This window comes from Cupressus sempervirens, chromosome 10 (genome assembly GCF_028749045.1).
Source record: "Cupressus sempervirens isolate cs-2001-9-10 chromosome 10, ASM2874904v1, whole genome shotgun sequence".
Taxonomy (NCBI): Eukaryota; Viridiplantae; Streptophyta; class Pinopsida; order Cupressales; family Cupressaceae; genus Cupressus; species Cupressus sempervirens.
This window is the reverse complement of record NC_143127.1, coordinates 731,974,028-732,046,116: the sequence shown is the minus strand read 5'-3', so window position 1 is coordinate 732,046,116 and position 72,089 is coordinate 731,974,028. Positions and strand designations below refer to the sequence as shown.

The window sequence follows — 72,089 nt, the reverse complement described above, 5'->3', positions numbered from 1 at the left end:
ATAGGTTTTTTTATTAGAAGAAAAATTTGGGATTCGATAATTATTGTCCATGATGACATCTAATCACTAGAAGTCTAAAACAAACAAAGTTTTTTAATGAAATTGGATCTGTCAAAATCTTAAGATAGATTTGATTGAGATTTTTGTGCAAAGTTTTAAAGGTTTTTTATTTTAGTTAGAAATTCATTAAATTATTCTTTTCTACTTTGTCTACTATTGTGTTGGTGAATGGAATGTCTTCTAATTTCTTCAAAGCTTCATGTAGTATCAAAAAGGGTGATACCATTTCTCCTATCTTTTTTTATATCATAGTGGAATCTTTGGGTAGGCATATTGGAAGATTTGTTCAGGATGGAAAGATTTAGGGTCTCCAACATTTTTCTAATTTTTCTCCTTATTGATGCAAGCAATTTTTTGATGACACCATCATTATGCGAATGGATTTTGTCAAAGAGGCAAAAAAGAATTAAGATTTATCTTTCTTCCTATACTTAATTCTATGGTCCAACTTATCAATTAGACCAAAAGTTCCATTTTCTTTATCAATAATTTAGAAGAGACAAAAAAAAATCTAAAATCCTTGATTGTAAGATTGATTTTTTTCCTTTTACCTATCTTGGTCTCCCATTAGGAATCAGGCCTAGGAATTCCATCATTGACAAAATTAATAACAAGTTGACTGGTTAGAAAGGAGCCCTTTTAAGTCAAGCTAGGAAAATCCAACTTTTGAAGTCTATTCATCAAAATATGCATGTGTATGCATTAAGACTTTTCTCTATTCTTGCTAAATATGATAATATAACTGAAAAATCTAGAGGAAGTTTCTTTGGATGGACACAAAAGAGAAGGTTCATTTTTGTTAGTATATTAGGAATTTTTTTGCAAAACAATTAAGAAGAGATGTATTAGTATCAACTCTATCAAGATGATTAACAAATTTCTTCTCTTAAAGAGATTAAATTTCCACAATCCATAGCAAATAAACTGATATAAAAAAAATCTTTACACAATCGAATCCAGAAATATATCAGTTTATTTAAATTTCTTCTCTAAAAAAAATTAGAGAATATTTGAAGAGGAAAAAGAATGGAGCTCTCTAATTAAGAAAAAGTATGTTTGTGTAGCTCCTAATCTTGAGGATTACCTCTATTTATATGTTTGGATTAATGGTTACCAAGTCTAGAATAGTATCCATTAAGATAAGAACATGTTAAGCAAGGAAAAAGATGGAATCTTGGGAATGGAAGGAGGATCAAGTTTAGGAATGATAGTTAGATTATTGATAATCTTATTTTTCAAGATCTTATCCTCTTCCATCATGCAGAAAAATGCAAGAATTTACTAGGGATTGAAGCTATAAACTACTAGTGAAAAAATGAATGAATTATACTTAAGGATGTGAATCATACTCTTCCTCCTATTAACTAAAATCCAGAATCCTATTTTAGAAGACCAAGTCGTAATGATAATATGTTTTGCAATCACAATTTTGATGGAAGGTTCTTTGTTTCCTCTATTTTGTCTATGAATTTTAAAGACTTTGAGACTTCATTTTGGTCTAAGCTTGGATTAACTCTCTAATTCCTAAAATAAATATCTTTTACTAGTTGTTCTTTCAAAATAAGGTATTGACTATTGGAAATTTATGCAAGAAAGGCTTTACTCTTCCTAATTGATCATGGGCTATGATTTCATCATTTTTTTAATCAAATATGTTTGCACTGCTATTCTTTAGCCCAAATGGTCCTATGTGAGAAAATAATACTTTTTTTTGCCTTAATAAAATTCATGAATCCTTTTGATTAGTTTTCTATGTCTGCTCATTTCTCGAGATGCTATGTTCAGTAGCCTTGGAAGAAAATTTTAGTCCACATTAAGGGTATAGTAATGTCTCCTTCCATTTGTTTGAATCAATTTTCAAGTTTTAAGGTAAGTGTACATTTCAAGCTTCAAGGTCAATTTTCTTAAGGAAATTTATGTATTTTCTAGTCTCAGGTCTAGCAAATTTCATGGTCTAACAGATTTTTCCAACTATAGGCTTATTAGATTTTGTCATTCATGTAAATATTATGCAAGTTTATAACCAATCCCCTAAGTCTGGTGAAACATCATTAGTTTTATTTTTCATCTCAAAACCCTAATTAGTCACTATAGGGATTTTAATGTATTCTAATAATATTTACATGCCAAAGAGATTCGATCTCATTGAAGGGTATCTCTAATGGTCAGTCTGTAGAGATTGTTTCCATGTGAATGAATCAAGTTCCTCTAATAGCCAGTATATAAAGACAAGTGTATCTCTAGAAACCAATCTATAAAGACACCAAAGATGTGGAGAAATAATGGAGATCTGGTTCCTTATTAGTTGCGATTTCACTCAATATACGTCTTGATTAGATTTTTAGTCTGTGGGAAAATCCAATTTTTGAGAAGCTAGGTATAGCTTATAGCCATGTAAATAAGATGTGAAGGATAGAATCTTCAATTTTGGCTTGCAAATAGCATGAATCATGAAATACTAATTTCCTCCTAGATAATGTGAAGAATGCACTTAAGAAAATTGAAGAGTACTAGATGGAGAAAAATTAAATTTGGTTTAAAATAAGATAAGCCTTGAAAAATTTTCTCTAACCCTTGCCTTCAATGGCATTGTAAAAATCTTCATGAAGCCACCCTCCCACCCTCACTTTGCCATGTGAATAAATGAAGTTTCATTCTTCTTCTTTTTTTGTTTATATCCTTGATAACATCAAAATTTCAATGCTAAACTTAATTATCATCAAAATTTTGACATTATTGGGATCATATTTTTTTAATAATGAATTTGACAAGCCAAAATGGCCTACCATCAAAAAATTTGGTTCAAAATTACCCCCAAATGTACTAGTGTCATCAAACATGGCATGCATTTGCTCACACCAGTTAGCATTTTGTTCATTGGTAAGTGTTTCAATATTATCCACTATGGTGTTTAATGTAGATAACATGGAAGCCAATGCAAGTATATTGTTATATGTGGTTTGAAAATCCCTCAGTTCAGTGAGATTTTCATATATCAAATCTTCAATTAGAGGAGGTTTTTGAAGCAGTATGGGATCATTTGTTGGACAGTTTTGAGGGGGTACTATATCATTTGGTGGAGGGTTACTAGGAACATTGTTTCCTGGCTTAGTGTCACCATTTGGGTCAGCCATGCATATTAAATTGCAAAACATAATTTCTATTAGAAAAACCTAAATTTCAACAGTTTTTATTTTAAAAAACCTCATTTATAACAATTTCTATTTAAAATAACTAATTTATATTAAAATTCATTCAAATCATAAAAAATACAAAAAAAAATACCTGTATATTTGATACATGTTCCTATATCTTATACCCAAAATGGAGCAACACAAACAAACCCAAAACACAAATGGTCAAAATTGCTCTCATTTTTTTTTTTAAATTTCGTTTTCCAGGTTTTGGGTATCCAATCTCATATCAAATACCCAATATAATATCAGATACTTGATATGGTATCGAGTACCCAATAATGGATCTGATACACGAAAAGGCTTGGCCCAACCTTTTTGTCTTTGTATCAGGATGGGTGGAAAAAAGTCAGAGGATATTTTGAAATGATTTTAAACATTTTCAAACTCCACTATTTTCACATTGCCACATTTTGGCACATCATGATCTTGCACATTCCCTCAAAATCAATATTTTTATATCAAATTCACATGACTAGTCACCATCATACATATGAATGCTTCTTATGTGTGTTTAATGGAATTTTAGTTCATTTTATTTTGTAGTCTTTGAAAAGTTTATAGAATTATATACTTCTTTATAGATCACCACACCACAACTCTTGTGTATCTCTTAACATATTTCATAACATATTTATATTTCATAGTGAGAAATTCTTCTCACTATAGTTCAATGTTTTTACTTTTTAGATAAGCATTGTGTAACAGAAGAAATAGGATGTTTTGTTAAAAAATCTTGAAAAGAGAATCCAAGAGTTGTAGAAGAAGAAAGAAAATCTATTGGCAACAAGAGGTATAAAGAGATTGAAGGTCATGATTGACTGAGAGCACAGATGTTTACAAAAGGGACTTCATAGTCTTTCTCTATTTAGACAACATAATAATTGTGAGTATTGGTCCCTATTTCTTACTAGAAACAACCTAAATTTCTTTGGCTTGCAAGTTTGAATAAATTTCTTTAATTTCTATGAAGAAATTTTTGCATGTGTATCAACTAAGAAAAACAACCTTAATGAATGATTTGTTTTCCTCATTTTTTCTCCTTTCTTTAGTGAAGGAGCATGATTTTAGACAAGATTCCATTACCTTCAACTATTTTCCTAATGGGACCATCCAGATGGAGAGAAAGAATGAAATAGGATGCTATTAAGTAGGTGCCTTACTTAAAGCCTTAACCAAAGGTAGATAGTTTATTAGTGGGTTAGATATTTTTTGTTGTCGTAGTGGACAAATCTAGATATATAGTTAATGTTTCCTCACCTAATTCCTCATATTCATGTTTGTATGAGTAGTTAAAAGCCAACTTATAGTCCCCTAGCCTTAATGGTCTCCTATAATATACATGCATGTTACTATAGCTTGTGTAATGATAGGAATGCACTAATCTTGCATAGGCTTTAAATCTAAAACCATTAATTTTTTTAAGAATTTGAAAGAAATTGATAATGAAAATTTTACAAAAATGAAAAATGATTAAAAGAGACAAGCATGGAGGAGAAACAAAAGGAGGCTAATATAACCCTTGCATTTGTAACATGAAATCCAGAAAAAATAAAATTACTACTCTGAAATCCATAGGCAAAAACAAATGGCAATTGCAATAATATACAACAAAAGAAATGCATGCATAGAACATCTAGAGAGGTATCTACCATCTTTATAAAACTAAACATTTAAATATGCCTAAGGCACAAGTATTGCAAACTTGAGCTTTGTTACCCACATTATGAAATACAACACATGTGTAGTTGCAATATGTAGTGATGTTGTTTATTATCACCCTATGAACATGATTTATTACTTTCACATGGGTTTTATAAATAGAAACATAAGTAAATAAAACAATTTAATTAAAAACAACATATAATATTTAACATTGCAAGAGTATTGCTACAGAATTTTCCAGACTAATCTTGCTATAGAAATGTTTGGTCCTTTTCTTGGTTATGCATCACAGAAAAATGGATGCAAAAGTCTCTACTTAATCCTCCTCCATTTATTTTAATTTTCTTTAGTAACGACATCTCTTTCTTCAAGATGTTGGACAAAAATTAGTAGACAAGAAAAGGCAAAAGATTCAGTCTATTGTCATCTTTAGTTGTTGCCCAGATGCATGCACACACATGCAAAGTGGAAGCAAATGGGACATAAAGATTTTTTAAAAAATTCATTTTCCAAACTCCTTAGACACCTGTCTTCATATATTCAGAATTTTTGAAGGGAAAATGAAAAATACTACTGGGAAAATTGGTCATAATCTATAGAAAAACTGAAATAAAAAATAAAAAATCTACTTTAATAGAAATAATTATACAAACCATAGGATAAGAGAAGAATGCACAACTCTCAAAAGCGAGATTAATTCAATTTAGAGTAATGAAAACATTAGTCTCGCCTTTAGCTAGGCAAGAATAATAATATCAAAATCCAATGTTGTGTTTTTGATGTCTCTTACAATGATAGACTCCCATGATTGACCTTCTACAATTCAAGCCATAGATAAAAACGTTCTAATCATATTTTTTAAGAATCTTTCCTCTTCATACAAGTAGATATGACTAGCTAAATGGGAACTTTATATCCAACTTCGAGATTTTGGCTGCTCATTTCACTTTTCTAGTATTTCATGAAATCTTTGAGTTTCCTTGCATACGACTCTCTATCTAAATTTTCCTATTGTTTTCCACCTATCAAACCGCATTTACTACAGGGGTTTTTAGGATAGTTTATAATGGCCCCAACTAGTGGTGACCCAGTTGTTGATACTAGTGTGCACGTTGTTGCTTCAAAATGCCATGGCACCTCCTCTGAAGAAATGACCTCACAAATTTGTCCCAAAGGTTCTTCACAAGGTAATTGTGATATTATCCTTCCTTTGCAAGAATTTGATGCTACTTGTGATTAGTTAGAGCAAGATACCTTGATAGGGTATTTTGTAGGTAGGACTCATCCTAAAGCTATGCTCTAAGAATGGGTTAACAAGAGTTGGACCCCTCATGGAGTCCACCTTCATGCTGTGCAAAACATTACCAAAGGTTTTTTTATTTCATTTTTCCAACCTGTGTCAAGCAAACATGATGTTTAAAAATGGCCCTTGGTCTATGCACTCCTTTCTACTTGTTTTTCAAAGATGGTTGAGAGACTTTACCGTCTCTGATGACAAAAAGCTTAGGGTCCCTATCTGGGTTCAGTTCCCAAGTTTACCCTTGCTGTCCTAGCCTTTTATCAAGTCTATTTCCAATACTCTTGGAAAAGTTATTAATAAGGAACATGATTTTTTTTTTAATGCTCATCCTTAGAAATGCATATGCATTGAGGTTGATCTCTCCAAGGACCTCAAGGATTCTATGGAAATATAGATTGGTTCCCAAACCTTCTCTCAAAAGGTGATTTATTTGAACATGCCCAACATCTATTATAGGTGTCAATTAGTAGAACATAAGATAATGGATATCCCTTTGGTTGTGCCTAGGGTTAAATCCCCGCCTAAGGAGGCCCTAACTAAACCTATCAAAGGGAAGTGGAAAGATGAATGGACTATAGTTGGTGCAAGGGTAAAATTCCCTTAGCTCCAAAATAGTCATGTGCAACTAGTGTTTTGGTTCCTCCTAGTACCACAGGAGTGAAAACTCTAGTTATTGTGGGCCGAAGCTAATTTTTTTGAATTCAAACTCTAGTGTGTCCTAGGTTTCAAACCTTAGAAGTTCACATATGATCAAGGAAGCTACAAGGGCTAAAAATTATGTAGTGATTCACATGCCTCTTGTGGCCTCTTCCATTATGACCCAGAATGTGTGACATTTCTCGCAGTCCTCCTGGATGTGCTAAGACACCAAAGAAAAGATGGGCCATCAATCTAGAGAATTTCCCTACTCAACTCGACCATGCTTCCACTTTTCTACAAAATAGCTACTCCTCTCTTGAGGATGAGGAAGATATGGAAGAGTTTTCATGAAGTTTTTATCTTGGAACATAAGAGGTCTTACTAACCTCTTCAGAAAGTACTATGTCAGAGATACCTATCATAGACTTGGTAATTTAGATTTTCTCTACATGCAAGAGGTTAAATTTTTTGGTTTCCTACTTTCTTCTACATGTCATTTCATTTGGCCGGATGACATTATGTTTTCTTCCAAGCACAAAATTGGTAGAGGTGGTGTAGTTACTCTATTATCACCTTGTCTTCATTCTACTATTATTTTGCATGTTTTTGACCCCACACACAGAATAATTTGGCTTATGCTTTCTATCAAAAATCATGCCTTTGGAGTAGTTAATGTTTATGCTTCCAACGATGCTATGGAAAGATCTCAATTGTTAGGTTGGATGGTGGACAGCTTGTCTTCAACTACTTGGGTTATGTGTGGTGACTTCAATATGGTTGAGGTGGCCTCTGACAAAGATCACATTTTTCCTTTTTACTAGACAGTTGGGTAAAGGAAAGTCTAGTACTACATGCATAATAAATTGGGCCTTTATGATCCCAATTCTAACTGCCACTAGCATAGAGGGGTCTAGCACACCTAGTCCAACTTTTGAGCTAGCTCTAACCATATTCTAAAATGTTTCGATCATGCTATGATTATTGCATAATATTTTTTTTCCTTTTTTGAGGTTCAAGATTTACTTGTCATTCCCTTGCTAGATGTAACATTATCATACCACTATCCCATTTATTTTTCCATCTCTTGACATACAACTATCCAACATGTTGTCAAGACTTAGTTTTTATCAATACATCAGTGCTAACGCATGCCTCCACTATTGCTCATATCTTACATGTCTAGAATTTGGAGCCACATTTGCATTCTTAGATTAGTTGGATCCAGTGGAGGAATGATGCCATCACCATAACTGCTCAATTTTTATGCATCTATGGGTAGCAGTTGGCAGTTTTCAAACACTGGTCTTATGAATCCACCACCTTAGCTCTAAGAAAAGCTTATGAAGCTCTCAACCTCAACCCTTTTGATGTTGACTTGCAAATTTAACTCACCAAGCTTCATCATGACAAGCAAGTTGCAGATAATCATGTTGCTCATGGGGCCCAAATCAAAGCTCACCTCCATTGGTTGGAGGTTGGTGATAAGGATTTTAAAGAATATTTTTAGGCTCTTAGAGCTTGTCACACCAATTTTGGGATTAAAAAGAATAAATAAGGAAATTTTGTTCTTTCTAGTCTCCCTAACATCCTACAAGCTTTTGTGCACCACTAAAAAAATGTTTTCACTTCATAGGAAATTTTCATTGCTTGGGAGGAAGCCCTCAGAAAGTGTATCATCGTTACTCCAAACCACCTAGGAGTTGAGCAATGAGCCTTTTGTGAGTAGCTTCTCACCATCTGAGACCTCAAGGAGGCAATTTTTTCTATGGCTGATGAGAAATCTCCTAGGTGTGACGGGTTCCCCTATGAATTGTACAAACATCTTTGGGAGGCTATTGGTCCAAACCTACACAAAGTTTATCTTGAAGCCTATCATTCCAAGAGTCTAGGAGCTATTATTAACAAAGGAAACATAAAATTCCTACCTAAAGTTGGCAATCCCGAAGACATTTGTAATTTGTGGCCCATTACCTTGCCTAATGTGTCCTATAAGATTATTGCCAAGGCAATTTCTCTCAAAATCTGCCATCTCCTACCCTTAATTGTACAGCCAGAGAAAATTGGCTTTATTAAGTCCAAGCGTATTCTTGACAACATCATTGTAGTTTGGGAGGTAATGGAGTGGGCTCACAAGTCCAATCAACCATCTGTGTTTTTGAAATTTGACTTTGCTAAAGCTTATGACAAGGTTGAATGGCCTTTCATTTTGGCTATGCTTCAAGCTCTTGGTTTCGGCCCCAATTTTCTTCAAGTTGTGGAAATTCCTTTTGGAGATGCTAATGCATGTATTACTATCAATAGCTCTCAATCTTAAGCCTTTGGGCTCTTTCGTTCCATCTGACAGGCTTTCCCTCTAGCTCTGGCCTTTTATGTTCTTGCAGCTGAAGTTTTTGGATACTTGCTAGCCCACTCTATTTCTTCTAGTTTGGTGCATGGCATTTCCTTACCAGATTCCTCCTCCCAATTGGTCAATGGCCACTTTTTTGATGATTCCTTTCTCACTCTTTTGGAGGATGAGGAAAAGATCAATAATGCCTTGCAATGTTTGGATCCCTTTTGTCAATCTTCCAGTTTAGCTATTAAATGGCACAAAATGATCTACTATCAAAAATTGTTTCTTCCAACACTACCATGGCTTGACTAGTTCCAATGGAAATGGTCCATTCATAGGAAGATCTTTCAATTTTTGGGCATTCCTTTTGCCTTTCAAGCCTCGCGAGTTGATTTATGGAATCTTGTACTTATCAAGATTGGAAAGAAACTTAAATAGTGGCTTATTAAACCCCTCTCTCTTGTGGGTAAATTATATATTTTCTCAAAGGTTCTGGTAGCTATGCATGTTTATTATTCCTCTTGTTGTGCCCCCTCCAAAGCCTCTTATCTAAAATTAGATAGATTACTTCCTGAATTTCTTTGGGCTTCTAGCGCTAACCATGATGGCTTCCAAAGAGTGGATTAGGACTATTGTTGCCTTCCCAAAGAGTCTAGAGGACTTGGCCTTCTTTCCACTTGAAAGCAAGGGCTTGCTCTTTGTGCCAAGTGGATCATTTGTGCCATTATAAGAGATGAAGCCCTAAAAGTTTTGGTTCGACATTGCATTTCTTTTGGAATTTCCACCAATAGACTTGCATGGAAGGGGATTAGCTTTTGAACCCTTCTTATCATGTGTGAACATGTTCACATATAGGGCCCTTTTATTATAAGGAGCATCTGGAAATCTTGGAAAGCTATCAAGGCTTGGCTTTGCTAGTCTAGTGATGGGTTTCGGGATGGACTCACTTTGAATCAATAGAACATATGGTGGTATCCTTTGTTTTCCACCCAAGGTATCCCTTTGTTCAAGACTCAAGGTGCTTGTGCTTTGCATTTTTTCAAACTTGACATCAAGACCCCTAAGGACCTCTTTTCCAGGGTCACTATGAGCCTTAGATCATGGGTAGATATGAAAGTTTAGTTTTGTCTTGCTTGTTCATATCAAGAAACTTTTGATTGATTGGTTGCTACAATTCTAGACCATTTACTTCATAAGGTGGGAATTTAGTCTGTTCATCCTTGGTGGACTAACTGGAAATGGTATCCAACTACTCCTTTCTCTAGCTATAAGCCCAGCTTGGGATATTGTTGGCTTTCTCCCCATCTACCAATGGTGGATACTCTCAACCAACATTGGCATTTTTAGTCTTCTCTCTCTTAGTGGAGAAAGCATTTTGACACAATCTAGAATGTCATTATAGAACCTAAGATTGCCCACTTTGCTTGGTGTCTAGTTTTTCTAGGTCTTCCCCTTGGGTGTCGACTCAAACATATTAGGGTTGTAGATCCTTGGTGCCCTTTCTGTAGGCAACCAGAGACATTTTTGCATCTCTTTTGGTTTTGTAGACATCCTCAACAGTATTGGCACTGGATTCATAATTTATTTAGCCCTTTTGACCAGAACCCTTTTCTTGGCATATGGTTATTTTGGGTGATTCCCCTAGGTTTCCCAAGAAGTTTACCCAGATCTGGCATGCCTTTAGGATGGAGATTTTGTTTACTTTATGGAAAGATAGGAATGTTTGTTGGTGTAAATACATATTTACTATTTACACTTACTTAAGCTTACTTAGGTTAATGAATTATTTTATTATTTTGCATTATTTTATTATTTTATTTTTTGAGACACTTAGGAGTTTGCACACCTTTTTTAGTTGTCATGTTGAGAACACAAAAGTATGCAACTCTATTTCAGCACATGGTGTCTACAACACTAGATTTTTCATCATTCAATTATTCGCACTCCCTTTTTTGCACATGTTGTCTACAACATTGATTTGTGTGTTACACCCTTGTAGGCTTATCCTCTCATCATCGCACTTACTTTCGTTCTTAATGGAGGATAACCCATATCTAGTAGACATGTGCCTAGTTGTATCACTTATCATGTAGTTGATTCTGAGGCATTCTAGATGTATCTTAGAGGCCTTTTATGTATAGGCATTCCAAGTGTACTCTAAGCATGGGATATTGAATGAATATATTGTCATTTTGATCATACTCTCTCTTTCTAGTCTATAGTTGTGCTTGTGTTTGAGTTCTTAGTTCTTGGGTCAATTTTTCCCTTAGGAAAAATTCTTACATGGTATTAGAGCGCTTGGAGATTTTCTCATCACATAACCATTCAAGACCACTGATTGCTTTAGCACCTCAACCTGAATATGAAGTACTACAGAAATTCAGAGTATCTAGAGCCAGATCTGACCTTGCCAATATGTCTAGAACATTGATTCAGTGAAAATCAACTATAAACTAGGCTATCTTTAGCCAAGGTTGACTGTGAGGAAAACAAATTTTGTAAATCAGAACCCGGAGGCCCTGATTTGCAGTTTGGGTATGGTCATTTTTTGCATATCTATTTGATTATTTTCGGATTTCTATTTTTTCTCTACTTTTTTTACTGTGTTATTTCAAAAAAAAAATTCCTTTAGGCACCCTGCAGAGAATTTTTTTTAGCAAAACTGGGCAGTGACACCCCAACTCTGCCATTTGGAGTATTTTATTTTTGTGTCATAGGGATTATTCAGAATTAATCATAGTGGGCACTCAAAATTTTTTTGAACAATGCAGAGCATTAATGATGGCCAAATCTAGTGATAACACCATTCTTCAGTGACCTGGCTTACAAATTTTTGGCCACTCATCATACACCGATGACCACGCCTTTGTTTACAACTTGAGTGGTTTACCATTTAAACTACCCTATGGCCTTTGTTTTGATCAATGTGGGATTTTAGTTGGTAAAACCTGACAAATATTGTTTAAAATCTGGCGTTGTTGCTTCAACACACTCCCACACATTTCCAGTGTTGCATTTAATAACTCTACCCTGCACGTAATTGTCTAGCCCTACACACAAAATTCTTAGCCTGTGCATGGAGTTATTTGGCTAGTGTTAAACTTCTAGCATTGTAGACTTTAAAAATCCACCAGCATTTTGGCCATTCTCTAGTCGTGATAGACTTTTTGCTATCAATTTTTTGGGAAACTGCCACCCGCAACAACAAAACTGGCAATGGGTTTTTAAAACCCCTAACCATGCATCTTTTTCTTATTAGGCCATGCAAACCCTCTATCAAATCTGCCCCCAAGTAGCGCACTTCAGATTCTAGTCACCTGCAACATCCCTAATATAGGACATGCGTCATCTCTGGGCTAAGTCACGTAGCAAAACACTTGTGTAGGTTTGTCTGCTAGTCAGCACCCATGAGGCGTTCGCGTCACAGCCATGTCTGCTACATGATAGAATTTTTTTTGCCACGTCAACCATACCTTGCTCCACGTAGCATCCTATCAACCTCCCAGTCAGTAACCACATAGGTGGCCACGTCAGCTACCATACCCTGCCACGCAAGCACATTCCATACAAACACGTGTAAAAATCCATACAATAATATGGTCCATTTAGTCTGACACATCAACAAGGGGCCTTTTTTTTGCTGATATTAGCCAGTCACTAGGTTAAATTTGATGGTCATTTAACCATCAAACCTAGCCATTTACAATTACTGTGATGGTCATTTAACTGTCAAATTTAAATGTGCAGTTTTCCTGCCAGACCCCTCTCCAAATTGTTTTTCAATTTTGTAGCCTAAATTTGCAAGCCCATAACTTGGATATTCGGACTCTGACTTAGGTGTGATATTTTTTGAAATTGGGTAGAAATTCCTAAATTTTCTATTGGTGGTGTTCTTTTCTAGTTTTGGTGTGAGGATTTTTCAAAAATTGAAATTTTTTGGCAATTGTACCTATATAATCCTGCATTTTGCAACTTCAAATGCTCCATACAGGCTCATCTGGTCACCTTTTTAGGTTCCATTTTTTTTTAAAGTGCATTAATTTTTGTCTACTTTCTAGATCTACAATAAAATTCTAGGGTTGTGTGGATAAAATTCTCACTTTCAGAACTAAGGCTTTTTTCTACAATGTAAAGCTTTGCTTACTTTTCAGAATTGTTGTACATCTGAGCTACAGTGCTTAGTGATAGATTTGTGCCTCAAAAGGTAGTTGTAAAAGAAAAATTAGAAAGTCCACTTTGTTCATTTTGATAAGTGGCCCATTGTACATGCACTACTTATAAAGTGCCAAAAGGATCTTTTTTAGGGGGGTGGATCTTTTGATTAAGTGAAAAGGGACGGTGTGTACTATGTTCTTGTGTCTCTCTTTTGTGCTCTTTTCATTTTCTACATCATGGTTTCATCTAAATGTCCACCTCTAACTTCATGCAATTATTCTACATGGAAAGATATTGCTTGGAGTAGATTAATGGAAAAAGGTTATAGTCTTTATGTTGATGGTACAATTCCTAAACCCAATGATGCTAAAGAACTCCTTGAATGGAGGCAACAAGACTTAAAGGCTTTAGGAATTATCAAGAGTTATGTACATAGAGATCTCTTCTTTCACATTTCTAGTTGTAAAGAATCCAAACCAGCTTGGGATAAACTTGAACAATTGTATTGTAGTGTCCGCCCCTAAGTTGCATTTCAGTTATCATTGCCAAACTCTTTTAGGCCAGTTTTATTCTTGATGTTTAGTACCATTACTTTCATATTCTCAGATTTTTTTTAGATTTAGTTGATTATATGATGAGATTACTTGGTACTCTATATTTCATGCATGTATGATGAGTATTCAGTGTTTTCAGTTATCGATGATGATTAGTTAGATGGTTTATTATCACATGTGTTTTCTTATGGATAGACTTAGAATTAATTAAATTTGAATGTGACTCAACGTCTTGGGATCCTTAAGGAATGTAACCTGTTATGTATGCTTGTTAATGATTACATGTTATTGCTTCCACTACTATGTGTTCGATGTGTATGTTATACTTTCTTACTTCAAAAAAAAATGTTTAGCAAACTTAGTAAAACTTTAGGTTAATTCTTTTGGATCCCTTGGCGGGGCGTTACATCTTGTATCAGAGCCCGAGTTTCTACATTGGGAGCTCTGGGTATATTGGAATGCCACTAGTGTTAACTGGTTGAACAAAAACAAAAACTTTAAACTATTATGTGTATCTCTTTCAAACTAAAAATTTAAACTAGTTGAACTGAAACCTAACTTAAACTATTAATTGTATATTTTTCATACTTCAACACTTAGACTTCAAAACTGAAATTATACTGAAACCAAAATTATAGGCAAACTGAAAGTTGAAATTATTTTGTTTGCAAAACATGTGATTTTTATCTATGCTTTTTAGTGGTATGTTTTATGGTTATTATAGTATCTTGTGTCTTGGATATTATTGTAGGATGGTATTTGGGACGAGGTCTTCCTTTAGAGGTCATGGAAGGGGCCATGGACAAGGTAGAGCTATCAGTGTCCATGAGTCTATCCATGAAGACCTTAATCAGGAAGAGAATAGGGAAGATCATGTCAGTGAGCATCAGGAAGAGAACCATAGAGAGGAGCATGTTGAATTAGAGGAGATTGGTTTGAGGCAAATGATGTGAACCATCATTGATTGCCTACCTCTTGTGCATGATCAGGATAGAGCACATCGAGCAGGACATGAGCATAGACCTAGGTCTAGGAGCCCTCCAAGGGATCGACATAGATCCATTGTATCTTCATAGATGAAGGACCTTCAGAGGTCCAAGGTCAAGCCCTTTAATGGGCAGGGGTTTGGATATGTAGCTGAGTAGTGGCTTATTGCCCTCGATAGGATTTTTGCTATGCAGGACTTTGATAGTAATGTCAAAGCGAGGTTTGCTATCACCAACCTGGAGTTCTTTGGGGCCACTTGGTGGATAATTAAGGAAAAGAAGTTGGGCTTAACCATGAACAATGTCACATGGGAGTTATTCTTAGAGAGCTTCCATGAGAGATTCCTACCAGAGGAATGGAAGCAACATAGAGCAGATGAGTTCCATAACCTGAGATAGTACACTATGACCGTTATAGAGTATGAGTGCAAGTTCTTTGAGCTCATGCCCTTTTCAGGATTCAATGACAACCCAGCACAGTTGGCGCAACATTTCATCAGAGGTTTGAACAACCATTTAATTGGGGGTGTTAAGGTGTTTGAACCTAAAACCCTCAAGGATGCAGTACATCGAGCCGTCCTTGTAGAGCAAAGTGTGAACCTAGGACATGGGGGTTTTGTAGGAGCACCTTCAGCATTAGGATTAAAGGGTGGTCAAGGAGCAGGTGGCAGTAGGAAACCTCCTTCTGGGGTTAATCAACAGCAGGGAGGAACTTACCCTCTAGCACAGAGTGGTGGCAGTGGTTCCAATACTAGGAACTATCACAACGCTCATCGCAACAAGCACAACCAGTATGATCAGCTATCTCAGAGTGTTTAGTCTTATCCTAGTGGTGGTAGCTTCTAGCAATCTAGTGCACCTAGAGTTTAGAGGAGCTTCAATGGACAATGTTTCTCATGTAAAAAATGTGGACACAAGTCGTCTCGTTTCCCTCAAGGGAAACCATAGTTCTCAGGCTAGCGACCCGCAGCTTCAGAACCTAAAGTTGGTGACATGCGTAGAGTCCAAAGAGTGTACTCAGTGGAGTCATATCCTCCTACAAGGGGAAAGGGTCCAAGGGGACCCGCACAGTGAGTCCTTAGCTTTACTTTTCTTGTAGGCTTCCAGGAGTAAGCCTAAGTCTAGGGGGGGTGGATGCAGTGCCTTCCCCTAAGTTGCATTTCAGTTATCATTGTCAAACTCTTTTAGGCCAGTTTTATTCTTGATGTTTAGTAGCATTACTTTCAGATTCTCAGATATTGTTTTAGATTTAGTTGATTATATGATGAGATTACTTGGTACTCTATATTTCATGCATGTATGATGATTATTCAATGTTTTCAGTTATCGATGATGATTAGTTAGATGGTTTATTATCACATGCGTTTTCTTATGGATAGACTTAGAATTAATTAAATTTAAATGTGACTGAACATCTTGGGATCCTTAAGGAATGTAACCTGTTATGTATGCTTATTAATGATTACATGTTATTGCTTCCGCTACTATCTGTTCGATGTGTATGTTATACTTTCTTACTTCAAAAAAAAATGTTTAGCAAACTTACTAAAACTTTAGGTTAATTCTTTTGGATCCCTTGGCGGGGTGTTACATGTATGGTAAGGTGGATGAAGAAAAAGGATTTTATATTGAAGACGATCTACTTCTCTTGGATCCAAAAAACTTTTATACACTTTAGGATTACATAAACAAAGCCAATGAGTATAGGGCACTTCTTAAAGATTGTGGAAACCCCATGAAAGATGAAAAACTGATTCATCACATCCCGAAGAGGCTACCTTCAGAGTACACTTCAATTGTTTCAAGTTTTAATACTCACAAGTTGACCATGGGAATTGCTTACTAGAAGCCTACATTTGATGCATTGTCAAAAATGTTGATTGTTGAACAATCTCACTTGATGGATTTAGGACTTCTCAAGTCATCAAAGTCCAAAGCCTTGGTGGCTAGTGATGAGCACCGATTAAGTCAAGGAGGGACAATTTCTAGCAACAGTAAGAGGAAGCAGTGGAAGCAGAAATCACAATCTAAGACACAATAGTTCACCTCATAGCAAGATAGTTCTTCTTCCAACAAGAAGGGAAGTAATGAAAAGAAGTAAAAAAAAATTTGTGCATATTGCAAAAAGCCAAATCATGATGAGCATCATTGCAAGGAAAAAAGAATCAATGAGTTAGAAAATCTACTTAGGAAGAACAAGATTCAAGTGCCAAGTACTTCCAAGGATTCAACTCCAAGCTCTTCAAAGGGTAAAGGGAAAGCAATTATGGAAAACACAAGTTCTTCTTTGGAACAGATACTTGACTCAGGTGCCTCCTACCAAATGGGTTCTTCAAAGGGAGATTTTTCTTCATTGAAGGAGTCAAAGGTACCACACATCTTCATGGGAGATGATACTAAAATGAAAGTTGAAGGAAAAGGACATGTGGAAATGGACAATAGGGAATTTAGAGATGTTCTCTACATTCCAAATCTTAGCTCGAATCTCCTCTCAGTTTACCAAATCACTCACCTTGGAGATGGTCACATAGTTGAGTTCCTTCAAGATTCAGTGATGGTGTGCAGTCTCAGAGACGATTCATTGGTTGTAGTGGGGAAAGTGAATGATGAAAATAGGCTTTATTCCTTCTCCCACTTTGTGCCTAAGTCTCCTCCATAAGCCTTGTTGACTCACTCTACTTCAAAAACCACATTATGGCATGAGTGGTTTGGTCATCTTGACTTCTACTCTCTTCAGTAACTTGGCACAAAACACATGATCAAATGTTTACCTAACATCAACTTTTCTAAGGGAGAGTGTTCATCATGTTCAGTGGATATGCATCTCGAGGAAAAGTATGATAAAGGGAAGTCTTCACGAGCTCCAATTGTTCTTCAATTAGTTCACATGGTTTTAGTAGGACCCTTTGTAGTGACTTCAGTCAGCCATGGCTATTACATCCTTGCTTTTGTTGATGACTTTTCAAGATTCACTTGGGTCTACTTCCTTCATCACAAGAATGAAGTAGTTCATAAGCTTCAAGACTTCAAGACTCATGTTGAACACAAATCAAGGAAAGCCATCAAGGTATTACAGGTGGAAAATGAGAATAGATATGTCAACAAAAGACTTAAGGACTTTTGCAAACATGAGGGAATTGATCTTTAGAACCCATCGGCATTCAGTCCGCATAAGATAGATGTTGTAGCTATGAGGATTAGGACTCTCAAAACCATGGCAAGTTGCATGATAAAAGCCTAGTTTCTTGATCCTACATTAGAAGTTGAAGCCATTAGCAGTGCTACTCACATACTTAATAGGTCTCCTCATAATGCCTTAGCTAGGAAGACTCCTTTTGAGGCATGATGTGGCCAAAAACTAGTTGTGAGTCACTTCAAAGTCTTCAATTGTCCAACATGGGCATACCTTTCTTCCAAGGGTTGAAAGGCACTGACACCTAAGCCTTGTACTTTCATAGGCTATGAAGACAATGCATAGGCTTACAAACTTATGGATCTAGAGACTTGTGAGATTTTTGTGGAGAAGGATGTTCACTTTGAGGAAAGTTCACCCAGCTTATCCTCTAATCCTCTTTGCACTTCATACACAGTGGAAACTGATAGTGACACCAATGATAGTGCTTCAATAGATTTAGACACGTGGGGTTCTATCGATAGTTGTAGTGAGAGGTCACATCATTAGTCTAGTCCACATGCTTACATTGCCATACTGAAAGGTCCAGCACAACATGGTACATATCATCTTCCAGCTCTAGCTTCAGTTGATGATTACATGGTAGACATTGTAGGTTTGTTCATGGAGTCACACACTACAGACTTGGGAGACACCCTTGAGGACTTACATCTTCTCATTGATGAAGGTGATCCTTCTACAGTTGTTGCAAGGGCTCACTTTGACCCTCATGTCCATTCTCTACATGATCAATCTTCACAGATTGGTGTGATTGTGGATCCTTATGAACAACAATTGGAGAAGGTCTCTTTGTCATTTGAGGAGATAGATGGTTCATTGGAACAAGTTCAACAGACATCCTTGCCAGATCCGCATTCATTCTTTTCAGCATAGATGGAAAGGGTGAGCATCAACATCAGCACAGGGATACTTGAGCAAGTTTCAAGGCCACCATACATCTTCAGGATTGTACCTTTGCCTTTGTTTCTTCCTAAGGGGAGGAATGTCATTCAACAGTCTTGGAGCGGCTTTCACTGACAGGCATTCTTCATTTGGGGGGGAACTACCTTGTCTCTCTTCCTCTTCTTTCTTGTGGGGGGGACATTTTCCTCTTATGAGGTTCTTGTTCTTCTCATTCTTCACTTTTGTATATATTGGATGTGTGTTGTAATGGGGGGTCTTGATTATTCCATCCATCCATGCATCCCTATTTATCTCTCTTTTTGGGGGAGAGTTTTTCTCATGAGATTTTCCCTCTTTCTTTGCTTTATGAGAGATTGCATTATGTACATGGGTAACTAACATGGCCTAGTAGCTGGGACCCATCCTGCATTTCATCCTAGTTTTCGTAAGCTTAAGGGCATTCCCCTAAGTTGCACTTAATGGGCGGTGTTGGTGTAAATACATATTTACTATTTACACTTACTTAAGTTTACTTAGGTTAATGTATCATTTTATTATTTTATTTTGTGAGACACTTAGGAGTTTGCGCACCTTTTTGAGTTGTCATGTTGACAACACATAAGTACACAATTCTATTTCAGCACATGGTGTCTATAACACTAGAGTTTGCATCATTCACTGAGTTGTCATGTTGACAACAGAGTTATTTGCACATGTTGTCTACAACACTAATTTGCATGTTACACCCTTGTATGCTTATCCTCTCATCATCCCACTTACTTCCATGCTTAATGGAGGATAACCCATATCTGGTGGACATGTGCTTGGTTGTATGACTTATCATCTAGCTGATTCTGAGGCATTCTAGATGTATGTTAGAGGCTTTTATATACAAGAACTCCTAGTGTACTCTTAGCATGGCATATCGAATGAATATATCATCATTCTAATCATACTCTCTCTTTCTGGTCTACAGTTTTGCTTGTGTTTGAGTTCTTAGTTCCTAGGTGAATTTTGCCCTTAGGCAAATTCTTACAATGTTGTTATTTTCACTCACAGTTTTCTCAACATTAATGTCACTATGTACACTAAAGCATGCATTTGTAATAATATAATGATGCATATTTAGGTACAAGCCAACAAGGTGGCTTTGCAAGTGGCCCACCTCTAGGAGCTACTTAATCACTAGGGTAATGCTCCCTATATGATTACCAGAGTTTTGCCTGATGTCTTAGCTGATGCTACTCAGCCTAGGGGCTGCCGCTGGGGGCACAGCTCCTCAAGTTGCCGCTCGCACATGCCTTGCTTGCAGGTGGTGGTGGTGGAGGTTGGGACTCTGGGCCTAGTGGCTCCCCTAGCTGGTGCTTGGCATATTGTACCTGGTAAATGGCTCGTTCACTTGGATCTTGCCATCTCACCCCCGCAAGTTGATAACAAGGATAAAGCTCAAGCCCTTGATAATGCTGCTGATGGTTGGACTATTCCCAGCTTGCCTGCCAATCCTAGAGATGACTAGGGATTCCACAATCAAGATGGACCACCTCCCTCGACTGACACTGCTTTGAAAGTCTAAAGATGTTTCTTGTAAAAAAATTTGATGAATAGTTGTTGATTCCGGCTGAAGCCATATGAACTCTCATGGGATGATCTTGTATCCCACAACCCTTTTTTGTGAATTGTAACTTAGTATATTATTTTTTAATAAAAAAGAAATATTCGCAAAAATAAAATAAAATTGAAAACTTTATCATTTTCACTATCTAACTTTTGTTTGGGCGTACCAATCCAACTATAGTTTCATGCAAATATTCGTACAAGTACTTCGAACCATGTTACTCTTCAGTTATCAATGAAAGAGTTGACAGATGTCATTGAAATTGGTCACCTTCACTTCCTGATTTTACTATTCCTCCAACCCTCTTTTCAATCGCTCGGTCAAAGGAATCTGTCAATGCTTCCAACGGAGAAACTGGTGGGTCTTTTCAAAGACTTGCAAAGCACTTTTCTTCCCTGAAGAATGGCAGGTGGGGACAAAAGAAAACCTAATAAAAAATTTGATGTATGAAAAGGTGTGCGAAGATTTATCAAAAATGACAAATGTTTCCTTACTCAAAGCAATTTTAGCATAAAAGTTGCAGAGCTCTCAACCATTCAAACCATCAATTTAATCAAGCGATCAATCATTCAAAGCAAAAATATCATGGCTTCAAACTATTTAAATATCAATTCCAAGAGGCAAAGCTCTTAGCTGAAAGGATCCTTGTTTTGAAAGAATGACAGGCATATTGATCAATAGTGTTTTGACTGATCATTTGTAACTACTTAACTGCATTCAGTTACATAATAAATATAGACTACTGTGATGCCTTAGACAAACATAATTGATGAATAAAATGTTTGTACTCTAACTAGTAAAAACATGAACTGTGTAATCAGGTATTAAATATTCAATTGCCATCCCTATTTCACTAACATCTATGACATGGAAATGGTTAAATCACGCAAGTCTTCCACTAATATTTTTTATATTGAATTGGTAGAAAGGGGGAACCTGAATCAACGAAGGGCGTTTCTTAGATTACTGAAAGAACAATGAGAAGAAACAGCTCCAAAAATGGAACAGCTATAAACCACGCAGGTCTTCCACTAAGCTTAGTTTTTATGAAACCAATCACTATTCATCAACTTATAAAATAAAATGTAAAGCAAAACCTTTTGCAAATTGGCGACATCTGCAATCTTGTTATATTTCAATCAAATATACACATAAATATATATTAATCCAATTTAATGATTTGAAAATTATAAATATTGATATTCTTATTTGTTATAATGAATTAAAAATGAAAATGTAAATAACAACTAATGAATCTTGTTTAGTAGTTACAAATTATATTAAATCTATTGTTTATAGATAATCTAATAATTCAAACTATTATGTTCATAGACATTCTCTATAGTCACAATACATGTTGTTAGGTTTGTGTACATAAAAAAATTGTAGTGGAAATTACAAACGCATGATGTGAATGCTTTAGTGTTGGAAAGAAATGCTTGAAAATAGAAAATGAATTTGTTTCTTATATTTCCTTTTGTGGCGAGAATTTCATTTCAAATATTGTGTAGATGAACTTTCTCTTAGCTTGATATTAATGGGTGGTTTGTGCGCTTCCTCTAACACCCTCAGAATTTTTCATTTCCACCTTGGACATTATACCAGTAGGGTTGCATACAAAATATTGCCAAGGTTAATTACAAAGGAAGTCTCTTAATATGAGCACATACAAGGGTTTGATAATCTTTGAGTCACTTATTCTTGTGCAGTTTCATAATCATTATGTATTCATTATCTAATATTTTGTATACTTATGATCCTAGTCTTAGTTACTTCTATGATCACATATTGTGGTAAATGTGCAAAAAACTCTAACCTAGAACTAATAGTTAATTTTTTTGATTTTCTAGAGCCATGATATCAACTCAATCAGTTTCTTATTTTTCTATTTCTTGATCTTCCCTTGTCAAACATTCATGGGAAGATATCGTTCATACCTTTCCAACGTGGTTTCATATTGAATGGAAACTTTTTAAACATAATGTTATGACAACTAATTTAATAAACAATGTCATTTCTCACTCAAAAGGATAAACTTTCTAATTATTTAAATTGATAATGTGAAGATAGATCCATCCATAAAATAGGTTAGATATCCTAGTCAAATAATTTCATGTGTTCTAGTACAACTAAATTTCTCAACATTTATAATTTGCAAGTTTCTCAATTCTTATGTCACTATTATGATGTCACCACTAAGAAACTATTGTACTTTGGAGACTAATTCTTTTAAAGAAAAATAACTTGTTTAATAGTTACACGGCTTCACTAAAAATAAGTTGTAGGGACCCACTTCTGTGATGATGCACAAATGAAAATTTCATATGATTAGTTTAGGATTTGGAATATGGTTTCAAAGAACTGTATTTGCATAAATCTCAAACCATTCATAAAGTTGAGGGAATTAACACTAAATAACAAGCTTTAGACACTCTTTGTACCATTATCTATTATTAGAAATAAGTTTTCATAACTCAAGAGTGTACTCTATCTCAAAAAATTACTTTGATTCAATGCCTAGATGTGGTTACCTCCCAAAAAATAGCTATTTAGAAACAGACCTACAACTTAATAGAATGGATAAAAAGGTGATAAAATGTTCTTGATATGGTGAAAAATGGTCCATATAGTCTAAGAATTAAACAAGAAACCATTTTAGATACATTATCATGTAAAAGGGTAAGCAATTGGGCCTAACTTAAGACCCTTGTGAGGGCTAAACGCTACACTAATATTGGTTTTCACTCTTTTGATTAGATTCATTTGGATGTAATTTAAATTTTAAAAATGTAAGGATTGGACTTAATTATGCAAATTTAACAATTTAATCAACTTAAATAGACAAATGTAGATTAGGGAGTAAAGTAAGATGCATGAAACTAGAAGGGGATGCATAGATGAACCAAAGTTTGAGACATAAGATCAAAAGATTTAGATATTATAGCTATTTCACATAGTATGAAAGGAATCATACCAGTAAGGCAAGGGTGAAACTAGTTTTAGGACCCCCTAAACTCACATCTAGCCAAGTTTCAAATAAAACATTTAGACTATGGCACTATGCATGTTAGTCTAAGGGTACTATGGTGCTAGGATATGTAGTTCATGTGACTTCTCTACATAAATTCACTTAGTTAGCTCTGTATTTATCTAGAGACTACATCTTGTGCCTCTAAATTGGGCCCAAAACCTATTTTTAGACCTTTGACTACACATAACGAGGTAAGTATGTTGTTGGGTTATCTATAATCTTGCCTAATTGAAACTCATGGTTGTGATCAAAACTACAAAGACGACCATGAGAAAGACAACTTACACTTGGAAGTGCCAAATTTAAATGATTATACCTTTGTGGTGATGCACTTCCCTTTGAATGAATCATACAAGAAATTTGATGAAATCATATGACATGGATCATAACAAAATAAATCATAAAAGTATAATTGACGACAATATTTTGAATCTTGATGTTCCTTGAACTCAAATATACACTTGAGACAAATATTTTCTCTTGAGATGAAACTTGTGTGTGAGATATATTAAAATGCAATAAGAGTGGTGGCATATTTATATGCTTATAAAAGTTTTTCTTTTCATTTTGGTTGACTTTCAATAGTCACATCCCAATATTGAGACCAAATTTGTTAATGTTAAGTCCAACATGTTATTCTTTTGAATTTTTTACCTAAAAACAATTGAATACATGGTAAGGCCACATTGTCTTGAAAAATTACCATGACACTTTAGGTAGTCTTGATATAATAGGGGCCTAATATGAGATCTAAAGTTTATATTAGGATTTTTTTTTTAAAAATCCATAATCAATTACTTTAAAATCTAATTGTATTGTATGGAACTCAAAATAATTTTCCCTACCTAGCCAACATGCAGAGGGGCTTTGATCTGCCTGCAGAGGCCGCAAGAGAAAATTGCTCACTTTTGCTTGCAGATCTAGACGTAACATGAGTTTGCAAGGTAGGTTAGGTTGGGTAGGTTAGGTATGCATGCAAAGTTGGTTAGGTTTCCCTCCCTCATCTATAATGGAATGGGTGGGAGGGGTAAATTAGGCCCCATCCACCACTCTTCAACAACAACAAAATAGTAGGGGTCAGGCCCCGGGCCTTATAGATAGTAGGGGAGTTCTATAATTCCTGCCCACCCTGCTTGGGGGAGGGTGGTGGATATAGGATAACCCCTCACTATAGACCCTCCCACCCCTTAAAAGGGAATGTTAAAATAGGGACCCAAATAGGACTACATTAATACCTAAAAAAATATGAGATGCATATAATTGAATTAGGTACTAATTTAAGGGTGTTCATGGTCAAAAATTCTTATAGCATTGGAAAAATAAATCCATCATAATGAGAGTTTAGAATTGGGTTTGTTATTTAAAGGGGTAGATTTCATGACGCTAAATTTAACTTTGACTTTAGAAAGAGTATGAAGTTATGATCATAGTCACGCTACAGTATAATGAAGAGATATAGCATCTAAGATAATGAGAATGATACTAATTTTGGGGGATGGTCTAACACTAAGCATAGGATTCTATAAATCCATGCCAAAAAGAATCAAATAAACAAAGAAGAAACTTTATATCTAAAGAAAAAAATGTTCCAAGTCAATTATTTGTAGATGCCTAATCTTACCCAAAAACTTCCCTTTCCCTAGTGTATGTATTAACTTTAAGCTCTTAACTAGGCCTAATTATAGTTGAAATTTTAAAAAAATGATTCCATATAAGGATTATTTAAAACTAAGTACACTTGACTACAATTTATGTTTCTTTTTTCAATAGATCAATGAAACTTTAAGAAATCTTAACTTGGCCAATGGTGCCTAAGGCACTCTTTACCCACCAATTTGAGTGTATTCTCTAATATGTTAGTATTAGGTTGTTTCAAGTTGTTGGTGTCTGAATATGAGCATTGGAGGTAAATTTAATTTATAAAATACATTGGTAACCTATAGAAATAAATCCTTTCAATTTACAACACATAAAGAAACTATCAAGAAATCAAAATGATTTTTCATCCCACCATATCAAATGAGCATCCTATTTATCTAAAAATTATGTAATGTTACAAAATTCATAAAATTTTCATGTCTTTATGATTAATCCCATTTATGGCCATGTTATTTTATTGCTTCAAAATTTTGTGTTCACATTTAAATATTCTTGCATCAATAAGTTTAAGGCATAAGATTCAACATTCATCTTTAGAACATCCATTTTGATTAAATTTCATTGTTAAGACAAGAAAAGAAAGAACTTCTACAACCTCCACTAATTGAAAGATGTCCTCCTAGCACCCAAGACAATATAATGAATGAAATAGAAAGAGGGAAAAAATGAATTAGAAGTAATCATTGGTAGGTTGAAAGCTTGTGGAAAAACTAATCTTATGAGAGCACAATTGGCATCCTCACTTGAGTCCATTATGAGCCATGTAGCTTCTATTAGTAGTTAGTTGAATATTTGGCATGTTAAGAGAGAAGAAAAAAGAAGATGTTATGCAAAAAAATTATCCAGTAAAGATGTAAGAAAAAAGGACATAGAAAAAGGTAGAATATGTGCATTATTTAAAAAGCCAGGAGAACAAGATATTGTTAAACATACAACTAAAAGGTTCCCCATCCACTAGTGCATACATGATGATATTCTAAATAATTTTTGGGATAGATGATGGATGGTCTTTGATGCCCCTCCTTGCAATAATCATGAGGTTCCAATGTATTTATTAAAGAAATTATATTGTGAATTTATCTTTGGGGAGATCCCCAATTATTTTGACAAGTTAGATTCTTACTATAGAGGTGGGTGGAAGTCATTTGAGAAGCCAGGGGCACATCATTATCCTAATGTAGTTAGGGCACTTGTTGTCAAGCTATAGGGTGAGCATGTCATTATTCCTTTAGTTGTGAAGGAACATTTAGAGATTAGAACTCTAGGGAATATCAATGTTTTGACATAGAACATCATTCATTATGCCAGTCCATTAGTTGAGGAGGAGCCTTCTGTGCATTGTGGTCACATGTGCACATCATGTGGATCCTTATGCAGGTTTGGCAGTCATGTTGGACACACTATGAATGATGGGCTAGTCACTAATGAGTTCCTAAATGACACATTTGGCATTGACACACATGTCAATTACAATTATAATAAACTAATTTGATCATATTTCATATGTACAATGAATGAAAAATTAATTAGCATGTCTTGACATTGTTCAAAATTTAGGTAAGAGTGTTGATGGCCCTAGTACAAATTCCCCATGCTCATTTTACATCTCATCAATGAGTCAAGTGGTATGTATCGATTTAATCATTTAATCAATACATATCTTTATTAAGTAACTATATGAGGGATTGACAATTTTTTTTATCCGTGTGCATTAGTTCTCTGTTGGACCATCGACATTCATAAGGGACTGTGAGTCTAGGTATGATACGAGCTTCGTAAAGGTGTACATTTCTTTCATATTAATTCAATTCATTTGATTATATTATATTGTATAAAAAAACATGTACATTATACTATATGATTTGTAGTTGTTGGCATTAGAGACTCGTCATCTTTTCTAGTCCATCAATCATGGAGTTGTTTCTACAATGGCTAGTTCAGAGCCATTAACCAAGTTATGAAATAATTTTCATAGTTTTAGTCATTATTTATAATAGTTTTCTCCCATCCCCTTCTCTGCCCTCCCACCCTCCCTCCCTCTCTCTCTCTCTCTCACTATCCTACCCTCTCCCATCCCCTACTCTCTCTCTCTCTCTCACCCTCTCCCATCCCCTACTCTCTCTCTCACCCTCTCCCATCTCCTACTCTCTCTGTATCCCACCCTCTCCCATCCCCTAATCTCTATCTCTCTCTCTCTCTCTCTCTCTCTCTCTCTCTCTCTCTCTCTCTCTCTCTCTCTCTCTCTCTCTCTCCCTCTATCCCTCCATCCCTCCATCCTTCCCTTGCTCTCCCTCTCCCTCTCCAACCCACTACTCTCTCTCTCTCTCTCTCTCTCTCTCTCTCTCTCTCTCTCTATCCGAACCTCTCCTAATTTCTCCCTCCATCTCTCTCTTTCCCACCATCTCTCATCCCCTACTCTCTCTCTCACCCTCTCCCATCCTCTACTCTCTCTCCCTCCCACCCTTTCCTATCCCCTTCTCTCTCTCTCTCTCTCTCTCTCTCTCTCTCTCTCTCTCTCTCTCTCTCTCTCTCTCTCCCCCCCCCTCCCCCTCTCCCATCCCCTACTCTCTATATCTATGCCACCCTCTCTCTCTCTCTCTCTCTGTATATACAGAGAGAGAGAGAGAGAGAGAGAGAGAGGGTGGCATAGATATAGAGAGTAGGGGATGGGAGAGGGGGAGGGGGGGGGGAGAGAGAGAGAGAGATAGAGAGAGAGAGAGAGAGAGAGAGAGAGAGAGAGAGAGAGAGAGAGAGAGAGAGTAGTGGGTTGGAGAGGGAGAGGGAGAGCAAGGGAAGGATGGAGGGATGGAGGGATAGAGGTAGAGAGAGAGAGAGAGAGAGGGAGAGGGAGAGAGAGAGAGAGAGAGAGAGAGAGAGAGAGAGAGAGAGAGATTAGGGGATGGGAGAGGGTGGGATAGAGAGAGAGTAGGAGATGGGAGAGGGTGAGAGAGAGAGAGAGAGTAGGGGATGGGAGAGGGTAGGATAGTGAGAGAGAGGGAGGGAGGGAGGGAGGGGAGAGAAGGGGATGGGAGAAAACTATTATAAATAATGACTAAAACTATGAAAATTATTTCATAACTTGGTTAATGGCTCTAAACTAGCCATTGTAGAAACAACTCCACGATTGATGGACTAGCAAAGATGAGGAGTCTCTAATGCCAACAACTAAAAATCATATAGTATAATGTACATGTTTTTTTATACAATATAATATAATCAAATGAATTGAATTAATATGAAAGAAATGTACACCTTTACGAAGCTCATATCATACCTAGACTCATAGTCCCTTATGAATGTCGATGGTCCAATAGAGAACTAATGCACACGAATTTAAAAAAATTGTCAATCCCTCATATAGTTACTTAATAAAGATATGTATCAATTAAATGATTAAATCGATACATACCACTTGACTCATTGATGAGATGTAAAATGAGCATGGGGAATTTGTACTAGGGCCATCAACTCTCTTACCCTAAATTTTGAACAATGTCAAGACATGCTAATTAATTTTTTATTCATTGTACATATGAAATATGATCAAATTAGTTTATTATAATTTTAATTGACATGTGTGAAAATGCCAAATATGTCACATAGGAACTCATTAGTGACTAGCCCATCATTCATAGTGTGTCCAACATGACTGCCAAACCTGCATAAGGATCCACATGATGTGCACATGTGACCACAATGCACAGAAGGCTCCTCCTCAACTAATGGACTGGCATAATGAATGATGTTCTATGTCAAAACATTGATATTCCCTAGAGTTCTAATCTCTAAATGTTCCTTCACAACTAAAGGAATAATGACATGCTCACCCTATAGCTTGACAACAAGTGCCCTAACTACATTAGGATAACGATGTGCCCCTGGCTTCTCAAATGACTTCCACCCACCTCTATAGTAAGAATCTAACTTGTCAAAATAATTGGGGATCTCCCCAAAGATAAATTCACAATATAATTTCTTTAATAAATACATTGGAACCTCGTGATTATTGCAAGGAGGGGCATCAAAGACCATCCATCATCTATCCCAAAAATTATTTATAATATCATCATGTATGCACTAGTGGATGGGGAACCTTTTAGTTGTATGTTTAACAATATCTTGTTCTCCTGGCTTTTTAAATAATGCACATATTCTACCTTTTTCTATGTCCTTTTTTCTTACATCTTTACTGGATAATTTGTTTACATAACATCTTCTTTGTTCTTCTCTCTTAACATGCCAAATATTCAACTAACTACTAATAGAAGCTACATGGCTCATAATGGACTCAAGTGAGGATGCCAATTGTGCTCTCATAAGATTAGTTTTTCCACAAGCTTTCAACCTACCAATGATTACTTCTAATTCATTTTTTCCCTCTTTCTATTTCATTCATTATATTGTCTTGGGTGCTAGGAGGACATCTTTCAATTAGTGGAGGTTGTAGAAGTTCTTTCTTTTCTTGTTGAGGGTTTTTATTTTGATTTTATGGAGAGTTTTCATTTTGATTTTGTTAATCGGGCTAGGAATTTGGTGGTTGATTATTCACATTTCCTCATAAGAAACCAATTACATTTTAAATAAATAAATAAATTTGAAGAAATTTTTTAAAAGCATACAAAACAATGCAAAAACAATAGTAGAAAACATAGTTGATGATCCCAATCTTGATCTCCACCGACGAGGAGGCATTTTGAGCAGGAGAGTGAGAAAATTCTTCAACTTCTACAAACCATGTGTGTGCTATCGAGGGGAAATAAGGCACCATTAGAAATAAACAAGAGAAAATGGAATGAGTTGCAGGTTTGTAGCCCATATATATATATATATATATATATATATATATATATATATATATATATATATATATACCACACTTCATCTAGTCCATTTAAATGCCAAAATGCTCAAGAAATAAGAACTATGATCCAGTCCATGCACATTAAGCCAACCCCTTCAATAGGTTGAGTATGACCTTATATAGTTGACCAAGGTCCAAAATAAATGGTCTTATATAGCTATGAAACCCAAAGCATGAAGTTTCTCTTATGTAACAAAATGTTGGCAATGTTGTTATTGACAACATTGAAAACTTTCCAACAACTTTTACAACTTTTTGAGTTCTCCATTCAAACTTGATCCTAAGCCCACCAAACTTCACCAAATTCCTATATAAGGTTTTAAAACATTGAAAAAAGGACCTCAAGTCCTTTTCTTGGTCAACATATCTCCAAAATCATAAAAATACCCTTTTTGACTTGATGTGGGCAACTAAGGGCAACTAAGGCCTAATAAAGCTTTGTATTCTAACACACCACAATTTAGGACCAAGCTAGTCCATTTATTACTCTAGTGGTGTGAATAGTACCACTACAATCCAAAACAAATCAGGAACCCTCAGTCCTCCATGAGCCTTGCTGAGGTGCCCCTACACCATACTCCCCCACAATAAAAAACTATGTCACACATGTGGGCAATAGGTCTTTAGACATGCCAACTTTTTTGAAGTCTACCTTAGAAATCCAAGCTTCCTTCTCCACTTGATGAGGTGTTCCATGTACACTTTATTCTGGTGGTCTTCTTGACTCTAGAGTCCAACACCTTTTGAGCTTCCAACTTGATTGGTAAAGGCACCATTGTAGGGTCCAAATCAGTACTGACTCCTTCACTATTGTGAGAAATCTTAGGCAATGGATGTTTGAATTGAACTATGTCTTTCACATTGAAGATATGATAAATTCCTAACTCTGATGGCAAATCAACCTTATATGCATTGGCTCCATATTTGGCAATGATTTGACAAGGTCCCACTCTATTCATTTTTAGTTTAATTGGCACACCCTTCTACAATCTGGATTTGTTCCAGTGCACCATGACATAATCTCCTATAGAAAATTGAATGTCCCTTCTCTTCTCATCTACCTTGTCTTTCAACTTGTGTTTGTTATCTAGGATAGTCTTCTTCACTTGCTCTTGTATTTCTTTCATAGTTTGAATGAAGTCCTCAGCATGACCACTTCTATATTCCATTCCTCCAAGATCTTTTAGTTCACATACACCCCTTGGATGCATCCTATACACAATCTCAAATGAGCTTTTGCCTGTGGTTCTATTCTTACTATATTCCTTAGTTAGGCACCTCAAGAGATTACCCAACACTCTGTTAACCACCTTAGTCTAGCCATTTGTTTGACGATGGTAGGCTGAACCAAATGAAAGGTTTGTACCAAGTCTTATCCACAAGGTCTTCCAAAAATGGCTCATGAACTTCACATCTCTATCTAAAATAATACTCAATGGAAGTCCATGAATCCTCACAACCTCCTTAAAGAACAAGTGTGCAATGTGGCTAGCATCATCAGTAGTCTTGCATGAAATGATATGCTCCATTTTATTGAATTTGTCAACCACTACATAAATATTGTCATATCTCTACTTGGTCTTGGCTAGACCCAGTTTGATGTTCATTCTTACATACTCCCATGGTCTATTTGGGACTACTAAGGGATGGTATAAACTTGCATTACTCATTCCACCTTTGGCTTTGATACACACCATGATATTCAGTATATGTAGTCACATCCTTGACTAGTTTTGGCCAATAGTAGAATCTTTGGACCAATTCTAGAGTTCTTTTCACACAAAGTGACCACTTAGGCTCCCATTATGCTTTTCTTGAATGAGGTTTTACCTTATTGGTCCTCTTGGTTTCGCTTAAATAACAATCCATTCTACAAAGTAAATTCAGAGAACTTTCTATGGAAATGGTTCTCAAAATTAGAATATACCTTGTATACTTCTTTAATGTCTTCATACTCCTTATAGAGATCCTTGAAACCCTCTATCCCAATGCTATATAACTGAACTTCTTGGATAGTTATCAATCTCTTGCTCAATGTATCTGTTGTCTTGTTCATTTGCCCCTTCTTGTGCTTGATTGTGAAAGTAAATTTGTGTGAGTACTCCATCCATGTCAAATTCCTATTACTTAACTTTTCTTGAGTGTTAATATAACTTAGGGCTTGGTTATCAATAAATACAACAAATTCCTTAGGCAACAAATAATGTCTCCACTTCATAAGAGACCGAACTAAGGCATATAATTCTAGATTGAATAAGAAGAATATTTATTCTTTCCTTCATTTATTTTTTCACTAAAGAAGGCTACTGGCCTACCTTCTTGAATCAACACTCCTACTTCCAAGCCACTTGCATCACATTCTATGGTGAATAGATTTTCAAAACTAGCTAACTATAAGATAGGTTGGGTGGCTACTTGTTTTTTCAACAACTCAAAGGATTTATCTACTTCTAATGTCCACTTGAACTTAGACCTGACCCCACCCTTAATGGTATCTAACAAAGGTGCACATTTACCACAAAAATTCCTAATAAATTTTATATAAAACTAGGCTAAACTATGAAAACTTCTTAGTATAGTAGATGTGGTAGGTGGTGGCTAGTTGAGAATAGCTACAACCTTCTCTTGATCCATCTTCAAGGACCCCTTTGACACTACAAAGCCCAAATACACAAGCTCTTGTTTGAAAAAGTCACACTTCTCAAGGTTAATAGAAAGCTTCTCCTCATATAACCTCTATATTATAGCTTCAACATATTTAATGTGCTCCTCCTTGGTTTTTTTGAATATTAGTATATCATCTAGATATACAACCACAAACTTTCTAGTGAGGTCCTTAAACACTTCATTCATGAGCCTCATGAATGTGCTAGGAGCAATTGAGAGGCCAAATGGCATCACAAGCCACTCATACAACCCATCTATTGTCTTGAATGTTGTTTTCCCTCATCTCCCTTTTTAATCATGATTTGGTGATATCCACTTTTCTAATCCAACATTGTGAAGTACATTGCCCCTCCAAGACAATCCACAAGATCCTTAATCCTAGGTATACAAAACCTATACCTAATGGTGGTCCTACTTCTAGCCCTTGAATATATATATAGTCTCCACTTTTCTCCCTTATTAGATGCTAGTACAATAGGGACTACACATGGACTTATGCTCTTCTTGATTAGGCCTTGATCCAAGAGCTTTTGCACTTGCCTTGCTACTTCCAAGTTCTAGTTAGGAGTGAGCTTATATGTTGCGTTGTTTAGTAAAGATGCACCAGGGACATAATAAATTTGATAGTTGATCACCCTTCTAGGAGGTAAGGTGGTGGGAGTTCCATCACTTACAATCTCTTTGTACTTCTTAATCAATACTTGTATCTCTGTTGGCAGTGTCTCTTTGACTATCTTTTCCTCTCCTTTGGACTTCAGTACAACTACATAGCTTTGGCTCTCATCATCCTTGAGATCCTTAATAAAATCCTTTCCACTACATAGAAACACAGTAGGAGTCTTGGACTATGGTTCTTCTCCTTCCAATAGAGATTGGATCTTGAAAGTCCTCCCTCCCTTCTTAAATGATATGGAATTTTCTTTTCCATCATACATTTCTTTTTTGTTAAACTATCAGGGTCTACCCAACAATAGATGGAAAGCATCCATTAGTAAGAAGTCACATAACATCCTATCCTTATACCCTAATATGGAAAACTCAACCCAAGTCTGTTCATTCACTAAAATACTTTGATCCTTGTTGAGACAAGTTACCTTATATGGATTCACATGGGGTATCTTGGTCAGTTTGAGCTTGTTGACTTCCTCCTCTGATATTATATTATTAGTAGTGCCAAATTCTACTACTACCTTGAAGACCTTTCCAAGAATGTTACATTTGATCCTAAATAAAGCTCTCTTATGATTAGGTTCATCTTAAGCTAGTTGCTTGATCAATAGCCTCCTAAACATGATATTTTCACCCTTCTATGATTCTATGTGATCCGCTTTAGGTTCTTTGCCACTAGAGTTATCCCCTTGAGCATATGTCACTCTCTTGTCATGGTTTGAAGAAGAAGGTTTATTAGGGAACTTATATGTTGGATGGTCTAGTTGAGCACAATTATAACACTTCATGCTACCAAAATAAGAGTTACTTCTTCCTAACCCTCTACCACTATTAGAGTCTTTACCCCTTTCTCTACTATAACCCCCTCTTGGAGTACTTTCAATATTTTTCTCAGCGAGTTTGGTCTCACCTTCGTTCCTCTGCTCATTACCTCTACCTTGATATCCTTCTCTTTGTCCCCTCTAATTTCTTCCCATGCCTCTATCTTTGAAGTTAGAGTCATCCTTCTTTCTGTTCTTTTCTTCCACCTTTAAGGCTAGTTGATGGCATCTCTGAATAGTAGTAGGTGTCCACAAACCTAGCTCTTCTTGAATGTTCCATTTCAAAGGACCCGAGTTATATCTAGCTACTTTTATTGGCTCTTCTTGCTTTTTGGGCCTATGGAATAACCTTTGAAACTCCTCTATATAAGAGGCCACATCCATATCTTTCTTCTTTAGTCCTTGTCGCATCTTATTAAGTTGAATCTCATAGTCCTCTGGTAGGAAATTCTCCTTCAATTTTGTTACCATTGCATTCCAATTTGCTATGGGATTCTTACCCATCAGGTAATCCTCTCATCTTGGACATATTTCTACCTCTAAGTTTTAACTTAGCTACCTTGAGCTTGTGTGCTTCTGCCACTTCTTTACATTCGAAGTGATTCTCCATTCCATCTATCCAATCCATTATTGCATCAATGTCCATCTTCCCACTAAATAGTTGAACACCCTCCAAGGCCTTCCCTCCTATGGCTTTTAAGGCCTTCAAGAAAGGTTCTTCATTCAAGATAGGGTCTAGTTTAGGGACAACATCTCCCTCTACTATCTCCTTACCCCTATTATCTCTCTCTTCTTCCTTTTTCTTGGTTGCATCAGCAACTACATCTAACTATATCTTCACCTCTTCTAAGGCTTCTTCAAGGAGTCTATTCTTCTCCTTTTTCACATCAACCTCTTTGGTTGGCTCTTCATTTGTCACCATACTTGACTCACCTATTGATTCCCTAGTAGCTACATACATATACAAGATTCCCAAATCTTTAACTTGATTTGATACCACTCTAATGTAACACTAGTCTTGCTCCTATCCCAACTTTCTTTAGGGTCTCTTTGGGTCTTTCTCTTGACCTAGAATTTTTTCTCACTACCCTATTCTCTTTATGATCCTATTTATGAGGTCCTCCTCCCTTCAACTAGTGAAAAACAAGTAGATAGAACAACAATTCCACACACTACTTCCTAGGCATGTAATAGCCCTCATTGCTTCCTCTGCACTAATTCCACAATCTGCCCCAATACATGTATAACTGCCATCTCATACAATGGTTTTAACATCTAGGAAGTCATTTGGACCCTTTTCAAGACCTACAATCACATTCTGCATTGAAACTCTAATCAAGTTCCAAGAAACACAATAGTTGCTTCTAAAATAGGGCTACAAGCAAATTAGGCCTCTATTTGATGAAAATGTTGAATAACTTGGAAAATTCCTTAACAAGGGGGAAAATTAAAATTTTCTCCAAATACCCATTTCAAGGACCTAAAAGATTCTTAAGCTCTTGGGATTCCAAATAGTCTATATCATTTACGGCCTACAACTATGCCGAAAAAGCAAGGTATACAAAGCATTAAAGCCTTTTTGATAAAATGTATGTTTTCCCCTCCAAGATTCCTTCACCAGTACCTCCCATTGCAGTTGGTACTTTACAACTCATGTATCTACAACTTTCCAAGATTTGGTTGAAGCTATCAATGCCTCCAATCCCTCATAACACCTCTACAACTCACTATAATCCTAGCCATGCAACTTTGGCTGGCATAGAGCATAACCTTAAAAATTTCTTCCTTTCATTCCAAGGCCCATCCTTCACTATACAATATGTACATGGATTCACCTCCCTAATCCCAAAATCCCATGCAAATTCCACAATAGGAAGAGGGCCTATGACCCTACCTTTGCAGTTGTTTGGTTTAGGACAAGAGAGTGACATGAAACAAAATATTTTTAACAACTAACTGGAAATCCATAAAACCCCAATCTAACACCACAAAAAACATTAAGATGAATTGCTCTAACACTTCTATTGTTTACTAAACTTCATCTAATCCATTAAAATGCCAATTCAAGCCAATCCATTACTATGATCAAATCTGTACACGCACCTTTACTACTAAGCCAACCCCTTCAACAAGTCAAGTATGGCCTTAAATAGTTGACCAAGATCCAAAACCAAAGGTTTTAGACATTTATGAAACCCAAAGCATGAATTTTCTCTTATGACAACATTGACAACTTTTTAGCAACTTTTACAACTTTTTGAATTTGCCATTCAAACTTGATCCTAAGCCCACCAAACTTCACCAAATTCCTATCTAGGATTTTAAAACGTTGAAAAAGGACATCAAGTCCCTTTCTTGGTCAACTTAGCCCGAAAAATATAAAAATATACCCTATTTGACCTGATATGGGCATACTTGTAGCTAAGGGCAACTAAGGCCTAATAAAGCTTCCTATTCTAACACACCTCAATTTAAGACCAAGCTAGTCCCTTTATTACTCTAGTGGTGTGGCTAGTACCACTACAATACAAAACAACTTAGGAACCCTAGGTCCTTAATGAGCCCTAGTTAGGTGCCCCCACACCATTTTTATTTGATCACACAAAAATACTATGTTCTATTTTTCTAAAAAACCAAGAATATTTTTTCATGCATGGATGGTTTGAACCTCTTAATCTTATCTATTTTTAAAGTTCGTTAGTAATATGAAAACTCAATTCAAAGTTCTACAATTCTTATTCTTTACACATCTTCTAATTCAGAGTGCAAGACCCTCCTATTTCTCTTTGAAGATTAGGTTTACCCAATTTTAGAAGAAGGAAAAAAGATCATATTGTTCAAAAATAATTCTTCAAATATTCTTAGTTTATATTGTAGTTTATTATGAGTTCCTACTAGATGACCATCTTGGAATGGGTATGGACACTTTATTTTCCTCAAGATGAGGGAGTCTATCTAGATACAAGGTGCATATATTGTTAAGATAATTTGAAGTCTTGGGACTCAATCAAGGCCTTGATCATTTATGCTCGTAATGACTTCTCTAATGGACTCTAAGTTAACTAGTAGTATATTCAAATGGTGGTCTTATATTACATATGTTTGAATTCATCCTCTTACTAAAACCCCTTTAATTTTTTCTTTGAAATGCTTTTGTATAACAATCAACACTCCCCTTAAACTTCTTATCTAAAGCAACAATTTCTTTTTATCACAATCTCAATACAAGTTGGAATTCTAGTTATCCAATTATGATACCATACTTTCTACACTATTATTGATGCCATGCCTCCTCATATGTTTGACAAAATAGTATTAGTTCCTCCAAGCCTCAACAAAAAGATTAAAAATGATAGATCATGAAGCATTAGCTTATAGTGTAAATGGATTGCATGTTATCTCCTATTGGTAAACCAATCAAATAGTCAGTGCCTTTGGTCTTCTCATAATACTTGGCATCAATAATTTGAAATTATTGATGGACAACTATTTTTAACCTAAGTTGACTAATTTGGAAAACTTACATTCATTAGCAAGGCCTCCTACTTGGTTCTCATTTCTCTCACATGGGTGTCCTTAACCCCTACTATTTATTTGTGAATAATTTGAGTATCTTTCTTGGTCATTTTTCTTAGTGTTACACTAAAGTTCACGAAACTTTGAGCTAGATGCATGGATTCTTCGATTCCTCTTTGCCAAACCACTTCAAGTTGTGTATGTGGTGTTGTTGGATTATTGGCCATGTCACCCATTTAAATTACGAAGTTTAACATTATTTCATGGTTTATGCTCTATGTTTGGAAAGGAAGAAATCAGTCTCTACTTTCAAGTTCTTTTTTTAATGTTCTATTTTCTTTATATTCTCAAGTTATGATTTTATTTTCCATTCTTATGCAAATCTAGGAGCCAAATCACTAGTTACACAAGAAGGCGCACATCAATAGGAATCCTTAAACAACAAGGTAATACTCCTTGCATGATCATCAAAGTCCAAGATTTTAACTCCCACATAATTGTGGATGTGCACATGGTCAATGGTCAATTTGTTTAGTGAGATCTAAGATCCCAATCTCAAGGTTCTTGCACACAAAGTTACTCACTCCACGTCCCTTGTTAATAGTCTTAACACTCTTAATCACTCTCTATGTCATTTCATTAGTCTTGCTACTCTTGACTAGTTGAATTTTAGCAAGTTTCCTCACTTCAAAATAGTTATTCCATTGAGTATGCTCAACAATCTATTGAATAGGATAGTGGTTTTATGGTATATAGGCAAACCTAATGACTATAACTACTACTATTGTACAACTTTCCTTTTTTAGCCATTTAATTTCAATCTATTAATATTTGAACTTCCATATGTTAGAATTCTTAGGTGTTTTCTTTTTATAACCCACTTTTAAAAAAATTATTATTATTTTTAAATTATTATTATCTTTTTAATTTATTAAAAATGGCAACTTATTCATTCTAAAAAGATGTATAATAAAAATATATAAAATTAATTTATAATTATTTTTTAATGTATATGGCCCTAGATGAAACCATGTGATCTCATATTCAGTAGAAAGTGAAAGATGGAATCATAAGCCAAACATGTGTTTTTAGGTGAGAAGTGTGATAATCTATAAAAGCACATGGTTGCACCATGATGAATTGAAAGTCTAAAAGATATTATAAATATAAATATTAAACAACAACAATAGATCATCGATCCCGTTTCTTTGATTGTCTCAGTAACAAACATATCATCCTGCATATGCTCATGATGTAAAAATTGAAATGACTACACATAGAAAGAGGCATCTTTATTACCATGAAAGTCATAAATTATTATTATCAATCATTATTTGCCGATAATAGCCATGATGAGCCAATCCAGATGAAATTACAACGTCATTACAGAATATTTATTTGTCATTCCATATCATCTTTTATCTGGAATCTGTCCAGATATAGTACAGAGGAACACTTTTTCCTCTCCTAAAAATAACATCTTAATCACAACAACTAAGGAAAAACAAAGTTTTATTGAATCTATATAATCTGAATACAACGAGCGAAAAATTCACAAGCAGGCACTCTGTGTGAAGGCATCTCTGGATTTATTAAAACGGAACCCAAAGAAGTTTTGACCTTCAACATTACAAGAGAAGACAATCTAAAACTAGAAAACAACTCTCTTACTACAAAACTCTTCTTTTCTTTCTCTGGACAATCTGTGTAATCACGAAACAAAAGTATTCTACACACAGTCAAAGAATAAATAATATACTCTAAATCTCCTAAAATCTGTAGAACAGAATATATACCACACAATTTGTCCTACCCACTTCACAAAAACGAGACAGAAGTTAAATAAACAAAAGATTTCAATCAAAGCATCTTTAATGGGCGCCCCTGGCAAGCATTTCATCATATTGCAAAAAGGAAACTTGTCTTTGTAATCTCATCTGCTGGTAAAATCTTGAAATAAACTCCTCTGCTTCTCTGTCAACACGCTCTTCTTCACAGCAACTGAATTTATTATTATCATCGCCCCCACAAAAGGGTGAGAGAGGCATTGTGGATTCATCTACGCCAGGCAGATCTGAGAAATCAATGTTGTTATTGGAGAAATATTCAGATTGAGAAACAACAATGGAGTTTGAATAGCAATCCTCTTCATCAACAGCACGAGGCTGAATGCAAGGAATAGAAGGGAAAAAGTTAGGCCTTCTCTTCCCAATGTGAAAGGAAAGGGGAGTATTGCTGCAAGAAAACTCATATTCTTTGACCCCAAAACCAGTGCTGTAATGGCGGCTCTTCCCATGAGAATGCTGAAACATCAAGCTTCCCAGAGATTTTCCAAGCATTTTCCCTCTTTTCATCATCATTTGTAACTCCAACACCATTTTCCTCTTCAAGACAATTTCTTTCCTCAGCATCATGAATGCCGCCTTCACCATATTCCATAACTTCTTCGCCACAGCATGATTTACATGAGAAACAACCTCCATGGCTATGGAAAAATTACCGGAAACAGGGGAAAACAGGGGGGGAAATAAGACTTGAAATTGCTGAGTGTTGAGAGATGCTTAAGCTCGCATTAAGCGAGTCCAAGACCTCCCAAGCAACAAAGCTCACATTAATGTTACAACCAAGATTGCCTTCATATAGAGAGAGCCTGGGAGTGGTTTGGATGGCAGGCATACAAATAAAAAAGTTATACATGTGAGAGCGTCTTTTGAGGAGCGGTGCGGGCCAGGGTGGTCGTAAGGAAAGCCAAAATATCTCAATTATATAAAGTGAACACGATGTGACGCGCCTACTTTAAAGCTGTGGTCTTCGTGGAAGGAGTCCAATGTAGCCGTTGGGTTGAAGCTTGATTTCCAAGCCACATCAGAGTATCATATATCAACTATTTTGTTCATTCTATTAAACACTGGTTATTATTGTTATTGTTATTGTACACATGGTTATCATGTAGTGCAAGCTTTCCAAAAGGTACATCATAAAGGTGTTGAAAAAAATTAAATCTAAGTTACTATAGGTATTTAAAAGTTTGTATTCACATGCGATGTGGATTGAATTAGGAGAGTTCTTAAGGAATTGTTACTAGATGCTGAAATATGATATTATAAGACAAGTGTGTCCAAGTAAAGCATAAGGCAGCTGTTAAAATTGTATTTTATATTAATAGATATCAAACGATTGGTTTGCCATATTTGTTTTGCAATGAGGGAGTGGTAGAGAAAAAGAAACAGTTTGAATGGATTACTTATTGTACAATGACATACATACTAGTTATGAGGACATTTAGAAGGGAAAAAAAGGATAGTTTAAACACTTTGTCTGATAAAAAAAAGTACAACAAAACAACATACATATTAAAGAGATCAAATTTCCACAATCTATTGTATTACATTGATTTGTTTCTAGATCTAATTGTGTAAAGAATTTTACCATCAACGTTTCGAATCACACTATGTGATCCATCATCAGGATGAAAGAGAGAAAGAGATGTTAAAAAAAATGTGATTTGAAACGTTGATGGTAAAAATCTTTACACAATCGAATCCAAAAACAAATCAATGTAACATTCGTATTAATAAAAAATGTGGTAATTTATATAAGCACATTGCAAACCACAACGAGTCAAGTATAAGAACAACAACATCTTGTCATAGATTGTCCAATGTGTATATTGATATTCCTACTAGTTATGAGGACATTTAAAAACCAAACAATTAAAGAACTTTGTTTGATAAAACAAAGTAGGACAAAACAACAAGTTGATGCTTAGAATTTACTATCAAATGATGGACCTCAAGAGGAGGTTATGATTTCTTTAAGGCTTTGGTGCCTTGTTACAGGGGATGTCTATTATTGTTAGGTGCCATATGCTACTTGGGCCTCATAGATATTACAAAATTCATTCATTTGTTCATTGATTTCTATTTATGTGTCTCAATAAGGAACAAAGTATCCTACATATGATCGTAATATAGAAGTACAAATGCCTTGATATATTGACATTGCTAAGAGAACTCCTATAACACCTCTACACAAATACACATGCCCCCATTCACCATAGTAGTTATTGTAAGTAGGTTATACATAATATGCTAATCATACTAGTTGATATAAGTGATCTAACTAAATTTGCATGCTTAGCCTAGCTTCCGCAAGTCATATTCTCCTATAGATACAAGTATAACTAAAATGGATGCATAAGCACATATATACCTCCCAACACATAAAAAATGATAAGATGTGTCAACACAAGCAAGCATACAATAAAATAAAGAAAGAAAAGTCTTATATTAAATTACTACATTAAAAAATGAAGAGATAAAACATCCTCTTTAGATTGGAGTATGTCATTTTAGTGCATCCTCCTTATCATAAAATACTTCTTAAGCATGAGAATTTCATGATTCATCTCGTAGTTGCAATTTATTGAATGCAGGATTGTTTTGTCTCCTTTCAAGGAACCTTCTTATTTGGTTCATGCTCCTTTCTGACTACTTGTTTACCTCCGTCACATAAAGAGATATCTCTACTCCAACTAAAATAATTTCTTCCACTTGTCTAATTATATCATCCCTTATCTTTAATTTTCCTTTTTTCTCACTCTGAGTTCTTCATTAAATCTTGTGTCTTGAACTATATTGTCCCCCAAACCACATCTTACATATTATCTTTTCTACTATGTTCCCTTATTCATTTTTATATAATGGTCAAAGTTTTCTACCAAATTGTAGTTATCTATTTAATACTTCAACTTCCTTGTTACTATTAGTAGCATAAATAATTGTGGACCTTCTTTAATTGTTAAACTATCTATGGGTGGTCTCACACCCTGATCCCTTTTATGCCCTTTCATGATCTTTCATAATATTTTTTACGTTCTCTTTACAAGTCTATGCAACCAATACATTTTTATAGAACCTATTGTATCATCTTAAAATAGGTGCACTTGCCTTTTAAGACCTTTTAACTCCCTCTTCATAATTCCCTCTTCAAACCATGGATATGCTTCTACTCAATCTCCTTTTTCCTCTATCTTCTTCCTCTTTCCACACTTATCTTTCTGGCACCAACCCCTTCTTTCTTGGGCATCTGAGGCAAGATCTCTGGGACCAGATCAAATTAGGTCCACCTAGTATGGACTAGGTCGACCTAGGTCAACCTAGTCCCTGACAATTTTGGAGCTCAGGGTCAAAATGGCCTCTAGGGTTTAATTAGTTTTTTACTGTTATCCAGTTAGCCTTGTTTTCTCACCAAAAAAATCATATATAAGGAGACTCAAAGTCTTCATTTTCATATCTCATCTCAATCATTGTTCATTCACTCAAGCTCTTGCTATCAAGCGAAGATTTATGTCTTTTACATTAAAGGAGTTCAAGTATTCAAGTCTTTCAAGCATTTAAGCAAGGAGATTTATATCTAGAGTTGAAGAATACTTTGTGAGCATTTCCTCTTCAAGCTCTAGCTTATTATTGACCATCAAAGGAGGATATCTATATTGAAGCATTCCTCTTCTTCATTGATGCACCTTTATATGCATAGCACCATGATGGGATTATGGTAGATCTGTTTCAAAGAGTGGAGATACCCTACATCCTAATTCAAGATCTACATTACATTTACATAAATACAAGCAAGGTGAATCCTAACATTTATCTTATCTTTCAGTCATTTACATTTATATTTCTCAATTATGGTTAATTTCTTAACCTAGGGCTTGACCAAGGCAAGCCCTTATCAAACCCCAACCCATAAATTTTTTTTGTGTGGGTTGATTTGTAGGTTGAGAGCAAAAAAATTATAGATCTAGAATCTAAAATTCACAAGCTTTTGAGAGTTGTCAATTGTAGATCATCAAACTATGTCAACTTGATTGTATGACTTCTTCCCAAGTTGAACTAGTCCTTCAGTCTCATATTCTAGAGAGATTTATGAGTTTTGTATCTTTAATCATTCCATTCTGAGATTTGCGGATGAATATTGAGATACAATTTAATTTTTGAGTTTTGGAGCAAAAACACATCTTCCTCTACACATTTCAAGGTGAGTCTTTTATATGTAATTTCTTGTCATATATTTACCCTATCTTTACATCTTAATTGGTCTAATTGTTTTTACATAGCATCTAGATTTACTTTACTTAAGCAATCAATTCAATTTCACATTTACATTATCCTATTAAGGGCCAAATAGAGTACATCTCCTAGTATTGCATTCCTCCTTGTAATTTGAATTTATTATTAGCTTCCTTCTTGCTTTGGGTCCTAGAATATAATTTGGATCATAAGTGGAATCATATTCATAAATTCCCCTCTTTCCCTCACACACATATTTGAATGGCTTAGTGACCTAGTAAAGTGGAAGTCAACATCTTGTTTAAAGTCCTTCAATTTTACCACTAAAATTTTTTGGTGAATCCAATGAGTTCCCCCTATTTCTTGGAGTTAGATTGTTTTAGGTGTTTACCCTCTTTGTGTAAGCCCTTCTTTTGTACCTTTCTTTTTAGAGTTAGATTTGGCTATCTTGTGGCTAGATCTTCTATTTATGCTCTTTATTACATTTGCATAGTTAGATCTTATTATGGTTTCCTTTTGTGATCTCCTCTTTTATGAGCTTAATTACATGAAATCCAACCTATAGAATTCCTATAAGGTGATGTCATAGAATCATGGGCTCCTTTGTTCATGATTCCTCTTTTCTTCCCAGGACTCATGATGACACTCACATCTTTACTCATGATCTTAATCCTATAATGGAGCATAACTCTTCTCACTCATCCCATGATGATGATGATGCTTTAAGGGTTCCTCTTTCGCAAGTTGATAATCTTTCTAGTGAATTTGATAAATTGGAAACTTGGCTTGCTCAATACAATCAAAATCATGATAACATTGTTGTTGTTAAAGCTCTTAAAAAGCTTGTTAATAATGATGATAATAATATTTCTATCTTGCGTGGTATATCTCGCCTTATCGATACTCATGCTTAGTCTTTGAAGGAATGTGCTCAAGAAATGGGATATCCTCCTTCTTCCACAACCATTGAACATTCCATCCTAATTACACCGAGAGGCGTTCTATACAATGGCAGCACAAATGCCCAGCACGAGAATATGCCAAGATTCCTGTCAATAAAAAAGAATTGGGAGCAGTTACAAACTTCCAAATTAAATATTAAAAAAGAATTCTCGAAATAATAGCTGGCCAAAATAATAGGAAGCCAAATGGAGGCCGAAATAATAGGCCCGAAAAAGTAGGGCCCGAAAAAGTAGGACCCAAAAAAATAGGGCCCGAAAAAATAGGGGCAAAATAATTTCAATATGATTTTTTTTTTTGTTAAATATAATTTTGCATGCACATTCATGCTTTTTTTTTGCGGGGAGTGGGGGAATTTGAAACAAATTCGTGGAATGTGAAGAGACGTCTGTTGGGGGATATGAGGAGCCTCTCAGAAGTTATAAAACCAAGGCTCCTCATTTCATTTTCATTTTATGTTTTTGCAGGAAGGAAGAGGTGGAGGTTATTGGAGGATTAGATTGGAGTTTTTGAATAGGAGTAAATTGAAGTTTTGGAGTAACATTTTTGCAGGTGAGATTTCTATTTTTTATTTACATTTTCATTTAGATTTAGATGTAGATGTAAATTGAAATTCAAAATTAGTTATAATATTCTACTTTGATTTAGATTTCAATTTTAATTAATTTCAATTTGGTTGGCTCTCCTCCACAACAAACAGTGTATTGTGTATTTAATGGGTGCATTGGAATGCAGATTATCAGCCTAATGGCCAATCTCCAGTTTCCTCCACAAGCAAACCAATCTCTGGAAAGATCCCTCTTCTGAACCGAAAGGATGTGGCAGATTTCTTTCCTCCCCGGCCTCTGAAAACAGAGGAAATTCCCAATATAGTTGCTGATTTTTGAAATGCTGTCAGGAATGCAATAGATGCAGGTATGTTTTTTTATTCTGATCTATCTTGGTTTGAAGAAGAGAATGTTCCTTTTGTTGACATAATTAGTCCTTTTACGAACAGGGTTTGATGGTGTTGAGATCCATGGGGCGCATGGGTACCTTGTGGACCAGTTCATGAAGGATAGCGTGAATGATCGAACAGATGGCTATGGCGAAACATTGAAGAATCGGTACAGATTTGCACTTGAAGTTGTGGAAGCAGTGGTGGAGGAAATCGGAGCAGAGCATGTGGGAATTCGGCTTTCTCCATTTTCGGATCATGCAGAAGCGTATGACTCAAATCCAGAGGCACTGGGACTTCACATGGCAGAGGCTCTGAATAAATATAAGATATTGTATGCTCATTTCTTTAAGCCCAAGATTGATAATTCGCAGACGACAATAGCGAGTGAAAAGAGCCTGATTCCCATAAGAACAACATTCAAGGGAACATTTTTGGCTACAGGGGGTTATGATCGGGATGATGGTAATGAAGCTATTTCCAGTGGCAAGGCAGATTTGATTGCTTATGGCTGACTATTCTTGCTAACTGATATTTCTATTGTATATTCTCATGCCCAGCACGGGAAGTTTTAATCTATATAGTTTATTTTGTGCGTTTAGTGCACAAAATAAAGAATGCATATGCAATCAATTTTTTTATCAATCTTTATGATAGCTTTTTTTTTAAAATAGAAAATAGAAATTATTCTTTTATGTATGTAGAAAAAAATTAGAAAGATTTTATGTATGTAAAAAATTAAAAGAATTCTATATACATCTAGATTTTTTGAAAAGAATTCTATTTACATCTAGAAATTTTGATTGAAATAACCATAATGTAAAAACAAAATATAAAATAGAAATGTTAATATATGTATGTAGAAAATATTAGAAAGATTGCATGCATCTAAAAAAAATTTATTTACATCTAGATCTTTTTAGAATGGAAAAAAATGGATAATAGAAATATCAGTTGCATGTTTGTAGAAATAAATTAGAAAAACATGTATCTAGAAATTAAAAAGATTCTATATGTGTCTAATTTTTAGATTTTACTTTATTCTAAACTAATTATTGATGGAAATATATTTTAAAAATATTTATGTAGTTTAAAGTTTAGATTTTAATTAATTTGTATGCAAATAGGAAAAAGAATAAATATTTAATATATATGTAGATTAATTTCTATTTTTAAAATTTACAAGTAAATGAGTACTTTATTCATTTAAAGTAAACAAGTTTTTAAGTAATATATTTTTATTTTAGAAATATATTAATCATAATGTTCATTTATTATTACTTATTTAATATACTTACTCTCAAATCTAAGACAATAGAAATGATATTTTATTAACTTTGAAATAGGGAAGTGTTAAGCAAGTTCGTTTACAAAAATACCAAAAATATATTTGGTCTTTGATCAAATTGGAGTTAATATTAGAAATATAAATATGATCATTAACAATTAAGCTAAATTCAGTTCAAAACAATAATATTATTTAAATTTAAATAAATCTTTTTGAAAAGAATTCTATTTACATCTACATATTTTGATTGAAATAACCATAATGTAAAAAAAAAATATAAAATAGAAATGTTAATATATGTATGTAGAAAAAATTAGAAAGATTGCATGCATCTAAAAAAATTCTATTTACATCTAGATTTTTTTTAAATGGAAAAAAATGGATAATAGAAATATCAGTTGCATGTTTGTAGAAATAAATTAGAAAAACATGTATATAGAAATTAAAAAGATTCTATATGTGTCTAATTTTTAGATTTGACTTTATTCTAAACTATTTATTGATGGATATATATTTTAAAAATATTTATGTAGATTAAAGTTTAGATTTTAATTAATTTGTATGCAAATAGGAAAAAGAATAAATATTTTATATATATGTAGATTAATTTCTATTTTTAAAATTTACAAGTAAATGAGTACTTTATTCATTTAAAGTAAACAAGTTTTTAAGTAATATATTTTTATTTTAGAAATATATTAATCATAATGTTCATTTATTATTACTTATTTAATATACTTACTCTCAAATCTAAGACAATAGAAATGATATTTTATTAACTTTGAAATAGGGAAGTGTTAAGCAAGTTTGTTTACAAAAATACCAAAAATATATTTGGTCTTTGATCAAATTGGAGTTAATATTAGAAATATAAATATGATCATTAACAATTAAGCTAAATTCAATTCAAAACAATAATATTATTTAAATTTAAATAAAATAAGCCATGTTTACTTTGAAACATCAAACAACTAATTAACTAATACAATAATTAAAATAAATGAATCTATTATGACATAGAAAAATATTTTTGAAGTATAATTTCTTTGTTTTTGAATCAATATGAGTTTTTTTTTCTACTTGAAAAGATAAACCATCCTAATTGTCATCCTTAGTTAACCCTAGCAACAACCCCTACCTTAGCCCTAGCCCCAACAATGATGTACAATATAACTATAATCCAACATTAAACTATAATTATAGCACTAAAACATATCCCTATTGATATTCTAAACTCTAATCATAACAAAAATCTTAGTCCAAACCATAATCTAAACCAAAAACCTACACACTAATATTGGTTATAGTCCTAACCCTAAAATCTAACCCTTAACCATAATGTAAAAACAAACTCCAAAATATTGATCAAAATCCTAAACCTACCTATATGGATAACCATGATATTAAACTCTAAATCTAGTCCCAAGGTCCTAACCATGGTGTAAACCTATAACCGAACTCTTAAAAAATTTACTAATCCCTGATCCTAATCACATTCCCAACTTTAAACTTGAACCATAAACCATAGTTGTAACCATAATCATAAACTTAAACAAAACCCTAACCCTAAAGGTACAATCATAAAATTAATAATAGCTTAGACCCTAATCCTAGCACAAACCACAATCATGACCAAATATAAATCTTCACCTTACCCCTAATCATAATTTCAATGTTAACCCTAACATTAGTTTCAATCCTACCATGATATGAACCCTAATATAGACTTCACCTTGATCCTCACCCTAATCTTAAGTCTAATTAAACCCTGACTAAAACCTAATCTAAATGATATATCTAACTATAATCCTAACTTTAATTATCATACAATCCAATGCTAACCCTCATGTATATTTAATCCCTAATCTTAACTCTAAATATTCTATAAACTCTAGAATTGACCTTGATTCTAACCATAACCCTAAAATCTAAATTGTAACCATAGCACAAAAGGTGGGGACCCCCACTACATGGCACAATTCTGGGTCTTGGAGCCTCGCGAAAGCACTACAGAGTGAGGAAATGTCAGAAAGGTGACATGTAGTAGCATGACGCAATTTTGGGCTTTAGAGCATTGCAGAAACAATGCAGCGTAAGGAGGCGCTAGAATGGAGACTCATGGAAAGAAGAGGAAAGACATTCATGTTGCTAGCAAAAAACTATGAAAAGAGATAACATGATGTCTTAACCTTCCATAAAAAATGCAAGGTTGATCCCAAGGGGGAATTTGGTTTCCCCAAAAATGAATGATGGTCATCGATGAAGGTCTTCCTCTCAAAATAGACGGCATAGATGCATCGTGAATCCTCACCAATGAAGGATTAAATCACAATCGTCGATGTAGATTCTCCCCTCAAAAAGGATGACTGAGATGCAACAAGGAAACTCCTCCCAATGAAGGATTAAGTCACATTCGTCGATCAAGATTGGCTTTATTTCCAATGGATGATTAAGATGTAGTGAAGAGATTCCTCCCAACAAACGAAGAAGATAGCACAAAAGGTGTGAACCCCCTCCATGTGGCACAATTTTGGGTCTCAAAGACTCATGAAAGAATTGTGGAGTGAGGAAATGTTGGAAAGGCAATGTGTGGTAGCATGATGCAATTTTGGGCTTCAAAGAATTGAAGAAACAATGTAGCATGACGATGCATCAGAATGGGGATGCATGGTAGCATATTGTGCAATTCTAGGCTTTAGAGTGTTTCGAAGACACTAGCGTATAAAGAAAAGTTAGAATGGGAATGCATGGAAACATCTTGCACTTTTGGGAAGATGGGAAGATAGCTCGCGAAGAAATAAGAGTTATCGAATCTCGCAGCATGAATCAACCCAACCAAGAAAAAATAGGGGGAAAAAATAGCACACAATGCCCTCCTAAATGAAATTCTAAATGTAACACTAATAACCATGGTCCTACTTCTTTCCCTAACCTTATCCATGAGCGTGGGAATATACATATTATTATATAGGGCACCTTATATAATAATAAATATAATCTAAAATCCCAACCCTTACTCCCCTCCTAAATATAACTGTGACCATAAGAAAACTTCTGAATATAACCCTTCCTCTAACTCTAGCCTTAACCATGAGCATAACCCTAGCCTTAACCATGAGCATAACTCTAACTCTAGATCTGACTCTACCATAATTGGACACTAACCCTAACCCTAACCTTAATTTTGATCCTAACTCAAACCCTAACCCTAACTCTAACCTTAACCTTGATTCAAACCTTAACCCTAACCCTAACCCTGGCCTTACTATAACCCTAACCCTAATCATAACCATAACCATAACTCTAACCCTAACCTTAACCATGGCCATAACTCTAACCCTAACCTTAACCATAAACATAACTCTAATCTGAACCTTAACCATAACTCTAATGATAACCATAACCATAATTCTATCCTTGACCTTAACCATAGCTCAAACCCTAACCCTAACTCCAACCCTAACCCTAATGCTAACCCTAACCCTAATTCTATCCCTAAGGTTAACATTAACTGTAATGTTAACTTTGTCCCTAACCATATATCTACGTATGACTATAACATTTTACATTACAATATCCCAAAAAAAAAAAAATTTTTATCTAAATTAAATTCCTTATATTAAATTAAAAGATATATTTGACTCAAACCCTATCCCTAACCCTATCCCCACTATAACCCTAACCATAACCATAATGATGACTCTAACCCTAACCTTAACCATGAGCATTACTCTAAACCTAACATTAACCATAAGCATAACTCTACCCCTAACTCTAACCCTAATTCTAACTCTACCATAATTGGATTCTAACCCTATCCCTAACCCTAACTATAAGCATAAGTCTGACCCTAGCCTTAACCATGAGCATAACTCTAACTTTGGATTTGACTCTACCATAATTGGACTCTAACCTTAACCCTAACCTTAATTTTGATCCTAACTCAAACCCTAACCCTTTAAACTCTAACCTTAACCTTGACTCAAACCTTAACCCTAACCCTAACATTAGCCTTACTATAACCCTAACACTAACCCTAATCATAACCATAACTCTAACCCTAACCTTAATCATGACCATAACATTAACCCTAACCTTAAGCATAAACATAACTCTAATCTAAACCATAACTATAACTCTAGCAATAACCATAACCATAACTCTATCCCTAACCTTAACCATAGCTCAAACCCTAACCCTAACTCCAACCCTAACTCTAATGCTAACCCTAACCCTAATTCTATCCCTAAGGTTAAGATTAACTATAATGGTAACTTTGTCCCTAACCATATATCTATGTATGACTATAACATTTTACATTACAATATCCCAAAAATAAAAAATATATTTTTAATCTATATTAAACTCCTTATATTAAATTTTTAAAAATATTTTGAAGCATAATTTTATACTAACTTCATACAACTCTAATTAAAAATTAATTAACAATTTTATAGTAACCTTATCAAAATAAAAAGTAAATATTTTTCCTATTGCGCCGCGACTGCCACTAGCTATATATACCTCTATATATATTACGCTGAGATTAATCGTTCTCGAGGTGCCTATTTTTATTTTCATTAATCCCAACTTCGATTAAAATAACTTTGGGATTAAATAAAAATAGGCGCCTCGAGAACGATTAATCTCAGCATAATATATATAGAGGTATATATAGCTAGTATCTACCACTCTTTCTAGCATACCTACATATACTCCACCTCTTATGACTACTTCTACCCAAGTGTCAACTCCACTATGTATAGGTCTTCCTAGCCTTTCACTTCCTATGAGTGTTCCTCCTACTTCCATTCCTTCTTCATTGCCTTTTTATAGTGTGGTTCCTTTTACTTATTTGAACCTTTTACCCATTCCTTCTCATCTTCTTTTGACATCTTTACATATTCCTTCTTCTTCTTATAAATTTCCTAATCCATCTAGAATACCTATTCCTTCCAGTATATCTTTCGATCCTATCATTAATACATTGGTTCAAACTGTCATCACTTTGCAACAACAACTTTCTCAATTGACTCAATCTAAGTACAATTTTCCCACATGTGATGTTGGTAATCCCCTTTCATTATATATCCTTTGTGGTTATCTTGAAACATGTTGAGGTACCTCATCTTGAGACTTATAATGGTAAGGAAAATCTTGTGATTCATGTTAAAACTTTCCAGACTATATGTAGTGATTTTTCTCATGACTATAGACTTATGGCTAAGTTGTTCCTACATACTTTTAGGGATAGAGCCTTGCAATGGTATTGCTCTCTACCTCCTTATTCTATTTTTTCTTTTCAAACTCATGCTAATTCTTTCATTCAACAATTATAGAATAATATTGGTCCTCAAATTTCTTTAACAGATTTAATGCATAGTAAGAAGAATGTTAAAGAGAAAGTTATTGAATTTACTAGTGGATTTAAATATTGGTGTGCTCACATTTCTTATCTTATGCCTAATCATGATATTCAGTGTGTCTTTATTTATAATTTCCAAAAAGACATTAGGGATGAGATTCTCCTTACTGAGTATACCTCCTTTTCACACCTATGTGTAGTGCTTCACCATTACTAGTTACAAGTAAGTCAACTCGAGAGCTCTACTCTGATGGCTCATGTTTCTAGTGATAAGAGTAATGCCGCTAGAAATTAAAACAACTTCTCTAAACCTAACAATTTCATCAAAATCAAGTCTCCAAATATAGTTAATGATCAAGTGGCTACTACATCTTGAGGTATGGCTACTTTTTCCTCTGTATTTCATCCTAATCGATAGTATACTTTTCCACCCGAGCCTTTGTTCGAGGTGATGACTAAGTCGATTCATGCTCAAGTTCTTAATCTTCCTCCTATTCTCAGCATTATGAATGATGACTTCACCATATTCCATAAATTCTTTGCCACAACATGATTTACATGATAAACAACCTCCATGGCTATAGAAAAACTATAGGAAATAGGGGGGGAATTAGACGTGAAATTGCTCAGTGTTGAGAGATGCTTAAGCTCACATTAAGTGAGTCCAAGATCTCCCAAGAAACAAAGCTCACATTAATGTTACAACCAAGATTTCCTTCATATACAGAAAACTTGTGAGTGGTTTGAATGACATGCATACAAATAAAAAAGTTATACATGTGAGAACATTTTTTGAGGAGTGGTGCAGACCAGGGTGGTCGTGAGGAAACCAAAAATATCTTAATTATATAAAGTGAACACGATGTGACACACCTAATTTAAAGTAGTGGTCTTTGTGGAAGAAATCCAATGTAGTCATTAGGTTGAAGCTTGATTTCCAAGCCACGTGAAAGTCTCATAAATTGACAATGTTGTTCATTATGTTTACTTGTATGTGAGTTATTGTGTGTTTCTATCATAGGTAGGTGAGACCACATGGTTATCATGTAGTGCAAGATTTCCAAAAGGTACATCATAAAGGTGTTCAAAAAAATTATATCTAAGTTATTGTAGGTATTTAAAGATTTCTATTCACATGGGATATGGATGTAGTTAGGAGATTCTTGAAGGAATTATTATTAGATGTTGAAAGATATATTATATAATATGACAAGTGTGTTTAAGTAAACATAAGGCAATTGTTACAATTGTATAGTAATTATAATGAATGAAGTATTAGAAGTATAATAGATATCAAATGATTTGTATGTCATATTTATTTTGCAAGGAGGAAGTGGCAGAGACAAAAAACATTTTGATATGGATTATTCATTGTACAATGACATCTATACTAGTTATGGTGACATTTAGGAGAAAAGGGGGTTGTTTAAACATTCTGTTTGAGAAAATAAAAGTAAGACAAAATAACATACATCTTAATCTAAAGTGTGGCAATTTATTAAGCATATTGAGAAGCATAATGAATGAAGTATAAGAACAACAATATTTGTTTTGTAGCAATGGAGTCGTAGAGACATAACAACATCTGGTCATGGATTGTCCAATGTGTATATTGGCACTAGTTATGATGACATTTAAAAACTAGACAATTCAAGAAGAGAAAACAAAGTAGGACAAAATGAAAACCTGATTGATTAGAATTTACTATCAAATGGTGGACCTAAGGAGGAGGTTAAAAATTGTTTTAAGGCTCTTGTGCCTTGTTATGGGGGATGTATGTTATTGTTAGGTTTGAAATGCTACTTGGGCCTCATGGATGTTACAAAATTCATTCACTCATTCATTCATTCCTATCCATATCTCTCAATAACAATCAAAGTATCTTACATATGCTCGTAATATAGAAGTAGAAATGCATTGACATATTGACCATACTATGAGAACTCCTACAACACCTCTACAAAAATGCATATGCATGGACTCACCATATTAGTTATTGTATGTAATTTATACATTATAAGTCAATCTTACTAGTCAATATAAGTGGCCCAACAAAATTTGCATGCTTAGCTCGGCTACCACAAATCATATTCTCCTATGGATACAAGTATAAATAGCATAGACACATAGTTGTGTATATATACATCCTAACACATTAAAAAAGATAGAATGTGTCAACACAAGCAAGCTACAATAAAAGAAAAAAAAAAAGTAAGACTATACTAAATTACAATCCTCCTTCTTGTAGTACAATTTCAGTGTATCCTTGTTATCATAACATGCTTCTTAAGCATTAGCATTCCATGATTCACCTTGAAGTTGCATTTTATTGAACACATGATTATTTTGTCTCTTTTCAAAGAACATTGGACTATTTGGTTCATTCTTCTATGTGATTACTCCTTTATCTCCCTCACATGAAGAAAAAACTCCATTTGTTCCACTTGTCTATTTCTATTATCCATTGTCTTTAAGTTTTCTTGTTTCTCACTCTATGTTCTTCTTTGAACCTTGTGCCTTGAATTATTTTGTCCCCAAAACCACATCTTACATATTATATTTTCTACTACACTCTCTTCTTCATTTTTTATATAATGTTTGAAGTTTTCTACTAAATTATAGTTATCTCTTTGATACTTCAACTCTTGTGTTACTATAAGTAGCATAAATCATTGTGGGCCTTCTTAAATTATTTACCTATCGATAGGTAGTCTCTCACCCTTTTCTCTTTTATGCCCTTTCATGATCTTTGACTAAATTTGTACCTACTCAATACAAATCTATGCAACCAATGCATTCTCTTATAGAACCTACATTTACTTCTACATCCATATTCTCCATACTTACTACCTAGGCATAATGCAATTGGAATTTTTGACATTTAAAATTTGATTGGAATTTTAAACATTAAACATATGATTGGGTTTGTACACATTGAAACACAATCAAGTTTTTAAACATTAAATAACCCATACACATATTCACATAAATCCCTACACACACACACACACACACACACACACACACATGTCTGTGCGTATGTATGTATGTATGTATGTATGTAACTAATGCATGTATACATATGTATATAACATGTCTATGTATATATATGTATGTATAGAATATGTTTATTAATTTATTTTAATGTAAGTTATGTCTAGTGCACAAACAAACACCTAATTTTAAGGATGTTCAGACTTAAAAAAATTATTAAAAATACTCAGCAAAAAATAATAAAAAATACACAACTTGTAGCTCTTAGTCTTCCATGTTTTCTTGCCAAAGAGTTATTTGAAATACTAAATCTAACTAGATATCTTTTTTGGTGTCCATGCTAGACATTATGTTATGTTTTCCTAAAAAAATTAAGAACATTTTTTTGTACACAATATATTTGACCTTCTTATTATCATCCATTTAAAAAAAAAATTAGTAGTTTAGAAACTAGATTCAAATTAATACAATTCTTATTCTTTGCACATCTTCAAATTTTTAGTGCATAAATAATTTCTTTTTCAAGTTTAGCTTTACCTAATTCAAAAAAAAGTTACCACTTATACACCCTTTTTTTCTCATCATCTTGGTTTACTTACACCCTATGACCCCTTAATGTATCTCAAAAACTCATCAATGTATCATAGGATGCATTAATACATGCACAAGGAGATATTAGGATTCCTTACGATATCCAGGACCTCTTAAGATATCTTAGGACCCATTAATATATTTTAGTACCCTTTAGGACCACTAAAGATATCCTAAGACACATTAGTGTATTGCAGGACCTCTTAAGACACATAGGACCCCTTAGCATCCCTTAAGAGTCCTACAAACCATTCGTGTATCCTAAGACCCCTTAGGAGTCATTAACATATTTCAAAACCCATTAATGTATCATAGGATGCATTAACACATGTACCAGGATACCTTACAACCTCTTAAAGTATCTTAGATCCATTTAGGACCACTTAAGATATTCTAAGACCCATTAGTGCATTGATGCAAATTGTATTCCTTTTTATCTAGGAAGCCTAGGTCGTTGTATTTAGTTGATGATGAAGTTTTTGAATTGAAGAAATTCTTTGATAGAAGTAGAGCTACTAAAAATCCTTATTCACTTAGAAATACAAGTGGGCTTGATTTTTTTAATGTATAATGTTCTCAAGGAGTAGTGGACATTCCCAAGCTAAAACCCCTCACTATAGATTTTGAAGTCATATCAAGGATTTAAAAATAAGTAGTGGGCATTTCCAAGGTAAAAAATGTGTGTGTGTGTGTGTGTGTGTGAGAAATATCTCTCACTCTTCCCCTTCTCTCAATCTACATCTCACATATCTCTCCTCCTAATGAACCTCTTTCTCACTCCCTCCTCTCCATCCTCATCTCACCATCTAATCCCTTCCCCATCTCACCATATCCATCACCTCTATCGCTTCTCTTACAATCATTCAACTATATCTTGTCCTTGATGTTACACAAATGTCAGTGTGTACTGAGCTCACTTGGTCACCTAAGAAAAGTTGACATGAAACTAGTTTCAACTGAGCTCATTCGATTACCAAAGAAAAGTTGACATGGAACGAATGTTAACCGAACTCACTCGATTACCAAAGGAAGTCAGAAACTAGAAAACAGCTATCTCTTACTACAAAACTCTTCTTTTCTATCTCTGACAATCTGTGTAACCACGACACAAAAGTATTCTACACACACTCAAAGAATAAATAATATATACTCTGAATCTCCTAAAATCTGTCCTATAATATATACCACAGAATATATACCACACAATTTGTCCTACCCACTTCACAAAAACGAGACAGAAGTGAAAAAAAAAGATTTCAATCAAAGCATCTTTAATGGGCGCCCCTGGCAAGCATTTCATCATATTGCAAAAAGGAAACTTGTCGTTGTAATCTCATCTGCTGGTAAATTCTTGAAATAAACTCCTCTGCTTCTCTGTCAACACGCTCTGCTTCACAGCAACTGAGATTATTATTATCATCACCCCCACAAAAGGGCGAGAGAAGCATTGTGGATTCATCTACGCCAGGCAGATCTGAGAAATCAATGTTGTTCTTGGAGAAACATTCAGATTGAGAAACAACAATGGCGTTTGAATAGCAATCCTCTTCATCAACAGCATGAGGCTGAATGCAAGGAATAGAAGGGAAAAAGTTATGCCTTTTCTTCCCAATGTGGAAGGAAAGGGGAGTATTGCTGCATGAAAACTCATATTCCTTAACCCCAAAACCAGTGCTGTAATGGCGGCTCTTCCCTTGAGAATGCTGAAACATCAATCTTCCTAGTGATTTTCCAAGCATTTTCCCTCCTTTCATCATCATTTGTAACTCCAACACCATTTTCCTCTTCAAGACAATTTCTTTCCTCAGCATCATGAATGCCGCCTTCACCATATTCCATAACTTCTTCGCCACAGCATGATTTACATGAGAAACAACCTCCATGGCTATGGAAAAATAACAGGAAACGGGGGAAAACAGGGGGGGGGGAATAAGACTTGAAATTGCCAAGTGTTGAGAGATGCTTAAGCTCGCATTAAGCGAGTCCAAGACCTCCCAAGCAACAAAGCTCACATTAATGTTACAACCAAGATTGCCTTCATATAGAGAGAGCTTGTGAGTGGTTTGAATGGCAGGCGTACAAATAAAAAAGTTATACATGTGAGAGCGTCTTTTGAGGAGCGATGCGGGCCAGTGTGGTCGTGAGGAAAGCCAAAATATCTCAGGTATATAAAGTGAACACGATGTGACGCGCCTACTTTAAAGCTGTGGTCTTTGTGGAAGTAGTCCAATGTAGCCGTTGGGTTGAAGCTTGATTTCCGAGGCACATCAAAGTGCCATACATCAACAATGTTGTTCATTATGTTTACTTGTATTGAGTTATTCTGTGTTCCTATCATAGGTAGGTGAGACCCCATTGTTATCATGTAGCGCAAGCTTTCCAAAAGATATATCATAAAGGTGTTCAAAATATATCAAGTTAGTATAGGTATTTAAAAGTTTCTACTCTCATGGGATGTGGATGTAGTTAGGAGATTCTTGAAGGAATTATTATTAGATGTTGAAAGATATATTATATGACCAGTGTGTTTAAGTAAACATAAGGCAATTGTTACAATCTTATTGTAATTATAAAGAATGAAGTATTAGAAGTATAATGGATATCAAATAATTTGTATGGCATATTTGTTTTGCGACAAGGGAGTGGTAGAGACAACAAATATTTTGACATGGATTATTCATTGTACAATGGCATCTATACTAGGTATGACGATATTTAGGGAAAAAAGGGTTGTTTAAACATTCTGTTTGAAAAAATAAAGTAGGACAAAATAACATACATCTTAATCAAAAGTGTGGTAATTTATAAAAGCATATTGAGAACCACAATGAATGAAGTATAAGAACAACAACATTTGTTTTGTAGCAATGGAGTTGTAGAGACATAACAACATCTAGTCATGGATTGTCTAATGTGTATATTGACATTCCTACTAGTTATGAGGACATTTAAAAACTAGACAATTCAAGCAAAGAAAACAAAGTAGGACAAAATGAAAACCTAATTGATTAGAATTTACTATCAATTGGTAGACCTAAGGAGGAGGTTACAAATTGTTTTAAGGCTTTTGTGCCTTATTATGGGGGATGTATGTTATTGTTAGGTCTCAAATGCTACTTGGGCCTCATGGATATTACAAAATGCATTCGTCCATTCATTCATTTCTATCCATGTGTCTCAATAACAATCAAAGTATCCTACATATGCTTATAATATAGATGTAGAAATGTATTGACATGTTGACCTTGTTATGGGAACTCCTACAACACCTCTACAAAAATGCACATGCACAGAGTCACCATAGTATTTATTGTATGTAATTTATACATAATATGTCAATCTTACTAGTCGATATAAGTGGCCCAACTAAATTTGCATGCTTAGCTTGGCTACCACAAATCATATTCTCTTATGGATACATCTATAAATAACATAGATACATACTTGCACATATATACATCCTAACACATTAAAAAAGATAGCATGTGTCAACACAAGCAATCTACAATAAAATATAATAAAGTTAGACTATACTAAATTACAATCCTCTTTCTTGGAGTACAATTTTAGTGTATCCTCATTATGATAACATGCTTCTTAAGCATTTGCATTCCATGATTCACCTTGTAGTTGCACCTTATTGAACACATGATTACTTTGTCACTTTTCAAAGAACATTGGACTATTTGGTTCTTTCTCTGAGGCGATTAATCCTTTATCTCCCTCACATCAAGAAAAAACTCCATTGAGTCATCTAAAAATAGTTTCTTCCACTTGTCTATTTATTTTATCCCTTGTCTTTAAGTTTTCTTGTTTCTCACTCTAAGTTCTTCTTTGAACCTTGTGCCTTGAACTACATTACATATTATATTTTCTACTATGCTTTCTTTTTCATTTTTACATAATGTTTAAAGTTTTCTACTGAATTGTAGCTATCTCTTTGATACTTTAACTTTCATGTCACTATAAGTAGCATAAATCATTGTGGAATTTCTTAAATGGTTTCCCTATCTATAGGTGGTCTCTCACCCTTATCCCTTTTATGCCCTTTCATGATCTTTGACTAAATTTATTCATGCTCCTTACAAATCTAATGCAACCAATGCATTCTCTGATAGAACCTACATTTACTTCTACATCCATATTCTCTAAACCTACTACCTAGGCATAATGTGATTGAAATTTTTAACATTTAAAATATGATTGGAATTTTAAACATTAAACATATGGTTGGGTTTGTACACATTGAAACACAATCAAGTTTTTAAACATTAAAACATGATCACGTTGGTAAACATTAAAAAGCCTTCAATTGAGCTTTACATTAAAGAACCCATACACATGTTCACATAAATCAATAAACATTTATGGACATATATATGTATGTGTGTGTGTGTGTGTGTGTGTGTGTGTGTGTGTGTGTGTGTCTACACACACACACACACACACACACACACACACACACAAACACATATACATATATACATATATATAGACACACACACACACAAATACACACACACACACACATATGTATGTGTGTGTGTGTGTGTGTGTATGTATACATATGTATATAACATGTCTAGGTATATATGTATGTATAGAATATGTTTATTTATTTATTTTGATGCAAGTTATGTCTATTGCACAACCAAACACCTAATTATACATGTATACATATGTATATAACATGTCTAGGTATATATGCATGTATAGAATATATTTATTTATTTATTTTGATAGAAGTTATGTCTATTGCACAACCAAACACCTGATTTTAAGGATGTTTGGACTTTAAAAAATTATTAAAATACTCAACAAAAACTCACAAAAAATGCACAACTTGTAGCTCTCACTCTTCTCTACCTTCTTCCCAAAGAGTTTTTTGAAATACTAAATCTAACTAGATATCTTTTTGGTGTCCATGCTAGATAGTGTTATGTTTTCCTAAAACAAATTAGGAATTTTTTTTTTTGCACAATATATTTGACCCTCTTATTATCATCCATTTTTAAAAATCTTTAGTAGTTTAGAAACTAGATTCAAATTATTACAAATCTTATTCTTTGCACATCTTCAAATTTTGAGTGCATGAATCTCAAATTTCTTTTCCAAGTTTTAGTTTACCTAATTCAAAAAAAAATTGACCATGTATACATCCTTTTTTCCTCATCATCTTGGTTTACTTACACCCTATGAACCCTTAATATATCTCAAAAATTCATCAATGTATCATAGGATGCATTAATACATGTACACAAAGATCTTAGGATTCCTTAAGACATCTAGGACCTCTTAAGATATCTTAGGATAGGCCATTAGTATATTTTAGTACCCTTTAGGACCACTAAAGATATTCTAAGATAGATTAGTGTATCACAGGATCTCTTAAGACTTATAGGACCCCTTAGCATCCCTTAAGAGTTCTACAAACCATTCGTCTGTCCTAGGACCCCTCAGGAGTCATTAACATATTTCAAAACCCATTAATGTATCAAAGGATGCATTAACACATGTACAAGGATACCTTACAACCCCTTAAAGAATTCTAGGGCTAAATAATGTATCTTAGACCCCTTTAGGACCACTTAAGACATCCTAATACCCATTAGTGCATTGATGTAAATTGTATTCCTTGTTATCTAGGAAGGCTAGGTCATTGTATTTAGTTGATGATGAAGTTTTTGAATTGAAGAAATTCTTTGATAGAAGTGGAGTTACTAAAAAGCCTTATTCACTTAGAAATACAGGTGGGCTTGAGTTTTTTTAATGTATAATTCTCTCAAGGAGTAGTGGACATTCCCAACTTAAAACCCCCCACTACAAATTTTGAAGTCATATCAAGGATTTAAAAATAAGTAGCGAGCATTCACAAGGTAAAATCTCTCTCTCTCTCTCTCTCTCTCTCTCTCTCTCTCTCTCTCTCTCTCTCTCCCCTTGATTACCCTCTATATCTATCACATATCTCTCACACTCTTCCCCTTCTCTTAGCCTACATCTCACATATCTCTCCTCCTAATTACCCTCTTTCTCACCCCCTCCTCTTCATCCTCATCTCACTATCCCATCCCTTCCCCATCTCACCATATCCATCACCTCTCTCAATTCTCTCTTATTTATTCTCGCTCTCTCCATAAGTTCCACCTAATTATTGACACTTAAAATACCTTGAGACATCCTATGACCCATTTAGCTATCCTAAGACCTCTTAGGATCACTTATAACACCTATGAACCCTCAAGGCATCCTAGGACACCTTAGGATGATAAAATAGGTCATGTTATGACCAACTATGACAACTAGAGTCCCTTAAGATAATCTATGACCTATTAATATATCCTAGGATCCCTTAGAACCTCTTAACTCACCTAAGACTAATTAACATGCCTTAGGACTCCTATAAACTAATAATGTGACCCAAGACCCCTTAGAACCAGTTAATGTATCCCAAAAATCATCAATGTATCCTACGATGCATTAATATGTTTACAAGGATACCTTAGGATCCCTTAAGACATCTAGGACTCCTAAGATAGTCTAGGAACTATTAATGCATTTTAGGCCCCTTTAGGACCACTTTCAATTTCTTAGGACCCATTAGTCTATCTTAGAATACCTTAGTACCTCTTAAGACACTTATAACCCCTTAGAATCCTAAAGAATCCTACAAATAATTAATATATCTTAAGCCCCCTTAGAATCCATTAATATTTCCCACATAAATCCATATATATGGAGATCGTTAAGATAACTAGGATTCATTAAGATGTCTTAGGAATTAGTACTATATCTTAGGCCCTATAGAACCACTTAAGATATCTTAGGACCCATTGGTGTATCATAAGACCCTTAAAACACCCACACTCCTTTAGTACCCCTTAAGAATCTTATGGACCATTGATGTAACTAAGACCCCTTAGGACCCATTAATGTATCTTGAGACCCTTTAAGACCACTTATGATTCCTAGGACCCCTAAGACATCATAGGATCCATTAATGTATCCTATGACCCTTTTGGACCACTTAAAACTCCTCAAACTTATTAAGACTTGACCTAGGGTCCACTTGTGTATTTTGGGATCCCTTATGAGAATGCAAGGCATGTAGGATACCTTAAGACATTCGATGACCTTAACACATTGTAGGATTACTTACGATACCTAAGACCTCATAAGACATTCAAGGACCCATTAATGTATCTTGGGACCACTTCACACCCATTAATGTATCCTAAGAGCTATTAATATATATGAGGACCTCTTATTACATTAAAGACCAATCAAGACAGTTGGAAACTACAATTGGAACAATTGTTATGTTGTCATTGATGTCAAACCTATTGGTGAAATAGTTTTCTATTTAATGTAAGTGTCATATCTATTTGATTGATGAAGTGGATTTGAGAAGTTGTTCATAACAAAAGTATCAAGAGGAAAGGTTGAGTTTTGAAGAAGAAACACAAGTGGACACTTGATTAGTTGACTTTGACAAGATAAAGTGGTTGTTTAAATCATGTTGTATGTAGAGAAGATAGTAATTCTCAATCCTTGAAGGTGTGATCAAAGATAGATCAAATGTGTAGGCTTGACCAAGCAATAGAGAAGAAGATTAACAAATTTGAAGTACATGTCAAGTGAAGCTAATTTTGACTGAGTGCTAGAACAAATTGAGAAAATATGGTGTTGACCAAGGATTAGGTAAACAACCTAAGGAATGGATTCCAAGAGAAGTTTTTAAAAAAGAAGAGGATAAGAAAGATGACGTTTAGATACATTGTATGTGATGGATCTAATTGTAAACCGTAAGGTATACAATGATGTTTAAGTAGAAAAATATTAGAATTGCCCATCTAACGAGGTACAAGGGTGAAATTTCAATATATGTTCCATAAAGTGTGAAAATTGCAATAGTTGTTGATGTTATTGACTGGAAAATCTAAGCAAGAAGGTTGAGTAGAGGTGAAGAGGTGAATAGTGATTGGTTGAAGGGTTTCCAAGCAAATCAAAGACTGAGATGACAATGGAGGCCAAATAGTGAATCATTTTATGAGCCAAACTAAGACCTGTACATGCAAAGTTAGATGTACTCAATAGATCTTTTGAAGTTGATGAAAGATCAACCCCATAGCTCCCAAGAATCACCTGCATGCAAACACCTATCATAGAAATAAAGAAGCAAAAGCTATGGAGGCTGGAATTCCCAAATCATATATGAGACATTCGTGATGAGAAAAAAAAGATATTGCTATAATCAAAAGTGAATGAATAAGATTATAAAGAGAAATAATCCTTATAAAGGAGATCAAAACTCTAAAAGGTAAAACTTAGGTTGCATGATAATAATTAATAAAAGAATTAATTATTATATGTCCAAAGTTTAGCTTAAGTAAACTAGAGGTAATGAGTGACTTAATAACTAAATCAAAATTATTTGATTAAAAGGGAAATTTTTTATTACTCTAACCCCCACTCCCATGATAAACTTAGGGAGTAGCTGAAAACCTAGAAATTATTGCTGAAAACAAAAACAAATGAGCCCTGATAAGAAAGGTTTGATCAAGTACAAATCACAACCAAATCTCTGTAAGAGGAGAAATAGGGAAAACCACATGGGAAAAATCGTACTCCAAAAAGAGATGGAAATAATGCAAAAAGGAACTATTGAAGGATTGAAGAAGTCTCCAAACTAGGGAATGTCCCAAAAGATAGAAAAAAAAGATGATCATGAAGAACACCACTAAAGCACAAGGTTGCAAACACTACCAAACTATTGATTTGAAGAACCTCCACTGTATATAACATGAGTAGGTAGAGAAGAATAAGTTTGAAGAGCTGATCAATCGAAGATTGAAGGTATCTTCATGGTCTCCAAAAATAGGAATGAAAGAATGTATATATGGTAAATGATCCATCTCACTGAAATGCATAGGTATCCAGCCAATACAATTTCCTAGTACATAGGATCAAATACTGTATACATAACTCACTCCATTGAACCAAGAAAGAAATAGAACCAACATAATGTTCCAATAAAGCTAAGAGGTGAGACATGAACACTAAAACTAAATGTAATATCTCCTACAAAAAAAAGAACTAGGAACATTGAGAGTGCAAAAGAAGTACAAACACCTATAATGACATGTGTCATCAACACATCATGAGGCTAATGTCATGGAAGTAATAGTCACTTGACAAAGGAAGATGGAAAATATGGCCAACACAAAATCCCCCAAGGCACTTTATAATGTAGTGTGAGCACAACGAAACACAAAGATGTGCAAGATCTCGAAATGCAATAGAGTAGCACTTCATCTCAGTGCATTTGCAAAAATACTACAAAATGATATCAACAAAGATCAAAATAGACATAAGACTAATACAAAAGATAGTAAAACCCATGAAAAATCATCTGAAAAAACAAAATAAAATCCCCAAACTTGAAACAACCAAGATATCCACTAGAATGCAAAAAAGAAAAATATTGAATGGGATGTGCCTAGAGTAGAATCTAGAAAATAGAACATTTGAAGATATGTCTCTTGAAGTGAAAAATGGAACATCTGGCTTTACTATATAAACTAGCAACCAAGCAGCCCCCAAATTCCAAATAAACTACACCATTATGACTGGCTTGGAGTCAACTTTTTGACAATATCTCATTTGCAAAAAAATGGAGTCTCGATGAGAAAGTTTTAGCCAAAAAACCATAGGTAGGCCAAAAAGAACTGGAAGGACAAAAAAAATACTACCTCAAGATCTATGCCAAAATGCCTTGGGAAGAGTGCCCACTAGTATGAAAAGTTACCTCATGATTTGTGCCAAATTGTATTATTTTTTGTGCCAAAGTGCCTTGATTTGTGTACCAAAAAATATCAAATTTTGTGTCATAAATCTTGATTTCCATGCCAAAAATCTTGATTTCCACACTAAAAAATCTTTATTTTCATCCTAAAAATCATAAAATCATCACCCTAGGAAACGTGTCAAATCTAGGAGCAATGTGTTTTGGCCTCAAATTCTAACTATGTTCAAATTGGAAAATTTTTATATGAAAATGGGAGCATTTGGGTGCTCTGAGCTCAATGATGTTCATTTGGGCTCAAAGTGACCTAAAAATTAGTGATGCCCCATATTCAATACAAAAAAGCTCTTAAAAATGTAACTTTGAAAGAAAAAATATAGATCTAAAAGCCAAGCCAAAGCTCTCATAAATAAAATAGGGGCATGAAGATCTGGAGCTCTGATACCATGTTAAAGTTGATGAAAGATCAACCCCACAGCTCCCAAAAATTACCTGCATGCAAACACCTATCATAGAAAGAGAGAAGCAAAAGTTGTGGAGGCTAAAATTCCCAGATCCATAGATGAGACATTCTTGATGAGCCGAAAGAGAGATTACTATAATCAAAAGTAAATCAATAAGATTACAAAGTGAGACCATCTTTAGAAAGGAGATCAAAATCTTAAAAGGTAAAACCTAGGTTGCATGATAATACTTAATAAAATAATTAATTATTATATGCCCAAAGTTTACCTTATGTAAACTAGAGGTAACAAGTCACTTAGTAATTAAATCAAAATTATTTAATTAATAATGAAATACTTTATTACTCTAAAAAGATCAAAACCTAATATTACTTTCTAACTATTGTAAATAGTATTTGAAATCCTTTAATCAAGATTGACCAATACCTAACAGTCATATGTAAATCCTTTAGTAGGGTGACACTCTAATGAAATGTTCTAAAGTGCTTTAATAAAGTGATTTAAGTCCTTTAACAAGGTCACATTTAATAGTACATTTTGTAATCTTTAATAGGGTTGGCTCCTATGAAAGCTCACTTTAGAAGAGTGAAAATTAGTGACATGTTGCTAGTGGTTTTTCCCAAATTGGGTTTCTACATTAAATCATAGTGTCAAACTTGTGGGGATATTATTTATGGTGTTTTATTGATTAATGTTTACATTTTTCAAGTATGTTATATTTAGGATAGTATACAACTAGTTGACACTACTAAAAGTTGATTGTAGAGATCGAGCTATGGAATGATAAGATCTAAAGTTGATTAAGTGAACATTGTTTGTTCAATTGGTACATCTAGAAAATGGATAATTGATTCACCCCCTCTAAGTTATTCTAAATATTCCAACAATTGGTATCAGAGCATTGGTGATTATAGAGAGAAGTTTGAAGGCGCTCAAAGCTAAAGTTTGTGATGTACAAAAACGAGGCACCAAAGTTGAACAAAAAGAATTTTCTTGCATGGAAAATGTTGATGAGGCTACATATAACTAGTATTGGTAATGATGCACTAGAGTTTCTGGACAATGCATATGTGAATATTACAATAGTCCTTCTAACTGCACAACAACTAAAAGAAAAGCAAGAGCACAATCAAACAATGTTGGAGATTGCTTCAGCCCTAAGTTATGTTGAGTTTGATGACATAAAAGAATGCAATAATGCAAAGGAAAATGTGGGATGAATTGAGGATCATCTATGAAGGAGATTAAAATGTCTTGAGAGCCAAATCAAAAAGTTTGAGAGGAAATTTTGATGAAATGAGAATGATAGAAGGTGAGAACATAGTTCAATACTATGAAAGAATCAAAGAGGTTGTCAATGCTATTAGGGGTGTCAATGGAAAGATTGGGGATGAAACAATAATTTGTAAGGTATTGATAACTCTACTTCCTATCTATGCTATTAAGTTTTCAAAAATACAAGAACTAAGATGTACACTAGTTAATGACCTAACTCTGGAAGGTGTAATTGGTAGGCTTACTACTTTTGAGATGTCTAATTTTGATAACTACACTCTTGCTACTATTGAATTTTTTCAAAAATCACAATTGGTTCTTAGCAAGACATGAAAAGGAAAACATGTGAAAAGTGACAATGATACTTTTGATGATGAACTTGATGAACTTGAGGCATTGATGGCCAGAAGTCCTGGAAGAGGCAAAGGAAAATACAAAGATAAACTTCATATAATATGTTTTTTTGTGTAACAAAGTTGGTCATATTGCTACAAGATGTCCTGACAGAGAAGAAAAGGACGGGAGAAAGGAAAGAAAATACAAAGGAAGAAGAAATGACCGAGATAACAAGAAGAAAAAGGACTACAAAGAAAAAGATAAGAAATCTTTTTTATATTATTGAATAAGAAACAAATATTGAATCTAAAAGTAATGATGAATAGGTAGTCTATGTTGCTATGAAAGAAGATTCTAATAAAGATGAGAAAACTACATTAATCTCTTATGTGAATAAAAGTGATAGACAGATAATTTATTATGGTTGTTCAAATCACATGATTGGTGATATAAGTAAATTTGAAAACATTGGATGGCAGAAGAGTAGCTATGTTAAATTTGGTATTGATGTTCCATGTCTTGTGAAGGGTAAAGGATCAATACAACTGACTGATAAGATCAAGTGTGACAATATTTATTGGGATGAAGGACTTAACTATAATCTATTTAGTGTTTCATGGTTAAACAAATCAAGTTACAGAGTTGAAGTGGTAAATTGATTGGAAGTGGTGATCAAACAAGAGGTAAATTTTTCTATCTAGATTTACCTGATGTGACATGTTTGTTTCCACAACATGAAGATATTTGGTCATGGAAAGAGAGTTTATGTCATGTAAATTTTGAAAATTTGGTTAGCATTAGTAAAATGAAAAGAGTAAGAGGTTTTCCAAAAGTGAAGAAACCTAATAATGCTATGTGTAAAAAATGTCAATTGGGAAAAATGACAAAGTCTAGTTTTGTTAGAGTAAAAGGTTTATTATCTTTTACTTACTCTTAAGATTTCTCTTTACAACTTAACTTTTGTCTCATTATAAGTTTGACATTTAATAGCTATTTCTAGTTATTTAATGTCTCTTTATCTCTTTAGGGCTACTTTAGGATTTCCCTTTTGAGAATGGTTGATCTCCTTTTATAAGGATTGATCCCCTTGTATTTTTTAACATTTTTTATTCATTTTTTTCCTCTCTTGAATACATTTTTCATCTTGAGAGTCACTCTTCTCTTCTTTGATTCACTCTTTCTAGTAACAAGTTATTTTCTTGCAGGTGATCGTTGTGGCTTTTGTGGTGTTGAGTTTTGCATCATTTGTACACCAACTTCTACATGGTATCAGAGCTTTTCTTGTTCTTGTTTGAAGGTTTTCTTTGAAGCTTTTGGTTTGAAGCATTTCAAATACCCTTTTTCTGGGTTCTAAAGGGGTCATTTTTTTCGGTGGAATTTGAATCCAAACAGACCTTAGTGTTGGATTTAGAAGGCCCAAAAAGCCCCATTTTTATATTAAGTATGCCCATTTTGGACAAAGTTGTCTTTTGAGGCATTTTTTTTCTTTTTTTTTGGGTTGGGGGGGTGGGGGGTTGGGGGGCGGTGGGGGTCAAATTTTTAGAGCACTTTGAGCCCAAATGAACCTCACTATTGGATTAAGAGTGCTTAAAAATGCACATTTCCATATCAAATATGTCTCATTTGGACACTATTGGCTTTAGAGGCCCCATCATGCCTTATGAGGCAAGGAGAAAAATTAAAATTTAGAAAAAATATATTTTTGGGTGGACCACCCACACACTACCATGTGGTAGCCTGTGAGTGGCCTACAAGTGCCACTTGTTAGTTGTCCCGACCCCACTGCCACCCAATAATGGTCGACCACTCGTCATCATTGATCGACCACCCACCACTGGCTACTCCACATGCTATGCACTACTCAGGTGACCCCTGGCCATCAGAGCTTTGCTACCTACGAGCTCGACTTAGTTGTTGGCACATGGCACCCATCTGTTGGGTCCCAACCACATTAGTGCACACACAAATTTTTTGTGCTTGACACATGACACTTCATCCAACATCAACTTTTGAGCTACCTTGTGCTATGCCATCATACACATGGCATGCCATGTCAACACCACTTCAATATTTTTTTGTTGCTAATGGTCATATCATCGTCAAAATTAATGTAGTGAAGTGCTGATGTTAGCACTACCTAAGCACTTTGCTTGCCCTTCAAGGGCATAAGGAGAAACATTTGATTTTTGGCTCATAACTTGAGCATATGGACTCCATTTTTGGAAAACAAGATATTACTAGAAAGCTAGTTCCAAGCCCAATCCAATGTTGCAAGTTTCATTAGATCTTTTTTATGAATAGAACTTTTTGATCAGTTAAATTTTAAAGATACAGATCCAAAGAAAGAAAGTTGGGGGATACAAGATCACCCTGTAAGTTCACATAGAACAAATTTGGATTAAAGGACTATTCATAAAAATAATATTAACAACAAAAAATAGGTCCCTCAAGCTGCAAGAGCAGTGCTAGCTAAGGGAGGATCCTTATCATGTGAAACCTAAAAGTCCTTGGGCTTTTTAGTTGGCTTAGCGAGAGCCCAACCATCTATAGAAGCGGCAACAGGATCATCAAGTTCTTTTTCTCCCTCTGGCCTAGGTGGAGAGATAGCAAGGTCTAGCCAAGGGAATGCCCACTTGGGGTTCCTATGCATGGAAAGGCCAGCTTGCATCAAGAGCTATAGGGGGAGCCACAAGGGACCAACCTGAACCCAACCTCCATAGAGATAAGGTCGAGTGGTGGCAACCACTTAAACTACCATTGGGAGAGTGGCAATGGAGTTGCAATTTGGAAGTATTAAACAATGTGTTGAACTACTATGGCCTCTCTAGCAACTATGAGGAGGAGTACAATTCCTAAAGAAGGCATCCAATGGCACTTGAGAAATTATATAGGGAACATTTCCCTAATGCACTAAAAGCTCCTATAGGTGGGCAACCTCTAGTGCCACCTTATATGTCTATACCTGTATCTACAACATGACATTATTGCAAATACATGCTTTAGAGTACATAGCAACATGTATATCAAGAGAGATGTGAGAAAATAAAAAAATATTTGTGCCCTTCCAAATAATAAATAAAATCTACATTCTGAAAGCATGCCATATTTGGGAGTACTTGAAGGGAAGCTTGGGTGAATCTCCCAGCACAACCATATGACATGTAAAAGCCTATCAACAAAAAGGTTTAAAAAATCATGGATCTAGAACCAATAATTCTAGGCTTGCCTACAAAACCAAAAAATATGTAGGAAGGTTTTTGGCTAGCCACAAAAGGGACATCTAGGGCCCAGGACTCCTAGATATCAAGGCCAAGGACCCAAAAGAAGCCCTTGGAGAAGGAGGCACTAGGAAAAGTGAGCAATTCTTGGCTTCATGATGGTGTTTGAAACTATGTTAAACCAAAGATTCCAAGTCTTGTGCAAAGACTACAAATGTCAACATTTATTGACAGTATCAATCATTGGAAGATGGGGAACTAGTGATGCAAGAGCATCCATGGTTGGCTTGTAATCCTACATGTTGGAGCTCAACATACTCTATGGAGCTTGGCATACTCTATGGAGCTCGACAGACACTTGGAGCTTGACATACTCTTTGGAGCTCAAAATGCTCTAGGAACTCAGCATTCTCTAGGAGGTTGACATTACTTATGGTTTGGCTAATGTTGGTTTTGTTTTTCTTTCGTACTTGACTTGATCTTCATTCCTATTAGTGTCAAGTTGTCTATGAGATGACTTTTAGCATTTAAGTTATGTATGGGTATTTAATTCATGTTATAGCCAACTTGTGGCTCAATATATATTTAATGTGAGTGATTTAATTTAATTTTTAATGAATTGTGCTGACTTTTAGGTTAGTTGGGTATAATTAGGGGGTTTGTGGAGTCTTTAAGCATTGTCATCCAAATTGGGGAAGAGGATGAAGGGTTGATGAAAACTTTGAAGAGCTAGTAGCTGTGGCTTGAGAACCAAAGGATTGCTTGGTAGACCTGAGGGTACAAGTGTAGATTCTTCTTGGTGTTCTTATCTAGTTGTGGATTTGGACTATCTGGGATTGGGAGTGTAAGTTGGATCTTGTGGGATCTTGTAGAATTGATATTGTAATTGATGTTTGTAATTAGTTATCTTATGAATAAAGAGTTGTGGTTTGGTATCAGATCTTACATTGTTGTTGCATTTTTTTTATGTTCCCACTATGTGGTATTTT

At 34.7% G+C, this 72,089-nt stretch overlaps 2 protein-coding genes and 1 pseudogene across 2 annotated transcripts; 1 reads left to right on the top strand and 2 right to left on the bottom strand.

Moving 5' to 3' along the window:
- Positions 1–39,294: 39,294 nt before the first annotated feature.
- LOC149535932 (uncharacterized) lies at positions 39,295–40,461 on the bottom strand. Its single transcript, XM_089806745.1, has one exon. It carries the CDS (start codon positions 40,280–40,282, stop codon positions 39,671–39,673), a length of 612 nt encoding a protein of 203 aa, XP_089662871.1. The 5' UTR covers positions 40,283–40,461; the 3' UTR covers positions 39,295–39,670.
- A 5,116-nt stretch (positions 40,462–45,577) lies between these two features.
- Positions 45,578–46,282, top strand: LOC149535931 (putative 12-oxophytodienoate reductase 11 pseudogene; annotated as a pseudogene).
- Positions 46,283–57,259: 10,977 nt separating this feature from the next.
- Positions 57,260–58,047, bottom strand: LOC149535930 (uncharacterized). Its single transcript, XM_089805214.1, has one exon. The coding sequence runs from the start codon at positions 57,886–57,888 to the stop codon at positions 57,277–57,279; it is 612 nt and encodes a 203-aa protein (XP_089661340.1). The 5' UTR covers positions 57,889–58,047; the 3' UTR covers positions 57,260–57,276.
- Between the last annotated feature and the right edge of the window lie 14,042 nt (positions 58,048–72,089).

Bases quoted from the DNA above. Each gene is read 5' to 3' on its own strand.
- LOC149535932 (XM_089806745.1), bottom strand. From the start codon at position 40,282: ATGGAGGTTGTTTCTCATGTAAATCATGCTGTGGCGAAGAAGTTATGG.
- LOC149535930 (XM_089805214.1), bottom strand. From the start codon at position 57,888: ATGGAGGTTGTTTCTCATGTAAATCATGCTGTGGCGAAGAAGTTATGG.